At 34.0% G+C, this 60,948-nt stretch overlaps 8 protein-coding genes and 1 pseudogene across 9 annotated transcripts; 5 read left to right on the forward strand and 4 right to left on the reverse strand.

The window, feature by feature from the left end:
• Positions 1 to 2,178: 2,178 nt before the first annotated feature.
• LOC110712841 (haloacid dehalogenase-like hydrolase domain-containing protein 3) lies at positions 2,179 to 6,721 on the forward strand. The gene is made up of 6 exons (XM_021891294.1): positions 2,179 to 2,680; positions 3,277 to 3,383; positions 4,892 to 5,000; positions 5,115 to 5,276; positions 5,371 to 5,544; positions 6,184 to 6,721. The coding sequence occupies exons 1-6, from the start codon at positions 2,411 to 2,413 to the stop codon at positions 6,211 to 6,213; spliced, it is 852 nt and encodes a 283-aa protein (XP_021746986.1). The 5' UTR covers positions 2,179 to 2,410; the 3' UTR covers positions 6,214 to 6,721.
• A 6,058-nt stretch (positions 6,722 to 12,779) lies between these two features.
• LOC110712831 (kinesin-like protein KIN-7O) lies at positions 12,780 to 27,110 on the forward strand. Its single transcript, XM_021891283.1, has 33 exons — positions 12,780 to 13,847; positions 13,943 to 14,032; positions 14,672 to 14,790; positions 14,984 to 15,097; positions 15,178 to 15,259; positions 15,502 to 15,569; positions 15,642 to 15,716; positions 15,894 to 16,039; positions 16,145 to 16,247; positions 16,322 to 16,402; positions 16,542 to 16,610; positions 16,703 to 16,762; positions 16,843 to 17,004; positions 17,698 to 17,754; positions 18,684 to 18,926; positions 19,093 to 19,158; positions 19,243 to 19,413; positions 19,512 to 19,616; positions 20,768 to 20,851; positions 21,011 to 21,160; positions 21,246 to 21,359; positions 21,457 to 21,492; positions 21,573 to 21,776; positions 21,861 to 22,046; positions 22,398 to 22,604; positions 22,819 to 22,908; positions 22,996 to 23,136; positions 23,939 to 24,036; positions 25,306 to 25,384; positions 25,474 to 25,635; positions 25,762 to 25,881; positions 25,989 to 26,057; positions 26,335 to 27,110. Exons 1-33 carry the CDS (start codon positions 13,718 to 13,720, stop codon positions 26,560 to 26,562), a joined length of 3,909 nt encoding a protein of 1,302 aa, XP_021746975.1. The 5' UTR covers positions 12,780 to 13,717; the 3' UTR covers positions 26,563 to 27,110.
• Positions 27,111 to 27,439: 329 nt separating this feature from the next.
• On the reverse strand, positions 27,440 to 29,011 carry LOC110712818 (annotated as a pseudogene).
• A 4,040-nt stretch (positions 29,012 to 33,051) lies between these two features.
• LOC110712837 (GDSL esterase/lipase At1g28610-like) lies at positions 33,052 to 35,500 on the forward strand. The gene is made up of 5 exons (XM_021891289.1): positions 33,052 to 33,429; positions 33,744 to 33,956; positions 34,493 to 34,638; positions 34,747 to 35,020; positions 35,125 to 35,500. Exons 1-5 carry the CDS (start codon positions 33,168 to 33,170, stop codon positions 35,343 to 35,345), a joined length of 1,116 nt encoding a protein of 371 aa, XP_021746981.1. The 5' UTR covers positions 33,052 to 33,167; the 3' UTR covers positions 35,346 to 35,500.
• Positions 35,501 to 37,696: 2,196 nt separating this feature from the next.
• LOC110712839 (putative wall-associated receptor kinase-like 16) lies at positions 37,697 to 42,411 on the forward strand. Its single transcript, XM_021891292.1, has 3 exons — positions 37,697 to 38,876; positions 39,075 to 39,245; positions 40,402 to 42,411. Exons 1-3 carry the CDS (start codon positions 37,946 to 37,948, stop codon positions 41,520 to 41,522), a joined length of 2,223 nt encoding a protein of 740 aa, XP_021746984.1. The 5' UTR covers positions 37,697 to 37,945; the 3' UTR covers positions 41,523 to 42,411.
• A 413-nt stretch (positions 42,412 to 42,824) lies between these two features.
• LOC110712820 (disease resistance protein RGA2-like) lies at positions 42,825 to 46,550 on the reverse strand. The gene is made up of 3 exons (XM_021891271.1): positions 43,603 to 46,550; positions 43,373 to 43,510; positions 42,825 to 43,262 (listed from the first exon to the last, which is right to left on the reverse strand). Exons 1-3 carry the CDS (start codon positions 46,431 to 46,433, stop codon positions 43,004 to 43,006), a joined length of 3,228 nt encoding a protein of 1,075 aa, XP_021746963.1. The 5' UTR covers positions 46,434 to 46,550; the 3' UTR covers positions 42,825 to 43,003.
• A 5,064-nt stretch (positions 46,551 to 51,614) lies between these two features.
• LOC110712833 (GDSL esterase/lipase At5g03980-like) lies at positions 51,615 to 53,455 on the forward strand. Its single transcript, XM_021891285.1, has 4 exons — positions 51,615 to 52,119; positions 52,460 to 52,605; positions 52,710 to 52,833; positions 52,935 to 53,455. Exons 2-4 carry the CDS (start codon positions 52,546 to 52,548, stop codon positions 53,177 to 53,179), a joined length of 429 nt encoding a protein of 142 aa, XP_021746977.1. The 5' UTR covers positions 51,615 to 52,119; positions 52,460 to 52,545; the 3' UTR covers positions 53,180 to 53,455.
• Positions 53,456 to 53,639: 184 nt separating this feature from the next.
• Positions 53,640 to 56,899, reverse strand: LOC110712832 (mitochondrial fission 1 protein A-like). Its single transcript, XM_021891284.1, has 5 exons — positions 56,712 to 56,899; positions 55,564 to 55,699; positions 54,631 to 54,755; positions 54,124 to 54,187; positions 53,640 to 54,012 (listed from the first exon to the last, which is right to left on the reverse strand). The coding sequence occupies exons 1-5, from the start codon at positions 56,802 to 56,804 to the stop codon at positions 53,927 to 53,929; spliced, it is 504 nt and encodes a 167-aa protein (XP_021746976.1). The 5' UTR covers positions 56,805 to 56,899; the 3' UTR covers positions 53,640 to 53,926.
• Positions 56,900 to 58,592: 1,693 nt separating this feature from the next.
• Positions 58,593 to 60,177, reverse strand: LOC110712836 (putative methyltransferase DDB_G0268948). Of its 2 annotated transcripts, none has more exons than XM_021891287.1 (2): positions 59,930 to 60,177; positions 58,593 to 59,415 (listed from the first exon to the last, which is right to left on the reverse strand). In XM_021891287.1, the coding sequence occupies exons 1-2, from the start codon at positions 60,092 to 60,094 to the stop codon at positions 58,771 to 58,773; spliced, it is 810 nt and encodes a 269-aa protein (XP_021746979.1). In that variant the 5' UTR covers positions 60,095 to 60,177; the 3' UTR covers positions 58,593 to 58,770. The 2 variants fall into 2 exon arrangements, with proteins under 2 accessions (XP_021746979.1, XP_021746980.1); XM_021891288.1 differs by having other exon boundaries at positions 60,040 to 60,160.
• Between the last annotated feature and the right edge of the window lie 771 nt (positions 60,178 to 60,948).

Raw genomic sequence — 60,948 nt, forward strand, 5'->3', positions numbered from 1 at the left:
TGGGCGGATGAGGCAAAAATCGAATTATTCTGGGCAATTTTTCCTAAACCGTATTCAAAGTTAAACAAAATTGATTATAAAATTTTGGTACATCCGGGTTACGATATACCTAAATTTTTTCTCCTTTTATATAATAACATGGTTTTTTTGTTTTACTTACGGAGTATTTACTTAATAATATTTCATTACTTCATACGAAGTACAATCTAGTTGGTCACTCACTCAGTACTAAAATCCAAATGAGATGCGGGAATGCGAAGAAATTAAAAGCAGCTAATAGATTCCCAATAGGGCTATAGGCTTATAATGGGTAATCTGGCCATTAAGGAAATTTTGTTATTAATTAGTACAATATTTTATATTTGTACAGCATGTGTGAATTGATGACAAGGATTTTTATAGCTAGCTCGTTGGTTGCCACATACTATTGTGTTTCCTATTTTTGATTCCCCTTTTCACGGTTTTAAAGGCCGTCGACGATTGTAAAGCTTATTTTACTAAATTACCCCTCATTAATTAGATCCGTTAAAAGCAAAACAATCTTAAAACTCGACCTGATGTGAACCAAAATCGAACAAGTGGTTTGAAATTGAACTAAAATATGGCTGCAATATAAACTCCGGTGTATGTAGACTATATATGGCTGCAATTTGTGACGTAGACCATAAACTCCGTTGTTGATTGAGCGTTGGTTGTTTTTTGTATGGTGGTGGTAGTGGCTCCGGTAAGTTAGACTTTGGCTAGTCAATGTCGAAGTTAATGGTCAATGTCACATTTTTTTAGAAGTGATTTACTACAATGTTTTAAAAGGTGTCTTCTCTAATATTATTGGATTTTATAAGTTGGTTTTTTTTTTTGAAAAATATTCTAATTAAGTTGTATCATTAGAATATTAGTAAAAGTTAATTTTCAATGAACATACCTGAGGTTACACATTCAAATATTGATAGTAACAATTATTATATTATGGAAAATTTGTGGGGGAACTACCTTATTACTATACTAGATAATATCCGAGTCATGCTCGGTTTTTAATGAGGGTAATTGAAACTGAATATAGAAGTCTCATGAAAAATGTGATCTAAAATTCCATCATTATAATATATAATTAAAGTATAAAAACGAAAAAAATAGAGTTTATGAGGGAAGATTCCCTCCAAAAAAAAACTCTAATTTAGTTTAGGTATATAGATATATAGATTGGCTTTACATTTGAAAGGGAAATTTTTTTCATGAGATAGCGCCACGTGTACAGCTTTGGGAAAAGATGACATTAGCGGTTACTACCTTAGTATTAGTTATAGATATAACACAAGTTTTGCAATCAAATAACTACCTTATTTGCAAAACTTGTGTTATACTCCCTCCGTCCCATATTATAGTTTCCGTTTTCCTAATTTGGAGACCCAAAATGTTGTTCCTATTTCTATTTTTGAATAGTTGATAAAGACCACTATAACCTCATTTTTTAAACTTTATTCATTCTACTTTTTAAATTACCCTTAAATTTTCCACTTACTTTGTACTTTTTTCCCACTTTATCTCTCTAACTTTTGTAGATAATTGTACTTTCCACCTCTTTTTATTTACTTCATTCACTTTCTCTAGGAAATGATTTTGGCACACCATAAATTGATTTTGGCACACCCCTATGTGAGAGCATAATTTTTTTATGCTCCTCTCACATGGAGGTGTACCAATATCAATAAAGGGTGTGCCAAAATCAATTTCCACTTTCTCCTCTTCAACTTTTGTCTATAATTGTACTTTTTACCTTTTTTTATATACTTCATTCACTTTTACCTCACATTTCTTAAATACCATGAAAACAAATACAAACAGGAACTATATATTAGGACGGAAGGAGTATAATGAATTATCTACAAAATTTCCTTATTTTATGCGGTCAAAATGTTATTCAATGCCATGCATTAAGTTTTAATAATATATTTTCTTCAATTATTTTACTTGTCTTGTTTCATTTATTATGTTTGTTAATAATGCAGTCAAATTGACATTCAATGTCATGCATTAAGTTTTATTACTAAGACAATTTTAATGAGATCTCATAGCATTATATTATAATTTTTACTAAGACAATTCTAACAAGATATATCTCATAGCATTATGACTAGTACAAAAGTCAAACAATACGGAGTATAACGGAATAGACAACTTATCCAATTCAATCCCGAGGGCACTATCGTAGTACCACTGCACTTGTAAGGCCATTTTATTCTCTAACAGCCTATATTATTGTCCCTTAGATCACCAATTGTTCTTCTGCCCTTAGCTTTCTCTCTCAAAAACAACCATAATAATTTAACTCTTAGCACACAAAAAACACAGAGAGAGATATATAATTCTCTGAAAACTTTAACCAAATTTTTCAAAAAAAAAAAAAAAAAAAATGGTTGTAAGAAACAGAATAATTTCACAAGTACTACAAAGAAGCCGCAGCAAAAGCATCAGCAGCAGCAGTTTAGGCCAACAGAAATGCTGGGGTTCAACAGCAGCAGCGGCGGCGACAGCGACGGAGGTGGGATCAAAATCAATGGGGTTTTGGTTGAAAGATTATGAAGATTATAGGAAGTCATTGTACGGTGGAAATATTACTCACAAAGCTCTTTTTGTTGATGCTGTTGGCACTCTCCTTGTCCCTGCTCAACCCACTGCTCAGGTCTTTTCTTAATACTATGTTTTTGTCATTCGTAGTTGTCTATTCATCAAGTTTACTTCCAACTAGGCCAGGGTACGTGCTAGAACTAGAATTATAGTACTCTGATTTTCTTTACTAAATTATTTATACTTTCTCCGTTTTTATTTACTTGACCATAACCTTTGGCACAATTTTAAGCATTATAATATATGGTTTCCCATTAGTCACAAAGCTAATAATGCATTCAAATCATTGTTCACACTTGAAGTGTATTAAGACTTTCATGAGACATTATGATTAACAAATGTAATTTGCATTAAAAAATTTAAAAACCGTCTAAATTATTGGTCTTGAGATATGAGTAGCAGATTTTTTATAATTAGTGTGCTGTATTATTGGTGTTTATTTTATTTAAATTGGACTAAAGAAATAAATAATTTTGTGTTATTAGGTACATACAGATTAATGTTTAAATTCTACTCCGTAATTTTATTACATTATGATATTAACTAGGAAGAGGTGACAAATTGTCTGATAATTTTTGTAAAATTATTTATATTAATTTTCTGGATGACATTTAAGTAAATTAAATACCAGTATTGTTAATTGAGATGCAGATATATAGGCAGATGGGAGAAAAATATGGAGTGAAATATTCAGAGGATGAAATATTGAATAGATACAGATGGGCTTATGGTCAACCTTGGGGAAGATCACGTCTCAGGTATTGTCCCCTTTTTTTTTTTCCTTATAATTATAATGGAAATTTATTTTTGGAAATATTTCTTCTTAATTACAATTTTTGTGGTTCATTGTTTGATTTTATGTGTCATGAATTGCAGACTTGCAGTGTTGTATTTGTGGTAGTTTCTATATTTCTGTTATGTGGTCCATATATAGTATTACCTGTACATCTGAATTCTGTGTGCTCATAAACAATATGAGTACAACATTATTATTTCTCGGAAAATGTTTGGTTGATCCTTAAAATGACACTGCTAACCTCCCTTGCGAAATAATGGAAGAGAGCAAGCCATTATTTTTTTAAAATTTGCCGAATCAATAGTGTGAAGGTCACTAACACTCTAACACGTTGGGTAAGTGTATGTATCAATGTCTAATGTTAATTGGTACTCCGTAATATATTTATCATTCTGTCATCGATTTTCGCGTTTGTGAAGCCTTATCCAAAATGTAGTTGGAAAGATGTGAAACTGGCTAAAAAGAATAAAGTATACCCCGTAACAAGTTCTTCTGCAAGATTCACGGTAGCACTGTACTTACTTAGTGTTCACTTTCAGTTAATTAATTTTGATGCCACATGTGGACAGTTGAGCTTGTTTTCCTTTTGTTGCGGAGAATTTCTTATTAAAAATACTAATACATGGTCTTGAATCTTGATACCTTTGTTACTAGTAATTATAAGAAAGAGGAATCTTTCAAGTGTTAATAATGTTGATTCCTTTGTCACAATATTAGATTGACCTTGAATAACTTTATTCTATTCGATCTAGGGTACATATTCGAAAGTTGTCACCCATTCGATTTTGATTTTGATTTTGATGTTTCAAATATTCGAATAGAATTCACACTAGTAGTGTTTAGGCACCGTTGTTTAATACTCCGTAATTGTTTAGATAATATTTGCTAGATCGAGGAAGGAGGTACCACGGAAGCTTTCCCGTTACCTCCCTATTCTTGAATCCGATCCCGGTAGCCCCCTCTTGCCCTCCCTTTTGTTTGAAAAAAGTAAAAAGTTAAGTTAAGTTCTTATTGGACATCAGATGTGATTCAATAGTTCATTAGTCAATTTACTTTCATATACTGAATGATGAAAACTTGATTACATGGTAAAAAAGAAGGCTTTTATCATGTCCCTTGAATTGTAATTGTAAATGTCAAATGTCATTTTATCCCGAACCTCTAAAATTCAACTAAAAGTGGAATTATTGTCGTTCTTATCTATATTATAATTCAAGTTTTTTCATGATTAAGATTAAAATACATAAAAGGAAGGAACTTCTTTCATAATTAAACAAACTCTAATTTGACAAAAGGCAAAAGTTACATTATAAGTGGATTTTGATGGCTACAACACTATGCATTGTGGTCCTGATACCCCATTTTATGACAGTGATGGATGTTTATAATGATTACATTAACTAAAGATGAAATATTATTCTTAACCATTTGAAGTACGGGGATTAATCATAACGAACCTTCTCTGTGCAGATACGTGGATGATGGCAGACCATTCTGGCAATACATTGTTTCATCTTCCACAGGCTGCTCAAATGCTCAGTACTTTGAAGAGCTATACAACTACTTTATGACTGAGAAGGTGGGTTAAGGGCACTAATCAGTTTAGTGCTCTTTTGTTCTATGTCTAACTGTGTATAGTCTAAGTTACACGCGTATTTGGGACCAATGCTGATGCTATGTATTTTAATTTCAGGCATGGCAGCTTTGTGACCCGAATGCAGGGAAAGTATTTCAGGCTCTGAGGAATGCGGGTGTAAAAGTGGCCGTTGTCTCAAACTTTGATACTCGGTTAAGGCCTCTGCTGAGGGCTCTGGGTTGTGAGCATTGGTTTGATGCTATGGCTGTGTCAGCTGAAGTAAGAAGGCTTTTTGGTTTGCCTTTTTAATGTTCACTAAATGTGATTTTACTGTAACTGATAGAAGTGCATCTCTGTGAAATATTGAAAACAGGTTGCTGCTGAGAAGCCAAATCCAACAATATTTCTGAAGGCCTGTGATCTTCTGGGTGTAAAACCAGAGGATGCTGTTCATGTTGGTGATGATCGTAGAAACGATATATGGGGTGCTAGAGATGCAGGCTGTGACGCATGGCTTTGGGGAAGCGAGGTCCATTCTTTCCAAGAGGTATTTGCTCTTCTAATGTGTCACTGATTCCATATCTAGTACTCCTTGAGTCCGAGAGAGAATTACGGTGTAATAACATAGGAGATTAACGCGGAGATTAAGAAGGTTAAACATGTAGAGTGAAATAAGAATAGACAGGTAGGGTATGGGTATGAGTCCCAATATCAAAGAATAACCTTACTAAAAAAAGGCAATACGCTAATTTAGTCGCTCGTACAATTATGTTTTTCTGTATTTTAAAACAGACAAAACAATATCTTCAATAATTTACAAATTACATATTTTATGGTTAAGGATGAGTTATGGTGCGGCGTATCGTTTCATCCACATGAATGCATGACTACGTTATATCCATAAGATTTTAGATTTTTTTGGAGAAAAAAAATTGAATTTAAAATGCTATTGGACTTTGATAAGTTATCAATCATTCAATATGTTCAAGCAAGGCCTTGCAATCTGATAAAGACATATCACTTGTGGAGGGTGTGCTTTCCTTTAATTAAAGGGTTAACTTTGGGAAAAGCTTAGAAAAGAAAAGGTTGAGAATATTAATTGATATGGACCATATGATAGGGAAATAGACAGCAAGGAAATCCACATACAGTATGTTGCTTCTAAAACTGACTTTTTTGGATTCAGGTTGCACAAAGAATTGGCGTCCACATCTAAGCAAACTGATGTTTTTTTCCACTGCAACTCCGATGGGCATCTAGAAAAGATGCGAGCTCTTTCGCTCTCCCTTGTTTAGGAGCTGTACGATTGGTGTTATATACCTGGTAACAGGACTTCAGAGGAGACTATAAGTTTATGTTACCAAATAACCTGTAAAAAGGATTTTGTATAGCTTCTAAGTTGTATGTAATGAGTGTCATCAATTCAAAGGGTAAAATGAAAAGGGTCGAGGAACCGTGAAGTTATCTGAGAAAATTGGTCCAATCTTTGCTAACGTAACATAGAGCGTAGTTCAGATGGATTGACAAGCGTGATCAACTTCGAAGCTTCACTAATGATCCATTGTCAGGAGGGGTCTGTTGTATTATAGTTTGATAATAATCGGCACAGAAACTGTATGTTAGCAATGTGCAGGACCTTTGTTGGATCTAGAATGTATTGCATGGTTCAACACTTCAGCTCACTGCAATTTGCAGAAATGATTAATGATGCTATTTTTCTCTAACTCGAGCTTCTTACAGTGACAGTAGTTTATACAAGTATGAAGTATTCAGAACGACAAAGTACAGTACTATTTCATCTCAATGATTAAAGAGTAAACCCTTTTTATCATACTTCACCACACAGCCCCCAAGTTAAATCAAGCTGATATACTCAAATTAAACTTCACATACCAATAAGATTTTTGGCATTGCTGGTTGATGGTTGATCAATGCACATTCAAAAAGAGAGCTGTCAGTAGGAGAACACAAATTGGAGACATTATTCTCAAAATTTTCAATAAAAAATCCAGCAAGAAACGATGGCAGTTCGAAATAACAAATAACAAATGAACCAGAACAAGAGAGCAAAGGTAAACAAACACCATTATCGATTATTCACCTATGTTATTGTAACTTGTAAGACACCCCCCAAAGCCCCAACTGGCTCCATCTTTCCTAGATACTGTATAATTGTAACAAGTTTATAAATTATAATAATCATTCTTAAAAACAGATATAAGCCTATGAGGCTATGATTCACAAAACAATACATGTCTAGCTCCGTATCAGAGTGCACTTCGATTCTGGTACCATTACTTCAAAAGAAAGTCTATGGTAGGATAGCAATGCAATTGACCACTTGGTACTAACATTCAACTCTCTGACTCTTTGAGTGGAATATAATAACAATAACTCAAATGTCTAGACTGTCATGGATCATCTGCACTACTGTTCGAATAAAATCTTAAATGAAGCCCCCCCCAGTGTCACCCTAGGCAGCAATTTTGTTAGAGGATAACTATCAATATAGCTTAAATGATTGAAAATAATTGAAATTTAATTTGGTACCAGTGGCGGATCTTAAAAGTTTTTCTTTCGGGGGCCAATAATTTATACGGCGTTACATAATTTTACAGCTTAAACAAGACTACAATTAAATAAGCATATGAAGTCATTTACAAATTCAACAATACGGAAATACAAAAAATTAACATTAATGTAATAGTAAAATAAAAAGGTAAAAGCTAACGATCGTCTCGGGGGCGTTGGATAAGATAACAAAAAGTAGAAATTTTGAATAAAAATGAACATTAATTACACTGATCGATACGTGATTTTGGTATGCATTTCTAAATTAATACTCCGTACTACTTTAGTAAATATTTTAAATTATTATCTAATGCCCCGTGGCGTTTGTTAGCACACAAGATCCAAATAAAAATTAGACGATATATAACTGATGTTTGTTGCAATTTTAATTGATGCGTTCCCCTGAAAAAAGTGCATTACTTCATCATGCTTATTTAATGTCTACCGGAAAGCAACAAGAGAAGCCTAAACAGTTGATCCTAAGCAAATTTGTTGGCTGCATAAATGTCAAAGTACCTAACATATTTATGAATATCAGCACAACGGAGCTTAATAATAGTGTAAAGCATAAAAAATTTGATCACCCAATCTGAGATACCCACGACTTGGCCACCCCGTACTCCTTCATGATCCATACATTATACGAACCAAGTTCAGGATTGTAAAGACATAACAGACCATTACAAGAACCACCAAATTTGATCACTTTGTAGTCGAACATAAGGCGAACTTGTTTGGATTTTAACAATTGATTATTGACACATGGGTTCAAAATTTGGGGGATTTGCAGCTGAATGGCAGGGGGTCCAAGGAGTAGAGATTGTTGCTGAAGGTGGCGACGATGAGGAGACGATTGGAGTTGGAGGAGAGAGAATTTGAGAGATCAAGATTTGAGAATGATTAGGGTTCTCCATGATTTGCAAACACATTTGAATCGTAGCAGAGATTTCACTGGTAATCGAGATAGTATGTTGATTACTAAGTCTGTTGGAAGAATTTCCATGAGATTGAAAAGCTAGGGTTTCCGATTACAATTTCAATCTGGGGGAAAATGAGGGGAGAGTTTGTTTGTGGAGCTAGGCATGTTAACGAGCCGAGCTTACTCGCAAATTGCTTGATGCTCAGCTGTCAAAAACTCAAAGTTTGGCTTAAACAAGCTCGACTTGAGTTCGGATTTGACTCGAGATCTTAACATGTCAACAAATTCTACTAAAGGAGAAATTACTACATTCAAACAATATTTTTCATAGTTCCTTTAAATATTTTTCATAGCTCAAATCAATGTAGGAACATATTAGATGCACTTAGCAAAATTTTAAGAAACTATTTCTTAGCACCTAAAACAGGATCTCATGCAAATAATAATATGAATTATAAGATTAGAATATCATACCCTCGATGCGTAATTTCCACAAAGCAAGAGAGCACTTCTTTCTTCAACTAGAGATCTTTAGAACTTGTCGTTCCTCTAATATTGGTCCACGAGCAATGATTGAATCTCCACGTATGCTAGTATGGAACAAAGAACAATTCCTTATTGCTTTTACTTGTGGTTATGTGAGAGAGAATTTTTTTTTTATTATTGATTAATGAAAGATGTGTTATTTCATTTATGTCACTTAGTCATATTTATAATAAACTATGGCAACTCTTCACATAATTGCATCTCTTAGGCTTTAAGGCCTATTCATGCATCTTAATTCAACCATATACTCATATGTGTGACCTCATAGGACCGGATTATTATTAGTAGTAAACTAATAGCATTAATTCACAAATCATAGTTGATTTCTAGCAAAACATTATGATTACCTAAAATAACCGATTATAATTAATCTCCACATTTGTCCTAATTACAATTAGTAATTACACTTGATCGACGGACATTTCCTTCAATCAAAAGGTTTCGTTGGAGGGGGGTTTGGGGGGGTTAGGTGTGAGTGCAGTGGTCGGATTTCGGGTAAGGGGTGGTCGAACTTAGGGGTTAGGGGGTTTTCGGTTAAGGGGTGGTCGGATTTAGGGGTTAGGGGATGTCAAGGTGGTCGAGGGTAGAATGGTGTAGTGGTGGCCATGGAAGGAGCTTGAAAGAGGGAGACTTAAGCTTGAACAAGAGAGTTAATAAAAAAAAAAACAATTAACCTGTTTACTAGGTTGTAAGTCAAAAGGCTTGTTTTTCGAAAACATAGGATTATTTAAAGCAGAAATGACAAAGGTGAGATTATTAGTTTCCATTTTTTCTTTAAATTAAAATCCAACTACAATTACTACCCTCACAATTAGCTTATTGGTCATTTCACATACTCAAATAATTTTAAACAATCTACTATTTACCAAACACTTTTATACAATCAGCTAGTAAAATAAGTTAGTCAAATCAGTTAATACAACCAACTAGTCAAAATCAGCTAACACAATTAGCTTTAGCTTTCAACTTTTCACCAAACACGACCTATAATGTAACTAAAAGGAGAGGGTTGAAAGGTCTTAACTTCCAAATAAATCTAGCATTATATCTACTTTTTTTTTTTTTTTCCTTTAATACTATTCACCGCAACAATTTTTTTTAATAACCTTAATTTTCAAAACTTTTTGGAAAAAAGATCATAATTTTTGGCAATTTATCTGTGGTTGAAGGTGGCAACTATGATTTCAACGGATAATAAATTTTTAGTCAAACAACATATTTCATGATATAGACAAAAACTAGGTTAAAACCCGTGGATGCACGCTTTATATAAAATCTAATTTTATAATTTGTACATTTAAAAAAAAATGGATAAATATAAATAAAAACTATGCACCCTGTACAAAAATATTTGTAATTTTATAGTTTTAGGTTTTCATCAAAAATTATGATATAATATTTGTTCAACGTCGTCTAATATATATTTCAATGTAGGAGTCCATTTATTAGTGTGCTATTTACTATTGTTTTATTTTTTTAAAGATAAATTGATAGGTTGTAGTTACAATGTAGAAGCTTTCAATATTCAAATTTCAAAATCTATAACTAATACTAAAGTAATTACCACTGACATAACCACTGCCATGTGTCAGCTTCTTATAAAAAAAAAAATTCCTCCAAAATTATAAATGACATCATCCCTTTTTTTTTTTTTTTAGATAAAGCTAATTAACATTTGAAAAAGGTAGATTAATTATACATTTTCCTAAAAACTTTTATGACTAAAATTACTAACTACAAAATTTCCTATGGAGTAAAAAAAAAGATAATAAAATTGGTGGTTGGTCTCTTTCGTTTTCCTTCTTTCCTCCTATGTAGATTTTTTTTTTCCCTACATTTTATCAGTGATGGTATGAGTTAGAATTTTCTACTCTTTATTAATTCATTTTTTTTATAATGAAACAAAAACCACTAAACTGATATAATGCTAACATATCATATATTTCATTTTAATTATGAATTTAATTAGAATATTTAGCATTATTTTTTTAACTCAATTTATCTAATAAAAGAGATCATTATTTATTATGTTTTTCTTAAATTATTCATATTTTACGCACATAAGAGCTAAAGTTTTATTGCTAAAACCGTGCATCGCACAGAACTAACCTAGTTGTTAAATACAGTAGCTCCACTAAAAAAAAATGACATCATCCTTGTATTTAGGCGGAAAAAAATTTATCATGTGAGTGACATGTTGACAATGATGACGTCAACAATGTTTTGTTTTAGTAATAGTTAATAGTATATAGGAAAATTAACAATAAAAAACCAACCTTTGCCCCATTTTCCCAAAATGGACCAACCTTTAAATCTCCAAAATAAACCTAAGTTTGCATTTTTTCTCCCAAAATGAACCCAACAGGTTACCTTACCTGTTATATCAGGTAAAAATCCACGAGTCATTAAATCATTGGTTAAGGTTTTTTTTTTTATTTATTTTTTTTTATTTTTATTTTTTAAATTTGTATAATTTTTACAAAAAAAGAAATAAGAAAAAAAAAAAAAAAAACCAAACGCCCTTCCACATGCCAGCCACCCCACTGTCACCCACTAAGCCTGACCCCCCGCCACCCACTAAGCCACTATCAGGTGGTGGTGTCGTAGCTAATGGACCGCGGGTTTGTGGTCCCACATACATGACTGACTGGTTACTGTATGAACCCAGTCTTTGGCATTTTTAATCTGATGTAATTCCGCCAAGATAGCACTGCCTTTTTCAGCAGTTATCAATGAAGAAGCAATCTGGTTCGAAGGCGAAAAGAACAAGCGTGCTTCCACAGTGAGCTTAGTTCCACCCATGAGTACCTTCTACTTGGATTTTGCTTCTTGCTCGTCAAAGAAATTATCCAACATATCAAGTGCATGTCGGAGCAGTGGCGTATCCGGAAATTTCAAAGTTTGGGTTCGGAATTATAAAAAAAAAGATTGAAAAAGATTAATTAATGATTCAATACGAGCACATAAGTTCAAATTTAGGATTACAAATGGATTACATATTCTTCTATTGAAGGATCCCTTGAACTAGGTAAAAAATAAGTGGAGACTTTTGTGACTTCATGACACGTTTCAAAAAATACTCTAAACTCATGGTAAAAACCTTACAATCTATATTAACATCAAGTAAAATTCATTGTAACATTATAGTTTTATTATAGAGTAAATGTAAATTTGCAAATCAATAATACACAAAAATTAATCAAGTTTTTTTTATTAAAATCTCTAAATAATCTACTAGTAATATTTTAATTTCTAAGTTCTATCACAAAAATGACAAAAAATGAATGATGAAAAAAAAAAATAAATAAATAAATAAAGTGACATACTCCGTATCAAGTTACCCAACTCTCCGGATCAATAGAACTTTTCGACAACAGCTATTAATATACACAAACAAATTCTAACAATCTCCATTTATTAGCCAACATGCTATCAGATCCAAGCATAAGAGATTATGATAGGCTTTAATTCTAACAAAGATTGGAAGGAATTTTAAATAAAAAATCCCAATATACCCAAATTTGACACATGAATTTTTTTTTTTAAAAAAAAAACTACCAATTAAATTTTTATTTTGACTGATGTTAGGGATCGAACCCTTGATCTCCAAGCTTAATAATTAGTCAAAATTACCGATGCGCTGGCTTCTCCTACTTGTTATTTGCTACATAAGTAATAATTTAACTTTTTCTTTTCAGAAAGTCAGTGAACCCAACCTATAACGCCACTGTATCGGAGGGACTTGATCTCGTCACTTGCCTCAAAAGGATCCACACCATAGAGTGCAGTTTTGATGGGAATGTGGACAGAGGGTGGAGGTTGGGGGATGAAGGTGGACAAGATGGAGGTGGGAAGTGTTTAATTTGAGGATTTTTTTTTTAGTTAGTGGCGGCGGATGATGATGGTGGTGGATGATGGTGAGGTGAGGGGAGAGTCATCTGTTTTTTTTAATTATATTGTTAATTTGAAAAGGATAATTAAAGGTTTTTAATTAAAAAAAAATAATTAAAGAAAAATAAAATAAAATGACTGGTTGTATAGATCACTGGTCACTTGGATTCATTTTGGGAGAAAAAAAATGCAAACTTATGTTTATTTTGGGAATATTTAAAGGTTGGTCTATTTTAGGAGGATAGGGCAAAGCTTGAGTTGTTGTTATTAAATTTTCCTAGTATATATTATGTATAAACTTTTTTTTAATATGGTAAGGAGGAGATCCATCATAGAATGAGTTTGGTGAGATTCAAATATTTAATAGCTGACTTTACACATAAAAGTCGGAGAATTAGCTATCTATTCTAACTTCTTTATCTCTCCCTGTAAACTTATTGTGTACAATACATTTTCAAATCTAAATTATTCGTCAAACTTATACTCTTCCGATCTCCGTCTAATTAGAGGAGCTTGTAAACGAGAAGCACCAAAGACCTCCCTCATTGACTTCCTAATTAGTACGAGTATGGAATTATGGATCACAAGTCAAATGAAAATCTAGGAACTTTTTAAACACAAGAAAAGGCGGGAAAATGCAACAAAAATACATACTCTCAGTTTCTACTTCAATTTTCAGTTGCAATTGAGCTTCATACTCAATTCAACAGAGAAAACAGAGATTTTTCCCAAAAAATCACCCAATTTTGTTGTTGAACAGAAAAATCGAACGCAAAATTAGGGTTAATTTAATATGAAAATGGAGAGGATTTACGTCACAGTTAGGGCAAGACCTCTTTCTCCAGAAGACGCCAAATCAAGCCCTTGGAAGTTGTCTGGCAACTCAATCTTTTACCCTAATTCATCTTCTAAGTTCGAATTTGGTATCTTTCTCCTTCATTTGTCGAAATTTGTTTCAAAGTTAAGTAATTTTTTTAGGGTTTTGATTGATTTTTTTTTGGTTGATAATTTTTTGCAGATAGGATATTCGGAGAAGATTGTAAGACTAAGGAGGTATATGAAGCTCGTACTAAAGATATTGTTTCGGCCGCTGTGGGCGGGTTTAACGGTATTTTCTTTTCTCTCATTTTAGGGTTGTGTTTTGGGTGTTGGGAAACTAGGGGATTACATGAAATTGGTATAATTGTCAAGGAATTGTATTGAATAATTGAATAATCAAATGTTCGAGTGAAGCTGTAATGATTAGCAATGAAAAAAATGCTCAATTGTGTTAAAGTGGGTGTGATTGCTGGTGAAGACAGGGTTTTTTTGGTGACATGGTTAAAAAAGCTGAATTGATGATGATTTTTTTTTTTTTTTTTTGGTGCTATAGGAAATGATAATAGTGTTTTTAGATGTTTTGATGGACGAGCCTATTGGGCGAAGGTGGAAATGGAACTTATTAAAGTATTACTTTGGGAGGATGATATTATTTAAACTACTAATAATTGCTTATGCATACATAATAAAAGATTTGTTAGTTATTGCATGGATGCGCATAACTGACTAGTAAGATTCCGTTGGAGTTTAAACTGAATGATAATATTGCATGGTTATTGTAAAGTGAGAAATAACATGGAATAAGAAGGTTAAATGGGTAAATAGTATAAAGTTGAAAGTGTAGTGATTTGGTTTCTATGCTTTAGTTTCTTGTTTCACAATGATCTTTGATATATGCAAATGACTGATGTCTTACACTGATTTTTAGGTACTGTATTTGCTTACGGACAAACGAACAGTGGGAAAACACATACAATGCGTGGATCCCCCTGTGAACCAGGAGTCATTCCTCTTGCTGTTAGGGAATTATTTGATATAATTCAAGAGGTATATCCTTCATCGAAATAGCCTCTTTGCTAGAGGCTTTGGTTGGTGTTGTGTTCTTTTAAGTAATTGATCATAGATGCTTGCTGCCAAGTTGTCACAGCAATACTTTTACTTATGTACATATAAGTTCCTCTGCATGATTTTTCTTACAAATGTCAACATCCTCTGACCTTATGTCTTCTTTTTGTTAAAGGTTCCTGATCGGGAGTTTCTTTTGCGAATGTCCTATTTGGAGATTTATAACGAGGAGGTCAATGACTTGTTAGTTCCTGAACACAGAAGACTGCAAGTTCATGAAAGCCTTGAGGTACCTATAACTTATATTCTTACTAATCAAATATGCTGATCAAAATTTGCACTATCCTTTGCTAACTTCTTTTATTGCAGCGGGGCATATATGTTGCTGGTTTGCGAGAAGAAATTGTTGCCTCACCTGAGCAAGTCCTTGAATTTATGGATTTTGGAGAATGTATGGCTTTTCTTCGTTCCACCCCCCCTCCCTCTATTTCTGATTGTTGCAAATTTTAACTCAAGAATTATTGTCTGAACTGTAATTGTTTGGGCTAGGCTTAAAGTGGAATAAATCTATTTTGACTCTTGCCAATCGCATTCTGTTAATGTGTGGTTATGCTGCTTTTGAGAAGGATTTTTGAGCTATAGTAGAGTGTTGGAGTGTTGTCTGTCTTTATATCTAAGTATATTATTTTGCAGCTCATCGGCACATTGGAGAAACTAATATGAACTTGCACAGTAGTAGGTCTCATACAATATTTCGCATGGTATTGCCTCTACTCTTTTATATTGCATTTTAAATTTGTGTAGCTGTTCCGTCACACTAGTTCTTGTAACAGATAATTGAAAGCCGAGATAAAGCAGGAGATGAAGAGTCTGGGGATTCCTGTGATGCTGTCCGTGTCTCTGTTTTGGTATGGGGAATCCAAACTATTCTAAATCACAATCTGTTTCTCAATCCTCTACTGTAAACTTTTGATTGAGCAACTTGTAACTATATAGCTACATGAAGACTACTGCCAAGTTTTCTTCTGACTTTCTTTTTCTACTGCTTGGTATGGATTCTAATTACATATCACGGTTCGATCCAGAACCTAGTTGATCTTGCTGGCTCAGAACGTGCCGCAAAAACTGGAGCAGAAGGTGTACGTTTGAAAGAAGGTTCTCATATCAATAAAAGCTTGATGACTCTTGGAACTGTTATAAAAAAGCTCAGTGAAGGTGCTGAGAGTCAAGGGTAGGATCCACTTAATTGCTCTGTAATCTTTTGGTCGGACGACTTTTACATATTACTTACATCACGGTCTTTAATTATTTTCTTACTTTTTTACACGTGAGGCAGGGGTCATGTTCCTTATCGAGACAGCAAACTTACACGTATACTGCAGCCTGCCCTTGGAGGGAATGCTAATACAGCTATAATATGCAACATTACACTTGCACAGGTTAGAAAATCTTTGTTTAGATTACTATTTGAGTTTTAGCTGCTCTCCTCTGAATTGTGGTTGTGCTTTTGCAGATTCATGCAGATGAGACAAAAAGTAGTCTTCAGTTTGCAAGCAGAGCTTTACGAGTCACTAACTGTGCACGCGTTAATGAGGTCTTAACTCAGTTTTTTGTACATTTGCAGACTCTGGAGTCTATTGTTGATGCTTCAACTGCTTATACAATAGTGTTGATGTTTAAGGACACCATGTATTTTCATTTTTGACCTAATGGCTAATCATGTCCGTCTACAGATCTTAACTGATGCAGCCTTGTTGAAGAGGCAGAAAAAAGAAATTGAGGAGCTTCGGGGTAAATTGCAGGTTGCCATTACATAAACTGGTATCCTTATTGCAATTATCATTTTCTTGTCTAAATCTCTGTCCTTCTAAGAGGGCAATGGATTTGTTTTTAGGCGTCTCAATCGGATCATCTTGAAGACGAAATCCTCAACTTGAGGAACACATTATTACAGGTATGAGGTTATTTGATGTGTAAGCTCAGCTGTCAACTACTGCTGTCTAAGTCCTGAAATTGTTTTACCTGGCCATGTAGACCGAGTTAGAGAGAGAGCGAATCGCTCTGGAGCTGGAGGAGGAGAAAAGAGCTCAGGTGGAGCGTGAGAAGATGCTAGAACAACAAGCAAAAAAGATAAAGAACTTGAGTTCTATGGTATTGAACTCGAATAGAGAGGAAATTCGTGATCATCCTAAAAAGGTGTGGCTCATAGAAAACATGTGCTTTTATCAATAGGATATTGCTTTTGATGTCCTATATCCCAGTTAGAAATCTTGATTTATGTGAAGTTATCATATATATTACATGATCTGTTAACTTCCCATAGCTATAAATCCTGAGGTTCCCCATCCTTTTCCATTCCACTTTTCTATCTAAAGATGCTAGTTTACAGTGCTACTATTGGGAGTATGGGACTTGGAAGTATACATAAGTCGTAGCGACAAGTGAAGCAACTTATTTCTTGCAATATTGAACATTATTGTCTTAGAGCAATTAATTTTAAAAATAAACGAGGTGCAGTATTAGGTAATCAATGCTGGTAAAGTGTTATTGTTTACATAAAAAATTATTCTAATTCTGCATGATTTTGAGTTAGTATCTTATTTAGATTCAAGAGTTCTACCTCTTCTCCAGCTGTTCTGTCAGCATAAGCTATGCATGTAAATTGTATAAGAAATTACTGCTATCGACGTCAAATGCTTTCTGTTGGAGTCTGAATTCGAGAGATGACATTTGAAATTTTATATCTCTATCCTTGTTGTGTACATATCTGCTTTTGCTGTGGTGTTGACATGTTTGTAACTTAATTCTCATTTCTGCTACTTTTGGAGGAGCTTCTTTCTCCAACTCAATTTTGTATTACTCTTACTGTTAATCTCTTTTATTACATAGGACAAGAGACGTGATACATGGTGCCCTGGTAAACTCACAGTGGAGGCTTTCAAAGAAGTAAGGAATTTACTGTGCCTTTGTCATGATATAGAAGGATCTTGTGCACTGTGCCACTGTATACTGGTTCTATTGCTGTTATAATTTAGTTTTGAGTGTCTTTAAGATGATGAAATAATAAGTGCGGGTGTATGTTAATATTTACAATTTACATCAACATTTCCATTTTCTCCTTTTCATTTTAAAAGCTCTCATAATTGAATAATTAACAGTTGTGGATGTGCTCTTCAGTCAATTTAATAACAGGACTAAATTTTATTCCTTATTTATAGATTAAAAAAGATTAGTGTAAAGGGATAAAGATAGTGAAGACTGATGAGCATGACTGCATGAGACAGTTACTTATTGGGAGCCTTGGGGCTATAATGCAGAGTTTCATTTCAAAGTTTTTTATTTTATTTTATTTTATTATTATTATTATTATTATTTTTTTTTTTATCACAACAGCTGTCTTTGATAATATTACCATGAGGTGGTTGAATTCTTCCAATAGCTATTTCCAAATTTGCTTCTCTTTTTTTTAAAAAAAAAAAAAATTAAAATTTGATTCTTCACAGCCCTCACCTGCAATAGATTAGATAAAATCATAAAAAAATATTTGGAGACAAAACAATATCATAATTCTGATATCAATTTTATTTGTATGATTCAGTTTGGTACACTTTCTTGATCTTAGTGGAAACCTGCATGTGCAGTTATGGTTGGATTCAATGTCCCAGGATTCATAACTTGTGATGCCCTAGGGACAGATAAAATGGGAACTTGACCCCTTTTTTTTTTTTTTTTTTATGTATATATATAATTGGAGATCTTTTCTACCGTATCAGTTGATAGCCATGTCACTGTTCTCTTTCCTTGTGCCAAGAACTTACTTTTCAGAGTTTCCTAACAAAGTTTACTGAAAAGTTTGAATGGTATTTTCATTTTAGGCATCTAACAAGATGGATTTAAGAACTTCTGGTATGAAAGTGAGACAAGAGCGTGATCAAGGACCTCTTGTTCCTTTTGAAGATCTTGTAACTGAATGTGAAGCTACACGTGATGTCTCTAGCAAACAAAAGAAAGATCATGATGACAATTATTCAGATGATTGTGTGCTTCCAGACCCATGTACCTTGCTCAAAGTTACTAGCAGGAGAAAAATGCCACAAAAGAAAAAGACCTTGCCTATGGTTAGTATATTATTTCTTTGCCTTTTTCACCGATCAATACCTCTGTTGTTATGCTGTGCTTAGCGGCTTAGCCTTCTAAAATCTAAACTTCCTAATGTAAGTATGTTACTGCCTTCAACCCTTTATTACAGTGATCTCTGACATACTTCGATTTCTTCTCTCTCAGGAGAACAATGAATTACATGAATTGCAAGCAGAATATGAAGACCTTTTCCTGAGATTTGAAACTCAGGTCTGAATTTTTTCTCCGCCTTTGTGTTAAATTAATCTGAAGTGAGGTGACATAACACCTGATTCTTCTTTATCTCAAATGCAGAGGATCATGTATGAAGTACAGCTTGATTGTTTAAATAGAATGTCGAAAACTTATGCAGAAAACTTTGATTACCCCACTCATTCTCCACACAGTAATTCTTTATCCAGTGACAACAATATGCTCTCAGTAGATAAAGATGCTACTCTTTTAATTGAACAGCTAAAAGAGCAGGTAATTTTTCTGTTAATATTGGTTTGTTCTACCCTCCTCTGCCATCTTTACCCCTGGCACTTGTGTATTGTTATGATTTTGCCGTGTTTGTCTTTCAGATTAAGGTGTTAGAAATGGAGAAAGTATCAAGTGAGCAGAATTTTGAAAGTATAATTGATTTTGAGAAAAAGCAGAAAGCATGTGCAGTGGAAAAATATGAAGAGGTATTCATGTTAATTTATTTATTCAGATTTAATGTTAATTTTGATTACATTCTTGTCTCTGAGAAATTTGTATTTTTATATGTGGATAATCATAATAATCAAGAGCCTCATAGTTTGATAATGTTGTGCATGTGTCTGTATTCTTATCTCAACTTGGTGAATCCCATTATATCTGGATGACAAATTTTCATTTGTTCCTCCTGGGGTTAATTCTCTACTACAAGTATACAACAACCAAAACTTATATCCTTATATCACCATAAAATGGGCATTGTTTCTCTTGGGGGAAAAGTTCTGAAACTGCTTTAATTTTAATATTCTACATATGATATTGGGATTAAGAACCATTAACCCTTGTAAGTCTGTGTCTCCTTTTTTCTAATCAATTCCAAGTATCTGATTTGGAAAATAGTTACAGCAGAGGCTGGAGATGGTCATGTTAGTTTACTTGACTATTTTCAAGGGGAGCACTGTAAGTTCTATATTTAGAATGATTGCATAGGATATTTGGATGGATCAGTATGTTTTTATTTTTTATTTTTTTATAATAATTTTTGGTCGTTTATATTATTAGATGTTTCATGGGGAACTCATAGTCTCATACAACAATGGAAAGAAAAAGACCCATCGCAGCCTATCTTGGATGATCAGCTTGTTATTGCTTTACGTGATTAATCTGGTTATGTGTTTTTGTATTGCTTGTGTCATTCTTTTTTAAAAATTCCATCTGGCTTTACATATGCTTTTCTAATTGTCTAACTATTTTTTGTTGACCTGCTCATTTACTTTTCAATGGCATGATTTGCTTCTCATAGTGTTGGTAATCTCACTAGTCTAAAGTCAGAATCAGAAGGATGGTCATGACTCGTGCTTGATAATATACATTGTTTTATCGATCAGAAGTTTTAAGTTATGGACATTGCAAACTTAGTAACATATACTAGAAACAACCTTAGTGCTTATATAGAACTTCTATGTAACTTTTTTTTTTTTCCTTTCATTTTCCGATTAGAATGCTTGCATACTCTGTCTCTTTCCCACTACGACGGCTACGTTTGTTTAGCTTTCCATCTTTCAGCTGGATTTGTTCCTCTGTTCAATAATTTTCTCTCTTTGTGTGCTGATGGTTTGTGTTCCTTTAAAATTTTCAGCTCTATGAAGAGCTCCAGAATGCCAAAAAGGAGGCTGGGGTTGCTTGTACTAAATTGAGTGAAAGATATGCTGAAGCAATGGAGGTAAAAACTTGCTGCTTTTGCATCCCTGCAATAAATTTAGTGTTTAATCTTTTGCAGTATAGAAATTCTTGCTCGCCTTTTTCTTCTATCTTTTACTTTATTATTAATTGAGTGAATGGTAAATTATTCTTGGTTTCATATTATTCTTGGGTCAAATAGGAAAGCAATTCAAACTTAGTGTCGGAGCTTCAATTAGAGGTCCAACAAACATGTGAAGAAGTCCAAAGCCTGACTGCTTTGTTTGGATGCATCTCATCAGTCAATGAGGAACTTCTTATGAACCATTCCAATGCACTTGACGAGTTACATGTATGTTTTTCTTGATCCTTTTCCATATTTTAAAATGTATATGCTGAAAGAGTAGACAAAGTTGATTTGTTTTGAGTTTGTGCAGAATTTGAAGTCCTTTTTGGGCGAAAACTCCGTGTTATTGAGATCAGTTGCTAATGATCATTTAAAGCTAACCAATAGCTTGAAAAACAGGATAGTTGAACTTGAGAATGAGAAGGTGAGGTATCACATAACTGAAATAAGCAGCAGGATGAAAGTTATTATGATGGTTTTCATCTTATTTTAACAGATTCAATTTCTTTGTAATGATGCAGCTTATATTCAATAGTCAAACTGAAAAAGCCTTGGCTGTAAGTTTCTTTTCGGTATGTAATCTCTGTTGTGAATGTTGGTTTTCTTCCTTTGTAAACACATATCCTTCTTTTTACAGGATCTCTCAGAACAGTATGATATGGAAAAATCAGATCTATTTTCTCATATTAAATTCCTTGAGAAAGAAGTCTATTCCTTGTCATCTTCTTCCTTGTCTAGAGAAAAGGAGTCAATGAGGAAAGATCTCGAGAAAACCAAAAATAAGTTAAAAGAGACCGAATCAAAGCTTAAGAATTTAATGCAAGAGAAAACTAGACTTGAGGTACTCAGCTATTTCCTTGTATTAAATCTTAGATAACGATTTAAGTTTATATTATGTTGAGGTGATGCGCTTCGTCATGAGTAGGGTGAGAGAGCTAATGCTGAAAGAGAGATTAAAAAATTGCACAGTCAGAAGGCTCTTCTTGAGCGTGATATCTGCAAACGAGACTCCCTTGCTGGTAGAAGACGTGAATCCTATGTTGATCGTCCCAGGGCAGCTGATTCCAAAAAGATGAGGGGTCAAGAAAATGTTATGCAGCAGACACTGCAGGTATATTGAAGTCTTGCTTGCTTGTCAGTTGAATTATGCTGATATTAACTGTAAATAATTTAGATCAAAATCGAATTTGCATTATTCATAATTTCCTATATAAAATGGAGGCAGATTTCCATATTAATGGTAGTGAAAAGTATATATGATAGCCTCATTTTCCCTTCTTGGTCTTACACGCTATCTGATGAATTAATTACTGCATGCTTCTTCCAAATTAAGACTAAACTTTTGGTGGGTTTACTAAGGTTATTTTTTGTAGCTTAAAAATTCTTGTGCAAGATTAATATGAGCTTTCAGCTCTGTAATGTTTTCCATATCTGAAAAATGTTGGCTTTACTTGGTATTTAGGATGATTATAAGAAGCTGGAAGTTCTTGCTTTTGAAATGGAAACAACAATTGCTTCTCTTGAAGAGGAGCTTGCTGCTGCAAAGCAAGAAAAGGAAGAATTACTTGCTAGAAATGAAAGTTTGAGTTTTGAAATTGAGATGTTATCTGACAAGTTTGACGCGTCAAACAATGAATTAAATGCTTTGCAAGAAGAGCTTTCAGATTTAGTAAGCCTCTTAACCTTACTATTATACTACCTCCGTTTCATATTATTTGCAACGATTTGACATAAAGTGTGAGTAGAAAATGTCTTATCGTTGCAAATAATATGAAACTGAGGTAGTACTTTGTATATGTGTGTTACAGTTTTGCAGATTATGGATTACCTTTCCTTCTTTGTTACTCTAAGATTTTGAAGGGCATTTATCTTTTTTTGATCAGAGATTGAAGTTTGAGAAATCTGAAAGCTCCCACCAGAAAATGGAAAGCCAGCTTAATCTATTGGTTGAGGAAAAGGAGGAGCTAGTAATGGTATCTTGATTTCTGATTAAATTTGGAATGATTATATTTACTTTTCTTTGCATTTTATGTTTATCTACTCTGTATCTTGATTTTCAGCAACTCACAAATACCCTTTTAGAATTGGAGGAGGAAAAGGCAGTGTGGTCAGCCAAGGAAAAGGCTTCTGTTGAAGCCATTAAGGAAAAAACAAATGCTTATAATGATGAGCTCACTTCGTTGTCAAGTGAATTATCAAAGGTAAAAATCATATCAATAATTTTTGGTTTCTGAACCTTGCATGTTCTACATCTTGGTAACTCTTCCCCTCCCCATTAATCAAGCTTTTGCACTGCGTATGTGATATGGCTTTTGTACTAAGCTTAAGGCCCCGTTTGGTTTGATGTTTTCATGGATTATATTTTTCCCATTTTTTCTCATTTTCCATTGTTTGGTTTGTGAAGGGTGGAAAACAATATTTCCCATGGTGGAAAATTGCATCCTTGATGATGGAAAATACTTTCCTTCACAAAACAAGGGAAGCCACGTTTTCCTCCCTCCTCCTTTCCTCCTTTTTACTTTCCTCTCATCCATCCTCACATTCTCACTCCTATGTTTTACTTTTCTTAACTTTTTTTAGTATGCAACCAAACAAAGGAAATCTAATTTGCAATTGCACTTTTACTTGAAAATATGCTTTCCATGAAAACTAATTTTCATTGAAAATGTTTTACATCAAACCAAACGGGGCCTAAATTCCAATTGCGGGGAGGTTTAGTGATTTTTAGGGGTGAGTTCGGGTAGTTGTGGCAAGGTGGATTGAAAACACTAAGATGAGAGAATGTGAAACATTTGACAATTTACTCCCTTTCTGTCAAATTGACTGCTTGGTTACAAGTCTTCCAACAGAGAATTCAAGTTGTGCAAACTATTCGTAATTGTTGTTTATTTTTATTGTATGGTGGTGGTTTATGTTTGAGATGTAGTAACTTTGACATGAAGTTATAATTTTTTTGTAAATGATAATATGTGCTTAATCTAGCGGTATGTTTGTCATATGAAGGTGAGAAGTGAAATGATGTCTTTCCAAAAGGAATACGAGGCCCTTCAGGAGAGATTGAAGTGTGCAGAGGAACATGCAGAGTTGAAGACAAAATGCAGGTCTGCATCAATTGTCTGATCACCCTGCTATTGTGATTTGATTTTCTAGTCATTATCTGTTCACCACCATCACGAAACCATTGATTCCAAGTAAAGATGAGTGCATTGTGTCAACAAGCACATTCATCTTAGACATGCTTCTTTTCGTGTAAAGCAGTTGACTTCTTTATTGAACTTGGGTTTGTATCCCAAATTTTTGAAATATCCATGGGCACAGCTTCACTTGGAATCTAGGTTCCACGTTTAAACTCAGCCTTTTCCCCAGAAAACTTAGATCAAGAAAAGTATTTTTGAGGGTAAGGTATTATGATAGAGTAATAAATAGCTCTTAAGGGAAGTATAAACCCAAATAGGGATAGTCCATTTCCACTCCTGCAAAATATTTCACTTGGAATAGTTTCCATTCATTTTTCTAGAGGATTTACTATAGTGAAATGGGTACACTCCCTATTAAAAAAACGAGTTTATACTGAGTTTTGCAACATGTACTCACCTACAAGCCTACAAGTATCTATTCTGGGTACATAACATGTCCACTTTCCAGACTGACATTCTAGAAAATTTGTATGGTTTTTCCCCCTGAGCTCCAATGCCTGTAAGCATGCTGTTAATTATCCTATGAGGGTACCAATGAAGTAACATAGGCACATAGCTTATGGGAACAATCTTCATCGAATTCTTTAAAAATTTTCTCTAAGCTATTGATGATTATTTGTGACTGTACCACTGAACAGTAGTTCCTGGACTCTATAAAGCTGTAAGCTTTGTTTATTTTCAAATGACAAGTTACTGGGGAGAATCCGAGACAGATATCAATAGAAATTAATCTATGCATGTTCTCATTCTCTATCACACAATATATAATTAACTTCTACAAATTATTGTATTTATGCAATTGGTGCTTTTAAAGGCCATCATATAATTGGATACTCCATATAAGATGATAGTGGTGGCATAATTGAATGTTTCACTTTTATTATTTTTACTTTTATATTTATTTATAAAGATTTTCTCTTCTATTGTAATCTACTTATTATATTTCATAAACTTAGACTAGTTTTGTTTACTGAATTAATTAAAGACATTGTTGAGCTTTGGGTTGGGAAAGAGCTGAACAGAAAAGATACAACAGATTCTGTAACTCATGTAAGGTTCTTTTGATTATACTGGAGAAAAGCAATTTTGATTTACATTTAGCTTATGATACTTTCAGCTATTTTTCTTTTGTATAAAGAGAATCACCATGTGCTTTTCAAATATGTTCTGCAGCATGGAGAGGTTATCCGAGATTGATCAATTGAAACATGCACTTGAAGTGACGGACAATGAGAAGCGGAACTGTGAACATGTTTGTTCCTTGTTCTATTTAATTTTTAAAATCTGTTGAATGAATTACTTTTTCATGATACTAGCTACATTGATCTCTTTCCTTCACAGCTGTTGAAGTCCAAGCTTGATGATTTATCTTCAGAGCATAGTCTTGCGTGCAAAGAAGTGGATAAGCTTCAGATGGAGTTAGCTACTCTCAAAACGGAGCAAAAAGATTTATTATGTAGGATCAAACAAGAACAAGGATCAAATTTGTCTAATGACTTGCAGGTCTCATTTACGTTTTCCTATTGTCAAGAATATTTGACAGTTGGTAGCTATGCATTGCTTGAAAAACTAAACCACCTGTAGGTACTCCTAATAAAGGCAGTTGACCTGTTTATATCATTCTTACAGATGAGCAAAAGCCAGCTCCAGTATATGACTGAAGAGAGGGACAACTTGAAGGCACAAATTGAAGAGCTGCAAGGAAATAAGGTTGAAATCGATTGTATTGGACAATGCGATGATGACAGGGTAAAGTTGATAGTTTCTTGGCACTGCCATTCGCTGTATCTGATAACTACTACTCGATAAGTCTATAACCCTAAAGATATCCAAAACTAAGTTTGTTTAATTTTCAGTTGACAGCTCAGCATGAAGCAGAACATCTTTCAAAGAGATTAACTGCACTGGAATTAAAGATACATGATGTGAGTGCTTGTAGAGTTGGATTTTCTATTATTAGTGTGCTTGTGCATAGAGGATATATAATGTAGATAGCCAAGATAGGAGGCGATTTGTTTGCTGAATTGATCAATAAGCTTATTGAGTTGGTGCCGTAGCAACTACTCTCTCTTGAACTGAACTTTTTATACATCATCTTTTGGTGGAATCCTGTTCTGATGCAGATATTAGTCAATGCTATCTGTTTCTCCTCTTCTGAGCTGATCTAATAAAAAAAATTCTCCTAAATTTTTTGTTAATCAGGATGAAGTTAAGAAGAACAAAGAGACAGCAAAGCTACGAATGAGACTCCGATCTACACAAGCTAAATTGGATGTCTTCCGGGAGAGGTATAAGGAAGCTTTAGATGAGCAGGATTTCATGCATAAGAAATTTGAGGAAGCTTCCACTATGTTGAAAGAACGGTTGGCTTCCTATGGTATAGAGGTGCTTAACTTGAAGAAACAACTTGCTGGTGCAAATACACGTTAACCATTTCATGTATAGATATGTTAAGAGAAACACCTGTTTTGTACATTGAAGTGGTTCGAAATTGGGGATTCCTGTAAACTTAGGTGATTATCATTACCTCTTAGGGAGTATATATTTATAAACATATCGAGCTAACGTACTAATTAATTGTAAAAATATATGCAGCTTGTGTATTTATTAGGAGTGGATTAACAAAGAAAGTAGTATTTTGGTGAAGAGGGATTGATTCTGATGCAGTTTGCTGCTTTCTTGGGCTGTATCCTGTATGGCTGTATGTAACTTCATGTTTGATTAATAAATACTCATCCATGAAGTATTATTTACCAATAATAGATACTTCAGTTTTTGTTTTAGCGTTTTTAATATCTTATGAACAATGGATGGTTTATTTTTTTATTTTGTTTTGTTTGTATTAAAATAAAAGAAACATGTTTGATAATGTTTATAAAAAATTATACTTCTTCGGGTTCGTTAATATTGCGATGGTTTGATTATTATTTTTGCAGGCCCTATTTGACCATTAATATCATTAATTTTCCATCAAGAATTTAAAATATACTTTTACACTTTTTTTTGATAAAAAAAATGTACCTATAGTCATATATGATGTTATTAAGTACAAGTAATATTTAATTCTCTAATGATCTGCCATTAGTAGAACTCTAATTTTCTTTTTCCATCATTATTTTCATGATCAGTAGCTTACAACAGTAATTCAAGGGAAAAACTTAAGAAAAAAATGTTCTCTGAATTACAAGCTTAAGAAGAAATATTAACTACTTGTAGATGTTCGTCGAAGTTGAATACATTGAAAATACAAAATATAGTTCCTGGATAATCTAAGTAGTAATTAACACACTAATGAAAAAAATTAAACTTAATTAGCGATGCCGCGAACAATTTGCTTGAATAGCCCTTTGGCCATGACTCTATAGGCATGTTGAGTCATATGCACTCCATCCCAACTCACTAGCTTATATGGATCGCGACACACTGGAACTCCATTATTTCCACACATTCGAGTGATGTTAAAATTGTACTCGTTGTCACCAATTCTACAGCAAGTCTTTTGTACTTGGATCCTTCTCAAACCCTGCATATCGATAATTATATGTATTAGTTCAAGTTGTTCAACAAAAGGCTAAATCATTAATTTCAAGAAAACGTTAAAGTATGACAATAAAACTATATTACTAACCATTTGAAGCAGCATTTTGAATGAGTCCCTTCAATGCGTTGAAATAATCAGCATAGACAATTGCAACGTTTGGATGCTGTGTTTGAAGCTCTTTAATAGCTAATTGTAATTGATCGTTTTGAAATGTTGCGAAATTATTTAAACCCTTTAGACATTGAAGCTCATCGTACATAGTTGAGTCACTCGTCTTGAAATTTCTTAGATAAATAGGCATGCATCCGATAGCAAAATTACCAGGAATTACAACTTTAGTAGCGCCAAAACCAATCACTTCCTGCAATGTTTATAATTAGTAATCTGCATATATTATATATAATCAACAATTTAAAATCATAAATTATATGTTAGTAAAATAACAACCTTCACCGCACTAGTAATGGCTTCAAGTACTTCATCCACCATTTGTTGCACTTCTTCTAGTGTTTTTCGTCCAAAAAATGCATAGTTAAAGACGTTGCCTCCGGTTTCGACGATAAATAATGCATTTGCGAGTTTGGCCTTACAATCTGCACACATTTGAATAAAAAAAAAAATTAGTTTCTATTGCCTTGATCATCATTAATATCTTTAACAATTTAATACAAAAGAGCTATCTCAAACTTTTTAAAAGGACGGAATGAGAAGTTTAATTAATTACCTTTAGGATTAGGGCAGAGTGAATGAAGGTGAGACTTAAACCAAGCCAGCAGCCTACCGTAAATGATCGATTCTCCTTCCTACTCGCTTATTTGACTCGTCTTAGGAGAGGATCGCGAACGCTTTTGCTCAGCGCTTGTCTTTCCGCACCAAAACGGAAGATCTATCTATCTTGCTCGGGATGCTTACGTGCTTCCGCACCATCCCTGACTTTCTTGCTTTTCCGATAGCCTTTGGCCCCCGTCAATTCCTTTGAGTTTCATTCTTGCGAACGTACTCCCCAGGCGGGATACTTAACGCGTTAGCTACAACACTGCACGGGTCGATACGCACAGCGCCTAGTTTTGAACAGATAATGAACTGTTGGTAACCGGCGACGTAATGTTTTTAGCAGCTAAGGTTGAAGCGTCGAGAGCCGTCGATCCCGCGACAGCAAAGTTCACACCATGAGTGAAGTTACCGGCTTCATTAAGATATGCATCAAGCAAGGGCAACTTGAAGTATCTTGCATACAATAAAAAAATTTATTAGTGATACATATAAATCGACTTACTGATTTATACAATATAAATAATCAATGACAATATGATCGTCTATGTTACATGGACTCTTCATTTCATCTTAACCACTCATGTCGGATCCTCGACATTCGGATATGGGTGTGAAACTTGGACACTTCACTTTTGGTTCAAAAACATTATTTTTTTTTTTTACAAAATAGTCGAGTCGGACTCTTAAACACATACTCGTGTCAGACATGGGTACCCGAGTCCATGTAACATAGATTATCGTATCAAAATGCAATTTTTATAAGAGTACGGCTAAATATTACAAAATAGTTGTTTAAAAGTTTTTTCTAGTTAAAAATCTACTCTCTCTGATCTTTAAATTAGATCTTTAATTTCTTCTATATTTACTAATCCGGCCCGTTTTATTTATTTACTGAAATTTTATTCAACAAATTCTTCAATAATAATTTTCTTAAAATAAAATGATAAAATATCCCGTTAATTAAGCAAATCTTAACTTAAGACATTTTATGTTAAGAAAATCCAAAAATACTAAAAGTTACAATCTGCGAGCAAAAAAAAAGTTGTCACAATCTTACATTACTCATCATGAAGTATACTCATATAATCCGACTTTTTCACCATATACCCCTGAGTTATTTTTTTATTCACCATATACCCAACTTTTTTTTCAAATTCACTAAAAACACTTGAGTTTCAAAATATTATCACCAAATGCCCTTAATGACTAACGGCAGCTAACTCCGTTAGTTATTAAGACTAATTATATGCCACGTGGCAACCTATGATTGATTGTCATTTAAATTAAATAAATTTAAAGATAATTATATAATTTATTATAAAAAATAAAAAATAAAAACCCACCCATCATAACCCAGCCGCAGCCACCGCCACCACCCTATATATCCTCGCCAAACCCCCCGGTCGGCGCCGAATCTACCGGAACTCCCGCACTGGTGCCACCTTGACCTCAACACCCAACTGCCGGCACCCCAAAGCTAAGCTTCCCCTAAACCACTACGCTATTCAATCAAACACACCCTCCTTTCTCCCTCAAAAAACGCACCCCTCTCCACTGCCGGCGTCCAATCACCCTTCCTTGCGCCAGCGAACCCCACGCCATCTCCCCCTGCCCTTCCCTCTGCCATCTCCACCCCTAGAACCACCATGCCAAAACCCCAAACTAAAAAACCCTAAAATCGAAATCTAGGGTTTCGATTTTAAGGAATTCGATTTTGGGGTTTTAGGGTGTCGAGGATGGTGGTTTAAGGGGGAAAAGTAGGTGAAGATGGGCGAATTAGCTTCGCCGGCGCAGGGGATGGGGTTTGGGCGCCCGAGGGAGGGGAGAGAGAGAGGTGTTTTTCGAGTGGAGGGAGGGTTTTTAGGGTTGCGGGGAAGGTGGTTCTAGGAAGGAGAAGGGGCGGCGATGGGATAAGGGGAGGGAGGGTGGCCGCTGGCGCCGAAGAGCACGTTGGTCACCGGTGTGGGGCAAGGGCTGGCTGTTGTGGGGTGGTGGTGCGGTGGAAGAGTGGCTGGGTTTGGGTTTTATTTTTAATTTTTTTTTAACTTTTTTTTTGTTAAATAAATTAATAATAAGGGATGAACCAATTAAAATATGCCAAGTGGGATAATTAGGCTTAATGACTAACGGAGTTAGCTACCGTTAGTCATTAAGGGCATTTAGTGATAATTTTTTGAAACTCAAGTGTTTTTGGTGAATTTGAAAAAAAAAAAAAGTTAGGTATATGGTGAATAAAAAAATAACTCAGGAGTATATGGTGAAAAATCCGCATATAGTCATATAATTAAACACAAGTTAAAAAAATCAACTAGTAATATAAAGTTCAATTACCGAGCTAAGAGTATCACAAGCAAATTAAATTTGATCAGATTATTGAATTTTATTTACAATTTGGTATTTTAAAACACAAATTCTTATATATGTGGTTAGCCACACGGTGTGGCCAGTCATAATGTGTTACTTCGTTAGTATTATAGGGGTTACCTGATCAGTGTTCAAGGATTACTTTGTTAGTGTTACAGGGGTTACTCCGTCAGTGTTTTAAGGGTTACTCCGTCAGTGTTACAGGAGTTACTCGATTAGTATTTTAGGAGTTACTTTGGTATTTTATAAGCGGCCACACGGTGTGGCCAGCCGCTCACAAAACGCATTGATTTTAAAAAGATTAACACACCAAATTAAAAATGGCTAAATATTACAGAAGTAAAGATGAACTAACAAACGAAGATTTTAAATTTTTAATGATAGAGAACGTGATTAATCTTTGAGGCAAAATCAATAGTAAAATAGTTTATTGACAGAAAAGTCATACGACAATTACAATATTAATTAGAATTAACAAATACAGTAGCAATTGGATTAAATAATCATAACCACGATCTTTGTAGATGACATTTGACATCGATGAATATTCTCTTTCACATAGCTGTTTAATACAACCTTCCACATGATGGGGTCTTTCTTTCTATTATAGCTTTGAAATCGAACAATACTTGATGGAATTAGTGTAAATGTAGAATTAACCTTCATTGCGACAATGTACAAATCTTCATCAAAAAATAAGCAATTTTCCCTGTAAAATTAAAAAAAAAACTTTTATAAAGAGAGAAATTAAACTCAATATATACGAGTAGATATAGCCCAAAAATTGGGTAGAAAAACAATTTTACGAACGATTTTAATGCAACTTCTTTCTTAATGAAGTTATTACAGAGTATTTCTCAAAAAAAAAAAAAAAAAAAAAAAAGGTTTTATCACTGAGTAGTACCATACCAACTAAAAAATTAAGAGAATACTTCTAGCCATGCTTTGTGAACCAATAAATTATAGTCAACGACTTGTTCATCAAATTTATGAAATCCGTTCCCTTGTAATAATCTCTAATCCAAGAATGAATGTATAAATTATAATAGCTTATTAAAGCCATTAATCCTCAATGCCGGCCTAATTTTAAGGAAATTGATATGTGTGGAGTGTGGTCTTAAGGCTGCATTTGATCAAGAAGCTAAAAATTAAAAAATTTACGCATAAATTAAACATTAGATTGACACATTTTGTCGTGTATGTACACTTTAATTCTGTACATGTTAGAAAGGTAATTTGCAATATATCCGCTTTTGGATTATCATCCCACTTTCTCTATCTATCGATCTCCTCTTTAATTTCATAATTAAGAATTTTATTTCAAGCAGTTTGCGAAAAATTTACAGGTAAATTTACTATACAACTTCCAATTTTAGGGTATCTTGCTTTATTAAGCTAGTTTTAGGGTGATTTTTGATCTGTATTGATGATACCTTTATATACTAAGAAGTGAGTTTGCATTTTTGTAGTGTGTAAATTTTTTAAAGGTAATATGGCTATCTTTATAAATTTTGAATGATTTTATTTTCAAGAGATAAAGTAAGCTTAATTATAAATTTGTAATAGGACTTTGTGTGTATACCTTATACATGTCAGTTTTTGTGAAAAACTACTTTATTAACAAAATGTTGTAAGAAACTACATTATATACACTACATGTTGTAAGAAACTACCTTATAAAACACTTAATGTTGTAAGAAGCTACCTTTTACCGGATTATTGCATTGAATAAGGGACATTTAATGACCCATTTTCAATCATTTTTTCTGCTTTTCGCACCCAATTTTTCCATCGCCCCCTTATAACCCCTAATTCCCCTTCTTTTTCTTTGTTAAATCAAGCACATGTAGGCAACTTTCAACATTTAGTTTTTATAAGGTAGGTTTTTACAACAATTTTTATAAGATTATTTTTCACAATATTTTATGTATATAAAGTAATTTTTCACAAAGAGTCCTTTGTAATAAAGAGAACAACTTTATCAATAACAAATAGGTGATTTCACTACATATACTTGGGGATAAAATAATAATTTTAAGGCAACTTTATCTTTAGGGCTTTGCTTTTTAATGAAATTTAATTAGTTATAATCTAAGAATTTAGTACAACACGTTAATTTAGGAAACATCTATCCGAATACAATACCAATAGGGTTTCTTATAATGCAAGTTAGTAAAACCTAATCTTCTACGAGGGCCTTAAAATAAGCCTAAAGAAATTAAGCCTTAATCGAATAACCGACTAGGACTTATAATTTCCGGTCCTTAAAATCTATAAATACGCACACTTTCCACTCTATTTCATTCACAACAAAACCCCGAAAAAAAGTACGTAACAACTAAAGACTTTGGTTATCATGGCTAACATCAAACTAGCATTCTTTGTTGTTCTTGCTCTTTGTTCTTCTCTTCCTCTCCGTCTCCATGCACTCTCTCAACAAATACCGAAAATAGATGCGATTTATCAATTTGGCGATTCGATATCCGACACCGGTAACTTGATACGTGAATCCCCCATTGGAGAACATACAACCTTTGCAAGACTTCCTTATGGACAAACTTACTTCCATAAGCCTACTGGTCGTTGCTCCAATGGCCTTCTCATGATCGATTTTTTTGGTATGCAAGTTTTATTAGTAGATTTACTAATTACCCTTTATTTTTCTAGGGAAAGTACGTAACCTATATGTTTATCTATAATCTTTGCTTATCTTTATGATTTTGTTATTCCAAAATAATTGCAATAAATGTTTTTTGTACTATTTATGTATATCTTTGATCACTTATTTTAAAGAAAAGATACAAACAAGTATGAAATTATTTATGGTGATAATTGTTGCAGCTTATCGATCAATCTTTTATAAATCAGTTTGTTAAAATATACGTACGTAGTATGTATGACTAATATATTTTCTCTGTTGAATAAATTGCAGCAAGATACTTGAAGTTGCCCTTTCTTGATGCATATCTTAATGAAGCTGGTAACTTCACTCATGGCGTGAACTTCGCTGTTGCGGGATCAACAGCCCTCGATACTTCAACCTTAACTGCTAAAAACATTACATCGCCGGTCACCAACAGTTCATTATCTGTTCAAATGGCTTGGTTTAGGTCTCACCTTCATTCAATTTGCCCTAATCCAAAAGGTAATAATTAAACTTAACAACCCATCCTACATAAAATTATCCGTATTTTAAAATGTTGTACATACCACGTTAATTTTGCATTATTTAGTATGCATGCGTCACTTTGATTCTATTAATTGTAGTAATATATAAAAATAAATGAAATCTTATAAAATATTGTTGGATTTGATTAATTTTTTGTATAATTTAGTGTAATTAGGATGACAAGTTAGCCATATCCGGGGAGTATTTTCGATTTAGCCTTATGCTATAATTTTAGTTGTTGGTAAGATTAATGAGGGTAACTATTTAAACAAATATTTTTAGGGGTATTAATGTAAGCACACAATTGTTAATAGTTAAAAAAAAAGGCAATTAATTAACATTAATGAGAGCAAATAAGTAAATAAATATTTTAGAGGGCATAATCGTCCAAGAACTATTCATAAGAGTGAACACATACTTTTTAAAAGGTTGGAGGAATAAACAATAGAGTTAGAGATATTAATGATCAACATAATAGTTACTATTTTTTTTTTGTTCATATATATATGCAGATTGTAAAACCAAAATCGCAAAGTCATTGTTTATCATTGAAACTGGAGGCAACGACTTTAACTACGCATTTTTTGGACGAAAAACAATGAACGAAGTTCAACAAATGGTGAATGAAGTAATTCAAGCCATCACTAGTTCCGTGAAGGTTTGTATATTTTTTTTTTTTCTAATGTTTCGTACATGGTTTTTAATGGATAATCATATAATAAATATGTGGATTACTAATTAAATACAATGGATTTATATATTGCAGGAAGTGATTGGTTTTGGTGCTACAAAAGTTGTAATTCCGGGTAACTTTGCAATTGGTTGCATGCCTATTTATCTTAGCGCTTTCAAGACGAGTGACTCAAATATGTATGACGAGCTCCAATGTCTAAAGGGTTTGAATGGATTCGCTACGTTTCAAAATGATCAGTTACAAGTAGCTATTAAAGAGCTTCAAGAACAAAATCCGAATGTTGCAATTGTCTATGCTGATTATTTCAATGCATTGAAGGGACTCCTTCAAAATGCTGCTTCAAATGGTTAGTAATTACTATTATTGCCACATTTAATCTTTGATCTTTGAATCTAGCTTTTTGTTTATGTACAGGATTAATCGTAATATAACTAATACATCGATATGCAGGGTTTGAGAAGGATGACGTACAAAAGACTTGTTGTGGAATTGGTGACAACAAGTATAATTTTAACATAACTCGAATGTGTGGAAATAATGGAGTTCCAGTCTGTCACGATCCATCTAAGTTAGTGAGTTGGGATGGAGTGCATATGACTCAACATGCCTACAGAGTCATGGCGAAGGGACTATTCAAGCAAATTGTTAGAGGCATCTCTAATCAAGAATAATTTCTTTTATTAGTGTGTGTTAATTATTATTAGATCGATCATATCCGGTAACTATGTTATATATTGTCGATGCATTTGACTTTGATAAAACATCTACAAGTATTTGATTATTCAAGTATTTCTTCTTCGTACAGTTGTGACATGACATACCTATTTTCCGATATTAATTATATTTTATATCTGTAATAATTTAGGAAGAAAATTTTGTCGTAAAACCTTTACTTTAGTATAGGTACATAAATGTTGTTAATTATGCGTAGGTTAGCTTTTTTTAATGATTTTTTTTTGGACATAGAATCTTTTTTTAAAGAAGCCATTTTTAGGAATTATATCATTCAAAAGACTACATTTTACAACAATTAGCTAATGACAGCTACATTTTACTTGGAAATTCAATGAGAGAACTAGCATCCTAAGGCCTAGGTAAGAAAGAAAACATATATACAAGTTTATCATCTTTACAACTTTGTAATTAAATATGGACCCATAACTGTTGCTATAATTATGTAAATGACATGTTGATTGGACAATTTTTGTTGATTTAATTACAATTTTGCCATTTAATGAACAAAATTTTGTTTATCAAGGTGATAAAATAATATAGTACTCCCTCCACCTGTCTTATAATACAATGTCTCTTTGAGTTTTTATGTGGAAATATAATTAAGAAAATTGTAAATTCTTTAAAACTAATGATTAGAAGTAAATATGTGCATGTGGAGTTAGAGAGAGATAGAGAGAAAGAGAAGAGATAGAGAGATAAATTGTTGGAAATTGATGTTAAAAGTACAAAAAAGAAAAAGAAAAAAAGATAACAACTCATCAAAAACAGGTTAATAATGTCAAAAAGTACAGTACAAACTTTAACCTTTAAATAGAAAGAGACATTATATTTTGATATACTAAAAAAAAAAAGACATTGTATTATGAGGCGGAAGGAATACAATAACTATCCAAAAACATTAAAGATTTTGTATTGTGAAAGTAATCTCTTTTCCAAAAATATTCCAGATTTTACAGTGAAAGTAATTTCTCTTCCAAAAATATTAAAGATAACTGACTTTCTCAGCTTTCCAAAAATTAATTAATGTTACTTTAATCCTTTATGTCGAATTATGCCTTTCTCCTATCCCAAAATATAAACCACTTTCTTTTTCTTTCCCTTTTTGCCATGTTATTCTATTGAACTTAAGTTTCATTTTATTTCCCCCTCTCTTCTCCTCTATACATCAATGACTCAACCTCCCACCTTCATCTTTCCCTCAAATCTTCACTCACACTGAAGAAAATGAAAGCAACCTTCTTGGACACTTTCCTCTCTTTGAAAAAGCCCCTATTCCTCGCTCCGATCCTCCCCTTTCTCACACACCCACGTCAAGGTTTTTGACGATCTTCCAAAATATTATTCCGTCTAGCTATTTCTAAATGTTTGTCCCATTTAATATCTACACGTTTTTCAATACAATAAATTAAATATCTCAAACTACGTATTACAAAGAATTCTAACAATTATTGCATAATATTTGAAAATTAAAATCAAAGACTAATCTAACAGGATCTCAAATAACTGTGTTTTGAATTATATAAAACCGTTAAAGTACCGTACAAGATTCTATATTTCCATTGAAATCTCTTTAAATTTCAAATGGGACAAACAAAATAAAGGGTAATGATATATGTAGCCCTGAGAGCTATATATAAGCATTAAATATACTTCATAAAATAGAATTACATGACAAAATCACGTACAGTTCGGTGTAATTAATGTTAATTTATGCTCAATATTTCCTTTTTAGCTTAAGGACTATGTTTATCGTTTTCCCAAAATAAAATAGAGGATAGAGGTAGTATAATAATAATTGAATAAATGGTGCTTTTCCTTTTTAATTCCATTATTGTTATTATTATGTCTGTCCTTTGCACAACCGAACATGTTACAGAAAATGAAAATTGGATCAAAGTTACACTTTAATATTGCATTATTGGAAGCTAAGGAGTATAAATGGGCTCTACTAGCTTAAAAAAATTTCAAGTAAAGTAAATTACTTTAATTCACTGGTGTTAATTTTACTCGTACATTTTATCAAAGTTGGAAATGCTATACTCTGCACAAAACTAGTAAATCTCTGTTACTCACTGTGAGAAACGTTTTTGTTTCTCACAGTGGCAGTTTCGTAAATAAAATGTACCATCGTGACTAATGTGGTACAATTTTATTATCCATTTTGTAAATAAAATGTACCACCGTGACTAAAGTGGTACATTTTATTTATGAAACTGCCACTGTGAGAAACAAAAACGTTTCTCACAGTGAGTAATGGGGGTGCCCTTGCACAAAACACGTTTTTTTTTTCTTTCTAAAGCGCCCTCTCCTCTTTAAATATTCATTGTGGTTATTTGATATTTTGTACTCAATGCAATTCTTTGCTCTTTAAATTGATTAAACTAGCTCCATAATCTTTTGAAAACCTTTACAAAAAACATTCTCTCTTTTCTACCCTTCAAATTGATTAAACTAGCTCCTATAATATTTTGAAAACCTTTACAAAAAAACATTCTCTCTTTTCTACCCTTCAAATCGATTAAACTAGCTCCTATACATGATAATACCCTTATGTGTAGGCATGGCTTATTCAAGTTATGCTCTTCTGCTAACAGTTTGGGTGTGTTGGGTGTTGATGACACCAGTCATCAGCGGAGACAAAGTAGTGTCACCGCTCGTAATCGCCCCAAACTGTTCAGAGAAGTGTGGAGATATGAGCATTCCTTACCCCTTCGGTATTGAAGATGGTTGTTACTATAAACCACCAAATAACCCGACATCCTTCCACATTACATGTGATAACACTACGATCCCCCTAACACCAATTTATGGTGTCAACTTTGAGGTACTTAACATTTCATTAATAGAGGGAGAACTCCGCACTAAACTTCATCATGTTTCTTACGATTGTTACAACCAGAGCAAGAGGCTGCTTCACCAAAACCAAGTCGGGTTCAACTTGTCAACATTTACACTGTCTAGCACCAAAAACATGTTAGTTGCTATAGGGTGTGACACCTCTGCCTGGTTTACGGGAGATCGAGGTGGTAAGAACTACCAAACGGGGTGTATGACTAAATGCGTGGAGCTAGCAGATGCGAGCGATGATGAATGCTCTGGCATCGGGTGCTGTCAAGCCTCCATACCCAGTGGAATAAAAAACACTCAAGTGGTATTAAAGGGCTTTGACAATCATAGCTCTGTTTATACTTTTAACCCATGTAGTGTTGCATTTCCGGTGGCAAAAGATGCTTTTACATTTAACTATCGAAATTTAAGTCAATCTTGGGAGTACTACAAAAACTTGTCTTTTCCCGTAGTATTCAGTTGGACTATTGGACATAACAATTGTTCAGCGGCGAAAAAAGATGGGAGCTGTTTGTGTAAGGAAAACGCAGTTTGTTGTGATCCAGTACATGAAAATGGGTATCGTTGCAACTGTACATATGGTTACTCAGGCAACCCTTACCTTCCTCATGGATGCACGGGTAGGTATAAATATTTTATAATTTTTTAATTACTACTTTTGTTTCTTATTATTTGCAACAAAGGAATATTTTATATTTCACAAAATAATATTCTTTGTTGCAAATAATAAGAAACAATAGATGGCAGTACTTGCTTTACTTAACAACTACAAATGTTACTTAAGATTTTGCGGTTGATGTTTTTTTTTTTTTTATTAGACATTGACGAGTGCAAGGGAGAGAATAATTGTGAGAAGGCAGACTATTGTATCAATACAGTTGGAAGTTATTATTGCATTTGTCCAAAGGGTTACCACGGGAATGGAACCAAAACCCATGGTTGCATTTCTAATATAAAGCCCTGGCTTATGCCGGTCTCGACAACTGCTGGTAAGTAACAAATTATAACTGCTTATACAAATTTCTATCCTATATTAATTGTGTTGTTTATTTATTAAGTTAATTTGACTTTTGCTACCACCAAAAGACATGCATTTGACTTTTGCTACCTCTTAAATTCTTTTTTTTTTTTTTTTTTTACTACCACCAAAAATCACATCTGTTAAAATTTGCTACCAGTTGACGGAAGCTGTTAATTTTGCCGTTTGTGGGCCCCACTTCAACCCTGCCTCTCTCTCCTCCTTCCCCAGCCACTCTCCCTCTACCCCCCAGCCACCTGGCCTGCCGCTCCCCAAAATCGATGCAAACCTACCCCATAACCCCAACTCCGGCGACGGTGAGAGTTTTGAGGGTGGGGTAGTTGGGGTTTCGAGGGTGGGGTTGTTCGCTCCCCAAAATCGATGCAAACCTACCCCATAACCCCAACTCCGGCGACGGTGAGAATTTCGAGGGTGGGGTAGTTGGGGTTTTGAGGGTGGGGTTGTTGGGGTTTCGAGGGGGTCGCCAGAGATCGAAAAGGTTTAGGGTTAGGGTGGCCGAAAAGGGTAGGGGAAGGGGAGTGGGGGTCGATTTCGGTGGGGGAATGGGGAGGGGGGCCGATTCTGGTGGGGCGAATGGGGAGGGGGGTGGTTTCCGGTTCGGGGTGGGGGTCGGGGAAGGGGGGAGGGTGGCTGCGTAGGTGGGGGAAAGGGATTGGGGGTGGGGTCGCCGGCGTTGGCCCAAGCTTTGATCGCCGGCAGGGGGAGGGGGGGGGGTGGCTGACGGGAAGGGGGCAGTGTTGAGGGTGGCTGGGTTTTTTTTTTTTTTTTTTTTTTAAACATTTTAATATTTTTTTTTTGAATAAACTTAACGGAATCCTAACGGATTCCGTTAAGTGGTAGCAAATTTTAACAAAGGTGTTTTTAGGTGGTAGTAAAATAAAAAAAAAAAATTTAAGGGGTAGCAAAAGTCAAATGAATGTCTTTTGGTGGTAGCAAAAGTCAAATTATCCTATTTATTACTCTGTATTATTGTTATTTTTATTTTGGGTAGTTTTGGGTCCTAGCCTTTGGCAAGTAGGGGCATATAACAACACGGCCCCTGTTTCAAGTTTCAAATCACTCTAAATTTGTTGCATTACTGACATTTTTTTGATATGATCTCCTAGGTGTTGGTGGTGGCATGATAATTTTGCTTCTGTTTGGATTTATTATGCACAATAAACATGGGAAAAGGCGAATCAGAAAAATGCGAGAAAGTTTTTTCCGACAAAATGGTGGCTTGCTTTTAGATGAAAAACTCTCCGGACGACATGTTGATACATTAAAAATCTTTACTATGCAAGATCTTGAAGCTGCCTGCAACAATTATAGCGACGAAAACATAATTGGAAGAGGAGGTTTCGGAGTTGTTTATAAGGGAATATTGCCAAATAACCAAGTTGTGGCAATAAAAAAATCTCTCAGGGTAGATCCAAACCAAGTAGAACAATTCATCAATGAAGTTCTTGTTCTATCACAAATCAACAATAGAAATGTAGTCAAGTTACTAGGTTGTTGTCTTGAGACCGAAGTACCACTATTGGTGTACGAGTTCATCAACAATGGGACGTTATATGCCCACTTAAATGATGCAGCCAAAGCGTCCATAATGAAATGGCATGTGCGTTTAAATATAGCATCCGAAGTTGCCGATGTGCTATCATATCTACACACCACTATCTCAACACCAATAATTCATAGAGATATCAAATCGATGAACATACTCTTGGATGAAAGTTACACTGCTAAGGTAACCGACTTTGGAGCTTCAAGATTGATTCCATCAGACCAAAGTCAATTTACTACAGTGGTGCTTGGAACTCAAGGGTATTTGGATCCCGAATATATGCAGACAGGTGAGCTAACTGAAAAGAGCGATGTTTATAGTTTTGGTGTCGTCTTGCTGGAGCTATTGACAAGGAAAAAGGTATTTTCTAACACTAGGCCCGAAGCTGAGAAAGTTCTCGCTATTCACTTCCTCCTTAGGATGAAAGAAGGCCGGTTGTCAGACATTCTTGATATAAACATAGTGAGCAAGGGCACGATTGAAGAAATACAACAAATGGCTAATCTAGCTAAATGGTGCTTGATGTTAAAAGCAGAGGAAAGGCCTACCATGAGGGAAGTTGCAATGGAATTGGAGACCATAAAAAGAAAGGGATCTCGTGATTCCCATCCATGGAATGATGATGGATCAATCCAAGAAGACAGTGAATCTTTTGTTGTTGAAAATATAATATCAAACTAAGGGCGTGTTCGGCGCTAGCGGCGTTTGAGTAGCTTTTAGGTAGCTTTTAGTCAAACCACCACTTAACAAAAAATGTGAGTGTTTGGCAAAATAGTGGTCAGGGTAGCTTTTAGTGGTGGAGGTAACTTTTATGAAAAGTTAGAAATATTAGCTTTTGAAAGTAAAGGTAGCTTTTAAGGTAGTTGTTGAAAATTTAATCTATAGTTTTAAATATAAAATATTAACTATTATATGTAACAGCTAGTCAACCACTACTTTACCGAACACTCATACCTAAATTATCTATCTTCACAGCTACAGCTTGTTGACAGCTAAAAACTACCTACACAGCTAACAACTACCTTCACAGCTATATTTTGCCGAACACGCCCTAAGTCGATTGTAGCAGTGGCGTCGAATCTATTTCGTGCGATTCACACTTGCCCTCCTCTTTGGATAATGTATGGCAGGTAATTAAGTCTTGTGGATACCAATTGTAGTGGTTAAATTATTGTTTTTAATTTCTTTGCTAAAGTTTCTCAAACCTTTATTTTTTTACTCCAACGTTTTAACCACTCCCTCAAAACACTCTTGAATTTTATTCTTAGTTCTCTTTTAAAACCCCCTTAATTTTCTTAAATGTTCTACTTTTGTTTTCTCACTTTACTCATCTTTTTCATACTATTTCAAATGATTATTTTGTTATGCCTTTTTCTTTTTATAGTACGATTCCTTATGACAATTCATGATAGTTGATTACCCAAATCATTTTGGGACTAAATTAAAGATTTGATGTTGTTGTTGTTGTTGTTGTTGTTGTTTTTGTTGTTGTATCTAAACATATGTATACGGAGTACATTGTACATGTAATATAATTGTATAGATAATGTGTGTGTGGTTTATACATCTTTACAAATTTCCAATTAACAAACAATCAAATTTAATCGGTTAAGAAGATGAGCTTGTATTATCTCAGAGGGGGATGAGAAAAGGTATTCCTACAATTAAGGCTAGTATCATGCTATAACCGTACATTCTCAATCAATGGACATCAAGGATTATAGTATCTTATAGACTTATACCACCCTTTGTAATTAAAGGGTGTAAAATGAAACCATTATTGGCCATAGGGCCCATATAGCTACCGTGCATCTTTTGTTCAAATTCACATTTTATTACTTCTTATGTTTGCTTGCAACTCTAATTTATTATTGCCCACTTTAACTTAAGTAGTTATGGTATAACATGATATCCAAATGTTTTACTTCGCTACAAAAGACAAACATTAGACTTGAATAAAACAAAATGTTGTAACTCGAATTGTCAAATTAACTTTTCAATTTATAATACCAAAGAGTTGCTTCTCGTGCAGTAATTCACTTGAAAATGTTACCAAGTTCAACACAGGCACAAAGAATTCTATAAATAATAGACTATATACAATGTTAAAAGAGCATAATAGAAATTATTCTACAAAAAATTAACATACATAAAAAGGCATCTCATAAATCTAGTGGTAAGAATAACCAGAAAGGAGCTTTGGAGGTGATTTCCGTGGAGGAGATGTGTTGAATGTTAAGCCAGTCTTCTCCAGTTGAATATTGGCATCTTCTCTCCAGTTGCGTCGAGCAACACGAAATCTTAAGGTTCCTGAGAGAAGTGAGTTTTGGCATCCAATTTGGAATTGATTCTAGCTTATTGCAACGTACTATAGACAAGGTTTGAAGGGCTTTCAAGAACTGCATCCAATTTGTAGTTGTGGGAGATCAACCAGTTGTATGTAGGTTAGCGAGTGATAGAGGGATTTCCATGGCGTGCCATCTTCTCCGTCTTCTAAAAGACTCAAATTATTGTTGCAGTAGATGTCTAACATCTTCAAAGCAGTGAGATGCTCAACTCCTCCAGAAACACTCCTTAGTTTGGAGCAACCACCAGTAATACAAAAGGATTGCAATGAAGATGAGCAACTACGAAACACCTCCTCAACTACTTCCAAACTCTCTAGCTTGCTATCATTTATGGTCATAGTCGTGAGACACCTAAAAGCCTCCATAGGTAGCGAATTTAGCCATGCCACATCGTCGTCTATGTACACCACCTTCAATCTGGGAATTGAAATACTCGAATTTCTAGGATCACAACAAAATGAACATGATGGAGACCCCTTTCGGTATTCATTATTTGGAGTCTCTTGTTGAATGCGACTAAATGCAATCTTTCCAATTTAGGACACCATGGAGTACATGTCAAAAGCGGGCATTGTTCTATTCTTAATGACTTCAATTGAGGAAAATATAATTGTGAGTGACACTCATCTCCTGCCTCTACCCTTCTTATCCACCCTTTACACTTATGCAAATTCTTTAGCTCAAGGTGTTCAAGGGATGGAAACAATGATGATACTCTTGTACTTTCTGATGCAAGGATGTAACCAGGCGGTGAGACATCTGCTTCAATGTGCTCCAATTTGTCGAATTGTGAAAGTTTGAGGAATTTAAGATAACTCAAGCTCCCCAAACATGGTAGATAGTCCAATTCCCCACAATTGAAAAGACGAAGATCTACAAGATTTGGTAGAAGGGTTACCCAACTAGGCATCCTTGCACCATGATATCCTCGCACAACTAACTCTTTTAGATTAGAATGTGGCTGCAGCTCTTCCATCAATCTTCTTTCTACATCATTATTTATTCTTCCACTACATTCATCGAGTTTAAAATCAACTTTAACGCGACTGAGATGTTCCTTGTGCCTCAAGTATAACCCTCCCCTCATACTGCTCTCTTGAACACATGTAGCATTATTAGGCCACCTAATGTCAATTTCAAGACGACCCTTCAAATTGTTAAGAGCCGTTAGGTATTCTAGTCTATCAAACCATTGCTTCCAACCTGAACAACTTCCTTCTCCACCCACAATAAACTTATTCAAAGTGCGAAGGTTACTCAACTTATCTATGCCTTTAGGCATAAAAGATAGACTAGAGCAACCATCTATATCCAACGTCTCAAGCTTAACCAAGCTACTCACATCTTTTGGTAACTCTTTTAACTTCTCACACCTAATTAGTAGCAAGGTTTGCAGATTATATAGTTTCGTAATTGACTTAGACAGCAGTTCCAAATCTTTATTATATGAGAGATCTACGTACCTCAAATGCAATAGCTCTCCAATAGAGCTTGGTAAACTCTTAATTGTAGAAAAAGCTAGGTCCAATGCCCTTAAGCATCTGCAATTAGTGACAATTGCTTCTAGTGTAACTTTGTCCATCTCATCAGCATCATGACGCCAGTAGCCAGCATAAAAATATGAGCGAATATGTGTCTTACCAAAGGAGTATTTTGCAAACGAGCTTCCGGCGAGAGACAGATGACGAACGTTTTTATCTAGGTTGCCACTAGCAGCTTTCGTTGTACAAAGCTCCTTCCCTATGACATTTTGAGCAATATCGTGCATGAGATCATGTATCATAAATGAACCAATTTCTCCATTTTCACTTTTTCGTACATTATGGAAAAAACATCTCCGCACCAATATAGATATATATTCCTCGCCTGCTTCTTCTATGCTTTGACCTTTGTCTATTGGAACAATATACCCCTGTGCCATCCAAAGGCGTATCAACCTCTGCTTGTCTATAATACAATTCTTTGGAAACACCGCACAATAACTAAAGCAACACTTTAACGGAGATTCAAGATGATGGTAGCTAAACTTTAACACCGGCATGATATCATTATGGCTCTCTCTAATGTTGCCTAATCCGACATCCCGAAACGATAGCCACTTACTCTTGTCTTGACCATACAAAATACCTCCTGCCACTTTTATAGCAAGGGGTATTTGAGCACATTTTTGAACAATCTCACACCCAATCTTAACCAAATCATTATGAGGGTTTGATTGCTCCGATCCAAAGGCCGACCTTTCAAATAAGCGCCATGAATTCTCATGTGACAAGCCTTGGAGCTTGTGCATCGTGCCATTTCCTATGATTCTTGCTGTTGTTTCAGAACGTGTAGTTGCTACAATCCAACTCCCCCTTTGATCTCCAATCAAGAATTTTGCTAGCTCATTCCACTGTGTACGATTCTCGGTCCATACGTCATCTAAAACGAGTAAGAATCTCTTGCCTGCTAGTTTTTCTCGAAGTTTGTGTTGTACTCGATCCATGGTGGAATCCTGATGATTCTCTCCCAAAATCTTACCAACAATTTCTTTCACATCTAGTTGATTCTGATCATGATCAGAGACACAAGCCCACAACCTTAATGGAAACGCACTTTTGACACTTTCATCGTTATACACGAGTTGAGTAAGAGCAGTTTTGCCCAACCCTCCCATTCCCACAATCGTGAGAAACGACACATCACGTTGAACATCAGAATCAAGCAACATACTAGTGATAATCTCCAAGTCATCTTCCCTCCCAATAATATCTGTTGCATCTACATAAGAACAGGTCTCAGGCCTTCTCTTCCTGATAGGCTCGTGATCAAGCTTAAAGCGAAATTGATCATTGTAAGCAATCGCACCCAACTTCTTCTTGATCTTCTTAACCCCTCGAGACATCTTGAGAGCAATTCCAAGTGGATTGGAATTAGAAAAGAAGTGGCGCGCCTTTTTGGAAAGACTAACATCATCCTCCTTTAGGAGTTGCTTCTGCTCGGCAAGTGTGACAAACTCATCAACTAGATCATCTGCTTCATAAACAACATCCTTGAGCTCTTGAAGCCAAATTTGTGCTTCATGGGAGAGCTCTTGCTTGGATTCTGCATCGAGCAACACGGCCTTGACAGCCTCAACGGTACGTATAAGATCATCGAGGTGAGATTTGTAGCCAAAGAGTGAGAGGGTCTCATTGACCTCCGGACATTGCAATGCTGCAAACAAAGTTTGAGCAACAGAGAGCGTTGTGCCTACAATGTCCATTTCTATGCAAAATGATGAGAAAAGATGGTATGAGTTTTGAGTTTGATCAATAATAATTCATGCTTGGTTCAACCTAAATAGGAGTAAAATGTTATTAGTCCGTACAATAATATGACCCCTTGATTAATCATATCGTTGAAATACTGTAACATTAGCACTTGTTAATATGATTAAAGTATCATCATTATTAAGCCTACTCGTCAACAATAATTTAAGAACAATTTGCTTGTTAAAGTATCATCAGCATTATTAAGCTTACTCATCCTTTCATTAACAACAATTATTTAAGACCAATTTGCTTAATTGTAATCGACATTATTATCTTTTTTTTCTTTAATCATTTAGAGCAGGTCGGTCATAGACTACATATACATATTAGCTAGGTGGAGTCATGTATTGTAATAAGAAGGGTCCTACATGGTCGGAACTCCTAACGGGTCAACCCGCTACAATAATAGTGTAATTAGTAATATATATTAGTACTGTAGTAGTAGTATTATAATCTCGTCTGAATACTGAAAAATTAAAAATACATATACTACGTGCACTAGTATACTACAGAGTAATATATTTCATCCCCTTATTTAATATTGCAATATTTGCAACCATTATTTCTTTAGAAAGTTATACAAATATTGCAACATAAAAGTATTTCATTTCTCCTTCAATTCTATACTAAATATCCATTATATATATAGCAAGCTAAAGAAGAAAAGCATATATAAAAGGAGAAATTTAGGAAGTAGGTGAACATCAATATCAGCTATTTTCAAAGCAAAACAATTTAAAAATTAATCCTAGTGGTTCCACGAACTTGCGTTATTTGTTTGTTCTTCTTCAATTGATGGGGTGGTTGTAGAGATGTAGAATTAAAAATTAAAAATGATGAAATTTGACTATATTACCTAATATCACAAACAAACAATAAAAGTAATTAATGAATGGGAAAGAATCAACTTTAAATAATAATGTAAACTTATAACTATTCACTTTATTCCCGAAAAAAGATTACATTTGGTGGTTTTATACAACTAATAATAAAAAAATTAAAAAAGTAAAAAACAATGATTAGATGTCATATATATCAAGTATTACGATATTAAATTAACTTTGAAAATAGAGATATTTGTATTAGGAGTATGCAAATATTTTTGTAAATAAGAATAATTGCTTTGGAAGTATGTAAATATTAGCTAAATATGATAGTTGCATGAAAAATATGTATATATATGAGGGAAATGTTTTTTTAAAAAAGTAATTTTTTTTAATTTAAGAATAAACTGAAATGTAATCATTAAAAGAGTGTCAAAAAAAAAAAAAAAAAAAACGTCACCCTTGTAATCTTGTATATGACACTATTAGTGATAGCTAGTGATATCATCTACCCTTGTATAGTGTTACCCTAAATGTCCACACACTATTCATAAGAGCTAAAAAAATGAGCAATAAATATGAGGTCAAATAAGTAAATAAACATTTTAAAGGGTATAATCATTTAAACACTATTCATAAGAATTATTTCAAACATTTTAAAAGGTAGGGATAAATGTCCACATTATAATCTTAAGAGTTAAAAAAAGAGACAATTAACATTAATGAAAGCAAATAAATAAACAAACATTTTAATGAGTACAATTGTCCACACTATTTATAAGAGTTATTTCCTTCGTTTTTTAGTTGACATACTTTGACTTGCACAATTCACAAATTAAAATTTGACTAGCTTTTGTAATTTATAGCTACGATAAATCATTGTCATGTAGGATCTAGTTTGAATTGTCTCAATGTGAATTTTATTAAATCTGATTTTTACAGTTTTACAATGTTGAAAAGCTAGGGAAATAATTGATATTACTCGTATAGTCGATTTAGATTACATTAATGGACAAATGGAGTTACTCATAAAAATGAATAAAATGACTCTTATAAACCAGTGTAGCCACACACAAGACTTACGGTTTTTTTTTTTTTTTAATTTTGTTTATCCAAATTCAATTACCCTTATTATTGAAGTCATGTACTCGTACTCCATGGTGTCTTAGGATGGGAAATTTGTATTTAGTCACAATCAAGAAGAGACTCCAAATAATGAATACTTGATCCTGGAATTCATTAAGCATATTTTTATGAATTTCAGGATCAAGTATTCATTAAGAATAAACGAGATGGTTGTTCCCGATTTGTGAAACAATTAGTCAATGACTTGTTCATCAAATATGAAATCCATTCCCTTGTAATAATCTCTAATTCAAGAATATCATTCTTGTGTACAATTTATAATAGCATATTAAAGCCATTAATCAATGTCTAATTTTAAGGGAATTGATATTTGTAGCTTCAATGCAAATTAGATATGAGAAGCAAAAAGTGAAATTTAAGCATAAATGAAACATTTTATTGACACAGTACATATAATTTGTCGTGTAAGGTTGGTTTGTAATTTACAATTCCAAGCAATTTGTAGAGTATTTTAAAATAACTTTTTTGTACATTGGCTATTGGGTATATGAATGTATGATATCCCCTCCATATTTATTTAAGTGAAATGTTTTTTATTTTCAATGTTCGATTCTCAAGTTTTGGAAAACTCATTTTGCACTGTTAACATAATCTATCTATTTTGATTAATGTTTGTAATTTAATATAGTCTTGTAGGAATGGTACTTGTTGGAATTGTCTCAATTAATAGTAATATTTAAGGATATATTTAGTCAAAGTTTTGTATTGACATACGTACAAAGGAGAAACGTTTCACTTAAAAAAAAATACGGAGGAGTATGCACGGTAAGTTTGTAACATAACCATAATTTTATTGTTTTAGTGTAAACTTTAATTAATTTAAGGATGACTTTAAATTGTAATGATTATCTAAGTACATTAGGATATATCACCAAAAAAAAAAAAAAAAGTACATTAGATATGATTTGAAATTGTTTTTTAAAAGTACCTAATCTTCTAAGAGCGAGGGCCTTGGAATAAGGCTTAAGAATGTTAAGACTTACCCTTAACCGAATTGAATAACCGGCTAAGACATCGATTTTTCTAACCATAAATCCTATAAATACATTACTCTTCCCTCACTATTTCATTTACAACACAACCCAAAAAAAAGTACGTAGTAGCAAGAAAATTATGGCTAGCATGAAACTAGTATTCTTTATTGTTGTTGCTCTTTGCTCTTCCTTTCCTCTCCGTCTCCATGCACTCTCTCAACAAATACCGAAAGTGACAATGGTACCGAATTCAATAATTCACCATTTCACAAGTTTTGAGCGGATAATTCCCTCTTTATATTGCGACATGGTGCTAATGTTGCATATCTCTTGCTTTATGTTGATGACATTGCTCTTACAGCTTCCTCAGAACAGTACAACTCAAGTGTGATATTATTGCTCTTCTTAAGTCCGAATTCTCCATGTCTGACTTGGGGAAGTTGAGTTATTTTTTGGAAATCTCTGTAACCCGAACAAAGGACTCCATGGTTCTTTGTCAGAGTAATTATGCAGTGGAAATTATTCACAAGGCTAAGATGGACAGTTGCAAACCGGTTGTTACACCCGTCGACACTAAGTCGAAACTTGGGCCTCACGATGGTGAGCCAATGCAGGTTCCCTCTCTCTACAGGAGCCTTGCAAGGGTGCACTTCAATACCTCACATTCACCAGACCGACATTGCTTATGTCGTTCAACAGGTTTGTCTTTTCATGCATGCTCCTAGGGAACCTCATTTTAACGCTCTTAAGGGTATCATCAGATATATCAAAGGCACTGTTGATCATGGCCTACATTTTTACCATTTTGCTCCACGAGACTTATTTCATACACAGAAACCGATTGGGGCGGCTGCCCGGAAACACGGCGCTCCACTTCAGGGTACTATGTTTATTTGGTTGATAATCTTGTCTCGTGGTCTGCGAAACGACAGACTACTTTGTCCTGATCAAGTGCCAAAGCAGAATATAGAGGTGTCGCTAATGTTGTTGCCGAAATCTGTCGGCTCCGGAATCTACTTCTCGAGCTACATTGTCCTATTCGACGGGCATCCTTGGTTTATTGTGATAATATCTCTGCCGTTTACTTATCTTGCAATCCGATACAACACCAACGTACCAAATACATTGAGATGGATATTCATTTTGTACGTGATAAGGTTGCTCTTGGTAAGATCAAGGTCCTACATGTTCCGTCTTCATAGCAGTACGCAGATATTTTCACTAAAGGTTTACCCCGACAACTTTTTTTAGACTTCAGAGACAGTCTCAACGTTCGTCCTCCTCCCGCTTTGACTGCGGGGGTGTGATAGATAATAGGTTTATATTATCTTGTCAATATTCTGTAAAGATATATTTTGTGTAATTTAGGTACCTCATGATTAGGTTGTAAATACCTATATATATTGAATGAATGATAAGCCTCCACTCAAGGAGAATTACACTATTCTACGGATATTCGATATCCGACATCGGTAACTTGATACGTGAATCCCCATTGGAGAACATACAACCTTTGCAAGACTTCCTTACTGACAAACTTACTTCCATAAGCCTACTGGTCGTTGCGCTAATGGTCTTCTCATGATCGACTTTTTTGGTATGTCACCTTGTTAATAGAATTACTAATCACCTTTTATGTTTATTAATAATCTTTAACATTTAATTTCTCTGTTGTTCCAATATAATTAATTGAACCAATTTAACTTTTGCATTATTTATATTAACTTTGACAATATATTTTAAAGAAAATATGTAAACAAATAAATATTATTAAATTTATAAAAATGGTCAAAATTATGTGTTCATTTGACACGTATAATAGTATGATTGTTACATAGTACTCTCTCCGTTTTTTTTTATAAGTTAGAGTTGAGATTTTTCACTATTCATATGTCATCATTAACTTAATTTTTTTACCAATATATAATATATAAATATGATCATATAATATGTTGTTGGATTTGTCATAATGTCTACTTTTATAAATTAATTTTTTCATAATTTTTGCTAATCTCTCATTAAAAATATTGATGGTCAAAATTTTATCTCGATAAATGTGCAAATTTGACTCAAGCTTATAAAAAATAGAGAGAGTACTATATCATTTAATCGCATTGATGAGGTAATATTACTTGACAATCTATTACTATAGTGATGCTAATATAAAGCCGATACGAATTATATTATTTCAACGAATTGATTCGTGTGACAAAATATTACAAAGAATCTATTACCTACAAATCACTAAAAACCAATTTATAAATATATGTATCACTAATAAATTTTCTTTATTGTATAAATTGCCGAAGATACTTGAATTTGCCCTTTCTTGATGCATATCTTAATGAAGCCGGTAATTTCACTCATGGTGTAAACTTTGCTGTTGCGGGATCGACGGCTCTGGACACTTCAACCTTAGCTGCTAATAACATTACATCGTGATGCGAATCAAGAAGCTAATTCTTTTGAAAGATCTAATGTACTTTTAGATGGTCTAAACAACTCCATTATAGGCTGCCCAAACAAGGAAATAATCAAGGAAAGGTTCAATAGCTTAAATTGGAAAGAAAGAAGCATGATTTCCAAGAACGAAGAAGTTGCGCAGTTCACTTCCGGCGACGATACAGGCGGCCACGCGCCGAGATGGTTCCCACGCGCCTGCCTTCCGGCACCGGACTGAGCCAAGCTACAAGGTAATTATACTTCCCAAGTTCCCATCCCATATAAAATTCTTCGTGTTTTTGTAAGCTGTACATTATAACCATTGACTTTGTATATTTGTTTTACGCTTCATTTTGGTCATAATATTTTTACTAATAATATAAAATATAAAAAATAAAATCGTGCAAACTATTACTCCGTACTGAATTTCAATTAAAGAAAAAATTTACATTAAATTATTTAAATATATTATTGAAATAATAATCAAGAATTTCTATTTTTTATAATTAAAATAATGATAAAGACTATAATTTTATTTTTTTTGGAAAAAATAATATAGTTAATCTTTTTTATTCTTATATATATAAGCAGATTGTAACAGCAAACTCGCAAAGGCATTATTTATCATTGAAACCGGAGGCAACGACTTTAACTACGCGTTTTTCGGACGAAAATCGATGGACGAAGTGCAGCAAATGGTGGATGAAGTTGTTCAAGCCATAACTAGTGCCGTGAAGGTTGGTCTCTTTTCTAATTTATGTCTATCGATGTTAATTATTCACAATATATGTAACATATAAACGATTTACTAGTTAATTAACTACTATGGATGCTACTGCAGGACGTGATTAATTTAGGTGCTACTGCAGTGGTAGTTCCTGGTAACTTTGCAATTGGCTGCATGCCGATTTATCTGAGTGCTTTTAACGCATTGAAAGGACTCCTTCAAAATGCTGCTTCAAATGGTTAGTTTATTGCCAATTTATATAATGTATGATCTTGAAATCAATCATTTATCCTCTTGTTTTAATTATGATACTAATACATAATAATTATTCTTATGCAGGATTTGCCAAGAGTGAAGTGCAAAAAACATGCTGTGGAATCGGTAATAATGATTACAATTTTAACATAACTCGAATGTGTGGCAACAATGGAGTTCCTGTTTGCCACGATCCATCTAAGCTAGTGAGTTGGGACGGAGTCCACATGACTCAGCATGCCTACAGAGTTATGGCTAAGGGGTTATTCAAGCAGATCGATCGTTCAAGGCATCTCCAATCAAGTTTAATTTCTTTTAGTGCGAGTTAATTATACTACCTTGCAGCTATATTTTTATGTATTGTAGATTCATTTTAACTTTGATGATAAACATTCTTAGAGTATATTGTTGAAGTATTTCTAGTTCCTGAATTTTTTACATGACAGTTTTTAAGGCAACACAGAGTAAATTTGTTTTCTTAAAAGTTTTTTCATTAAATTAATGTGGTTAGCTACGGTAAACAAATATTCCCTGATCATGAAAAAAAAAAAAAATGAGTTCCAAAATTAGCGGGTCATTAGAGATTTTAATAATTTAACGACATCATAAAGTATCAATCAATAGAATAAAAAATACTTTTGTGGTCTGAGTACCTCAATGTACAGCGTATCTAAAGACATTAGAATAAACACCAACATTACCCTCATATACCTGAGAGATTGTTGGATTATCTTTCCAACGGTCAACTTTGGATCATAACAATTAGCTTCGGCTTCCTGGGCAGCCAAGTCTAGAAAAAGTTGATACATTCAATAAAAACATCAACTGATGAGACAAGTAAGTCGACATAAAAATCTTATACAGCATTTGATAGCAAAGTAAAATCAAAACTGCCTGATGGGGATACAACAAGTCTGGTTATGTATGAAGAACAAAAAACTCCTAATTACGTTGAAAAGATTATTTATCAAGTTCATCCATGCACAAAGTATATATAGGCATCGCGTCTACACAGGAAAGAGTCAAGAGATATGATAGTTGCAGTTGTCACTTGACTTGAACAAAATTTAACTTTCTCACTTCTTACGTGCCACAGCTGCAGCAATTCCTCCAACAAGAAGTCCCACTGCAGTAGCTGTTATGCCAATCCCAATAACACCGTCTGTATTTGATAGCGATAGACAGCAATAAGAAAATAGCTTCATGTGAGTTATGAGTTATGAAAAGCAACTCTTCTGAAATTGATTAGATGATTAAAATTCGCATTTCTTACCTCTGGCAATTCGATCTTCCACATTTTTCTTCAAGGTTAATGCTTGCCTCCAGTCAGGTGCAATCTGCAGAATCAAAATATCAATTTATGCCATTAATAGGACACAGGTGCAAGCAGATAGAATCCATTTTTATTAATTAAAATACAAATCTAAGTCCTTTTTTTAATCATTATAAATAATCATAAATCATTTTTAAAGTGTTTTCCCAATAATACATCATAATTAAGCAATTCTAAACAAGAAACATCACCGTTAAGCAAAAACAGGCAATGTCAGCCAGATAAGTGGATATGGCATGCAATTAAATCACAAATGAAATAAGCTCATTGTTGTCTCAAATTATTCTGTCATCCTATACATCAATAAAAAGACCTTTCCCAGGAAAGGAAAATTTGTAACTTCTGCAGTAACTACAGATGATCAGGAATTATAACCTTGAGAACAACCACAACAACCAGATTGCCATTCTATCAAACCACTCTACAATAAAGAACCAGAAAGGTTACCTCAAGACACTGTTCCACAAGTTGCCTGCTTCTTGCAAAATCACCACTTCTGTAGTATCCCACACCGAGCAGATAAATCTTCTCTCTCCTTTCAAGTGGACCGCTGCTTGTATTAGCTAGTGATGCTGCCAAAATGCCAGGACACAACTTTTATTTCTACGTAGCAGTTCAATTTGGGAGATGGGGGGAAGGAGCCTTAATACCAAGGAATGAAATTTTCATATCAGCCCATCTGTACCACTATGTTTGGATAACAATAGTGAAGGGAAAGGGAGGGGAAGGAAATAGAGGGAAGGGAAAGGGAGGTGAGTGAGGGGAGGGGGAAGGAGAACATCCATTTTCCTTCCAAATCTTTCCAACAGTGGAGGGATTAAGTTTATTAAAAGAGAAGGAATATGGATCTTTCCAATTCTCTCCCCTTCCTTCCTTGCATTAGGTATCCAAACAAAGGATGATGCATCCTTCCCTTTCTCTTCTCTTCCCTTCCCTCCATTTCTCTCTATCCAAATATAGTGTTAGACCCTAACTTGTGACACTAATTACAGACCAGATGATAAATCTCATTAAGTTATATGTTCAGAGGGGTTTGCTAATGCATTCAATAAAGAGAAAAATGTATGAAAATGACCAATGTACAGAAAATAAATCTAAGAGATATGTTAACGTTTGAAAAACTGATACATGAAATAGCCTACAGTTCAGAGTACAGTCTAGATGCAAGAGCATATTACAAAAGTAACGGCGGTTCCAGTAAATTAGGGTGGGTAGGTAGAGCATAGATAAAAGCAATGCAACCTTAGCATATTATTAGAAAGCTAGCCTAAGAACTGCTGCAAAATTATCAATGAAAAGATTTTAAATATAAGAATTATCAAACATTAAAAGTATGACATAAGAAGAACCATCCATAGTTGAAAAGGTGACCACATTTACCTTCAACCATAGCTATCCCTCGCTGCACATCCTCAGCACGCCTAGAATGGACAAGAGCCCATGATAGCCTCATCAGACATTCACTTCTCTGTTCATCACTGGAATTAGCAGCTTCAGCAACCTCTCGCTCAAGTCCCTGAAGTTAGATACAAATAATTATCAGCTATCATATCCAACTCTCCCTCTGCTGTTTGGGGAAGGAGGGATCAGTTCTTAGAAAAATGATATGCATTATATATATATACATGAGAAATAGGATCAAGACACACGAAGGGGGAAAAAAAGAGTATGAGAATCAGACAAAAAAGACGCACAAAAGGAAAGGAAAAGACAAATAAGGTTTAAAGAAACAGAACACCCACAAAATAACATAACCATGCGTTACTTCATTGTAATGCTAAAGATTCAATAATCCTACTCAAGATTACATATCAAAACGCTCCATCAATATAGACGTAATCACATAAAGCTGAACAAAACCTCCAATCTCACGCAATTCATCAGAACATGAGCATGATTGGACAAACCAAACATCGATCCAATTTCACCATACTTTTCCAGATTATCACTGAAGCAAGCAGATGCCACTTCCCAGTCCGAAATCGCACAACAAAACCGCAAACAGTCCTTGGCTAATCAAAGTGGAATTGGACAGAAATGCTAATACAACATGCAATAGCTTAAAATTACTAAAAAATATACAGAGTATCCAAACAATTCCAAAATAAAGGCGTGGTAGCGAAGATTTTCAAGATTTTCAAGATTTTCCTATTCCTATCACAGAAATTTCACCTTAGTTCCAGACATATATTAAGAAATCCATCTGATATTTATCAGCTATAATAACTGTATGAAAGACATTGAAAAATTTATTCATAGCAAAAACAAGCTCATCAAATCACAACATTCAAATGAACAATTGCAATTTCCTCAAAAATCAATTATCAAATAAAAACTACAACGAAAAAAGCGAAATCTAACAAAGAATAATCAAAATGATGTCCAAACATAAAATAAAGCAGCAAAATGTTGCGTAAATTGCAGAAAATTGCAAAACAAATTACAGAAATCAAAATGAAAAAAAAATAAAATTGAAACAAAAGAACCCTATATTAATCAAACCACAAATGAAAGAAAAGAAAGCTTACAGAAATAGTGTCAGGATCACACCAAGGAATTTGATCGCCGCCGCCGAAGAAATTTCCGACGGATTCAAAGAATTTTCCGATTTTCGCATCCATTTATTTTGCCCTAAAATTTGAAATTTGTTGCGTTTTGATGAGAGAGAAAGAGGGGAAAATTGTAAAGGGTTGGATTAAATACGTTGAAATGACAAAATAACAAAATGCCAAGGCTTTTATATTGGTTTTTTAATTTCGTTTTGATTTTTTTAATGAAGTATTGCGTATACGCTTTTGGGGTATTTCCTCGCTTTAAAGATGATAGTGGAAATAAAAGACGCAATTAAGTAATTGACTCATTTGTTTTTGTAAAAAAAAACAAGTAATTATAGTTTATAGCCTCATGACCTTATTTTAATTACAGGTTTTCTATTGGATGAATCTTGTGAAAAATGTCTAACACTAATTCCATTTTTGTTTAATCTAACTGAATTATTAAGAATAAGAAAATGCTTAAATTTAAATAGGGCTATTTAGAGTGCGGTTTGGACAGCACTAAACCGCAAACCAAACCGTAATTTTGCAGTTTGGTGCGGTTTGCGATTTGAAAATTGCGGTGCGGTTTTCGAAAATGAGCAAACTGCACTTTTGCAATTTGGTGCGATATACTAAACATTTTAGACCAAACCGCACTTTGATGCGGTTTGCAGTTTGGACTTTGGACCGTCAAACCGCAAACCGCAAACCGCAAACCGTTATACCAATTTTATAATATTTCTATTTAAAAAGTATATAAAATAGCTTAGAAATATGATATTTTTTTACTATTAGCTAATTAAAAGTTAAAAAAAAAAAAGAGTTTAATGTTTAAATTATAAATTAATAATCATAAAATAAAATAAAAAGTCTTTTTTTAAAAAAATATTTATAATTTTTAAAAAAATGTGGCTAAACAGCAAACTATATCGCACCAAACCGCAATTTGCGGTGCGGTTTGGAAATAATGCAAACCGCAATTTTGCAGTTTGGTGCGGTTTCCCCAAAATTTAAAGTCAATCTGCTTAAACACACTGATTTGATATGACCTTATGATGTTATGACCCAATCGGCAAGTTTCAATTCACACAGTAAACTTGTTTCTCATTTGTTATCCTTTTTCCTTTTTTAGTTTTTATTTTTAATTGTGTAAAATTTAAAAAGTATTCCTTGTACAATAATTAGTAATATAATACAATTTTTAATTCTAATTTTCAAAATTAGCATAACAATTATGCAACATAAGTGTAACTAATGTTGAGCTAAATCGTCTTCCTTATTTTGGCCTAGTTTAGTAATTAGTTGGTAGTTAGTTGTATTAATTGATTTGACTAGTTGATTGAATTAGAGGATTTAACTAACTTTTAAAACAATCTAATTTACCATACACCAAAATAGCTTATTGCAATAATAGCTCAAACGGCTCACAAAAGGCTAGGTTATTGAACTCTAATGATTATGTTGTTATTATGGTATCAGAAAATATCTACTGTACCCTTTCAATACAAAATTTGATACACAGGCTGATATAGTGATAAGTGTTATACCATTGCAGCATTTTGACAATGATCATTCAATCATACCCAATTTCAAGTTTAACCACCTAGACTTATGTCTTTGTCTCGGAGGAAATCCTTAAACAGAAGCTTAAATCAAAGGAATAATTAAGAGCAGCACCAACATATGACAGAAACCTTCTCATATTCTTAGAACATTCTCCCCAAGATGAAGATGAGCCAACAAATGAGCAACACGAATGTGTAACAAATGTATGGTCTACCATTATGCAGAGCTTTTCGGGACTTTTAGGTTTGTGAGAGCTAATCTACACGGGTAATTAGTTTATCACCTATCATCAAGATCCAATAAATCGACAAAGAAAAACACCATAATCTGATCTTTTATTCTGAGAACTGTCAAAACTTCAACTTCAACATTTTACCTTAATCTACTCTGTCTAATACACCAAAGGCGTAAGCAGGAACTTTTTATTGCTGGTTATATGCATATAATGAAGTTGAAGTACAAGGCATCAGCTGCATCACCAATTTCATTTGGAATCCCCAACTTTTCCCATCCTCAAATAAACAGGAAACTTGACAACTTTCTCGTTCTTCCCATCATTCATCCAAGCATGCTTGAGTCGCTCCACCTGCTCATCCGTCAGCATCTCCACCCCTTTCTCCTTAGCAGCATTGTAGGCCGACCATGACCTTATGTATGCAAAATAGTCCTCCAAGCTCATCACCTTCTCGTTCTTGAACTCAAACGGACCAGTATCTGCCAATCCATCAACAGGCTCGAATGGGAAATGAATGCTCCGGTACTTGTCATCTACAGCCTTTGTCGTCTCCTCCCATCCAGGACCGGAAAATCCCTTGTAGAACGGCCAGAAGACAGCATCCACCTCCTCATTCACCAAAGGTGTAGTGTAGCACCATGCTGCAATGATCCCATTAGGCTTCTTCAGAGCCCATCTCACAACCTCGTAGAACTTGGAGAGGTCGAACCAGTGCATTGCTTGGGCTACGGTTATTAAGTCAACGCTGGATTCGGGTGCTATCATTTGCTCAACATCATTTACGGATAGAATTTGAGGCGTCTGAATGTACTTGACATTGGGGAGTTCTGGTGCACACTCTAGCTGTGTCGCGCTAATGTCTGTGCCCACCACATTCTTATACAGTTCAGCTAGCTGAAAATCAAATATGTTTTAGAACTTTATTTTCAACTTGAGAAACCATTAAACATGTTTATATGATACGATTCTTGGTTTGTACTATGAAACATAAGTATTGCAGATAAATTACTAAAATTGGTTAGCAGAAATTAATTAATGACAAATCTAAACTTGGAAGAAACTAATCCCAAAATCAATCTGATTAAATGGGTAGATCTCGGCATCTCGCTTAATACCCAAAGACATCTCGTCTTTGAAATCAACTATAATTAGTCTAGAGAAATTATTTTCCCAAATTACTCTGTATTGATCACATTAATTAAAGAAAATAATCACAAAATTGATAGAACAAATATAAACTTGGGTTGAAAATAGACCCAAAACCAATCCACAATAAATAATTAATAAATGATCAAAAGTGTGGATCCCAAATTCCCAATCTTTCGAAAAAAAAATGTGTAATAAATATGAAGACTTAAGATCAAATTCCGTCTATAAAATAAAAAAAAATGAAAGGGATAGAACATACGAAAGGAATGGCCTGGCCAGTGCCAGTGCCGACATCCCAAGCAAGAAGATGGGAAGGAGTGTGAGAGGCGATGAAATGAAAGAGTTGAGGTGGGTAAGAAGGTCTACCACCTGAGTATAGCTTTGCATTGTAGCTTGGCTTTGCCAATTCGCCACTCCCTGCCATTTATTTCTTCTCTTCTTTCTCTATCTACTTTAGTATAACGTTGTTTGTGTCTAAAAGTTACACATTCATCGGTATTATATTATCGTCATGAGCCGCCGCCTACTTTACCAAATTTTGTGGCTCCCCTTCAATTTTTGTATTCAATGTTGTAAATTCTAGTTTTTATCAATTTTTTCATGGAAAATGTATTTTAAATAAATATTACAATAAAGTTTTATGTGTTAAAAGATGACTTTCTAATTATAGGATGATATTGTATATTTATAAAGATGGAGATAGAAGAGAGCAAAAGAACAATTAAAAGAGTCGGTTGTTATTTTCTTCTTACTCCCATAGTTCACAAGATAGTAAACTTATTTATGGGCAAATATTGTCATTAAAATATTTTACATGATTGTACTTTTATACAAATTATTGTCCATAATATGTTCATGTGATGAGCTACAAGTTATCTTGCTACAAGTTCATGTGAACTTCATCTTGGCATTTTCTCAACACTCCCTCTTGAAGTTCGCATGAAATGGGGTATAAGTTGCCTTAAAGAACAATATTATATGCTTTGATATACTGCCTCGTTAAAAACCTTGTCAGGAAAAAACCCAGTGGGATAAAAACCTGATCGAAGGGAAAAAGAGTGCAGTGCATATAATACTCCCCCTGATTTCAACATAGTTCACATAGATGACGCATTCCAATTCTATGAACTAATTGCTCAAATTTCTTAGAAGGAAGTGATTTGGTGAACAGGTCGACAAGGTTGTCACAAGACTGAATTTGCTGGATATCTATTTCCTCATCCTTTTGCAGATCATGTGTGAAGAATAGTTTTGAAGATATATGTTTTGTTCTATCTC

The sequence above is a fragment of the Chenopodium quinoa genome, unplaced genomic scaffold (genome assembly GCF_001683475.1).
Source record: "Chenopodium quinoa cultivar QQ74 unplaced genomic scaffold, ASM168347v1, whole genome shotgun sequence".
Taxonomy (NCBI): Eukaryota; Viridiplantae; Streptophyta; class Magnoliopsida; order Caryophyllales; family Amaranthaceae; genus Chenopodium; species Chenopodium quinoa.

Coding starts and splice junctions, on each gene's coding strand:
- LOC110712841 (XM_021891294.1), top strand. CDS start 2,411: ATGGTTGTAAGAAACAGAATAATTTCACAAGTACTACAAAGAAGCCGC. Junction 2,681..3,276: donor CTGCTCAACCCACTGCTCAG/GTCTTTTCTTAA, acceptor ATTGAGATGCAG/ATATATAGGCAGATGGGAGA. Junction 3,384..4,891: donor TGGGGAAGATCACGTCTCAG/GTATTGTCCCCT, acceptor TTCTCTGTGCAG/ATACGTGGATGATGGCAGAC.
- LOC110712831 (XM_021891283.1), top strand. CDS start 13,718: ATGAAAATGGAGAGGATTTACGTCACAGTTAGGGCAAGACCTCTTTCT. Junction 15,717..15,893: donor CTGTCCGTGTCTCTGTTTTG/GTATGGGGAATC, acceptor GGTTCGATCCAG/AACCTAGTTGATCTTGCTGG. Junction 16,611..16,702: donor AGCTTCGGGGTAAATTGCAG/GTTGCCATTACA, acceptor ATTTGTTTTTAG/GCGTCTCAATCGGATCATCT.
- LOC110712837 (XM_021891289.1), top strand. CDS start 33,168: ATGGCTAACATCAAACTAGCATTCTTTGTTGTTCTTGCTCTTTGTTCT. Junction 33,957..34,492: donor AATTTGCCCTAATCCAAAAG/GTAATAATTAAA, acceptor ATATATATGCAG/ATTGTAAAACCAAAATCGCA. Junction 34,639..34,746: donor CCATCACTAGTTCCGTGAAG/GTTTGTATATTT, acceptor TATATATTGCAG/GAAGTGATTGGTTTTGGTGC.
- LOC110712839 (XM_021891292.1), top strand. CDS start 37,946: ATGATAATACCCTTATGTGTAGGCATGGCTTATTCAAGTTATGCTCTT. Junction 38,877..39,074: donor CCTTCCTCATGGATGCACGG/GTAGGTATAAAT, acceptor TTTTTTTATTAG/ACATTGACGAGTGCAAGGGA. Junction 39,246..40,401: donor GCCGGTCTCGACAACTGCTG/GTAAGTAACAAA, acceptor ATGATCTCCTAG/GTGTTGGTGGTGGCATGATA.
- LOC110712820 (XM_021891271.1), bottom strand. CDS start 46,433: ATGGACATTGTAGGCACAACGCTCTCTGTTGCTCAAACTTTGTTTGCA. Junction 43,511..43,602: donor GTATTTCAATTCCCAGATTG/AAGGTGGTGTAC, acceptor CATAAATGATAG/CAAGCTAGAGAGTTTGGAAG. Junction 43,263..43,372: donor CATCTCACTGCTTTGAAGAT/GTTAGACATCTA, acceptor TGGTTGATCTCC/CACAACTACAAATTGGATGC.
- LOC110712833 (XM_021891285.1), top strand. CDS start 52,546: ATGGACGAAGTGCAGCAAATGGTGGATGAAGTTGTTCAAGCCATAACT. Junction 52,606..52,709: donor CCATAACTAGTGCCGTGAAG/GTTGGTCTCTTT, acceptor ATGCTACTGCAG/GACGTGATTAATTTAGGTGC. Junction 52,834..52,934: donor TCAAAATGCTGCTTCAAATG/GTTAGTTTATTG, acceptor ATTCTTATGCAG/GATTTGCCAAGAGTGAAGTG.
- LOC110712832 (XM_021891284.1), bottom strand. CDS start 56,804: ATGGATGCGAAAATCGGAAAATTCTTTGAATCCGTCGGAAATTTCTTC. Junction 55,700..56,711: donor GTGATCCTGACACTATTTCT/GTAAGCTTTCTT, acceptor ATCTAACTTCAG/GGACTTGAGCGAGAGGTTGC. Junction 54,188..54,630: donor TTGTGGAACAGTGTCTTGAG/GTAACCTTTCTG, acceptor TTGATTCTGCAG/ATTGCACCTGACTGGAGGCA.
- LOC110712836 (XM_021891287.1), bottom strand. CDS start 60,094: ATGGCAGGGAGTGGCGAATTGGCAAAGCCAAGCTACAATGCAAAGCTA. Junction 59,416..59,929: donor CTGGCCAGGCCATTCCTTTC/GTATGTTCTATC, acceptor TTTGATTTTCAG/CTAGCTGAACTGTATAAGAA.